Raw genomic sequence first — 72,089 nt, 5'->3', positions numbered from 1 at the left:
TCATACTCGTCTAACACACTGTGCTCCTTCAGGCCACCGGCAGATTTATTTCATCCTCTTTATCCTTCCTCCTCCACTCCTTCCTCTGCTCACCATCTACAGAAAGCTTCCAGATGCAAATCCCACTTCCATCTACTCTGACAAGTTTCCTCTGACCTCCCCAGGTGGGATTAGCTGCCCTTCTCTAGGTTTCCATGGCACTCAGTATATACCAGCCCTATACCATGTACTACACTGAACTGAGTTCCAGGCTGATGAATGATCTGGCTTGGTTTCCCTCAAACCTTAGACTCAGAATCATCAGAATCACCTGGAGAGCTTGTTAAAGGACAGATTCCTTAGCCCCATTCCTAGAGTTTCCAACTCAGTCCTTCCAGGAGTAGAGTCGGAAAATTTACATTGCTAACAAGTTTCAGGTGATGCCTGCATTTCCCTGATGGCTCCTGGCCTAGGAACCACACACTGAGATCCAGTGATCTGATTCACTCTTCAAATCAAGAGGTCTTAACTAGGGGTGATTTCTATCCCCAGAAGACATCAGTCAATGCCTTGGGGCATTTTTTGTTGCTGCAGCCAGAATGGGGGGTGCTACTGATGTTTAATGGGTAGAGACACTACCCCCCCACAAAAAAAACTGAATTATCCAGCCCCCAACATCAATAGTTTCACGGCTGAGAAAGCCCTACTGGAGATTGTAAGACACTTAAGGGCAGACATTACCGCTTCTTGAGCATTGTATTTACACACCTCACATGTCATAGCCTACAGTGTTTGCTCACGCGGTGGTCATTCAATTAAATCATCTGAATACACAGTGACTGTTCTTTTTTTAACCCAAAGTTGAAAACAAATCTGAGAAGTACAGGGGAATATGGGGGTGACTACATTAGATCAGAAGCGGGCATGAAAACACATGAAACCGAGCTAGTAGAAGTGAAGTCACAGGAGAATGATCACCCAGACTTCTCATCACCCCACGACCCAACACAAACACCCCTTTTCGGCATTCCCAAGGGAGCAACTTTTACTTTCCAACAGTTTCTACCCGACCTGCTCATCACGGCTCTTGGTCGTCCTCCAATAACCACTTCCGTTCTTTCTCACAGAAGCAGAACCCCGGCACACGGTCACATAAATAAAGAGGGTATTTTCCAACCTCCCTTGTAGTTAGGTATGCCCGTGTGAGAAGGGCCTGGCCAGTGGGACGTGAATGGGAGTCATGAGTGCAATTTTGAGTCATGTCTTTCAAGGGAGGCACGTGTCCCTTTTCCCTCCTCTTTCTTACTGGAGTTGTTTTTATTGTGAATGTAGTGGTGAGTGACCTAGATCAAGAAGAAATGGGGTATACCCTAGGGAGACAAGCAAAAAGTTAGCATGAGCTCTGGCCCCTGGAAAATCTGAAGGAGCAAAGCTGCCTGCCATATGAACACTAGGGCACCTTCTTCCAGATTCTTCCATGGGAAAGATGTGTACCCAGTTGAAGGCATTATCATTTTGAGTTTCTGTTACATGCAACCAAATTCCTACCCCAACAAATATTACTAATCCAACTTGAAATCCAGCCACTTTTCTCATCAGGAACATATATCTCTGGTCTCTGGAAAGCTAGGAAATTATCCAAGTGACGTGGGACATCAGCGGCTTCTAAGTAGACCTGTCTCCCCTACCTCGAACCTTTCTCCACCCACAGTCCTGGAGATTCCTGAATGCTTACTCTCAGAAAAAGCCAAGGTTTCAATCCCTGTTAAAATATAAATACCCCTAGAATGAAAATGTGGCTCTACTGGAAACCCACAGGCCAGAGGACAGATGCAGACCAAATACTGCCAAAAGCAACCCTAATCACGAATGCCTGTTAAATCTTAATACCCCGGTTACACTTGGGGCTGGCCTTGAGCCAGAACCCCTACCAGAACCCAGGCAGAGGCTCTGGGGAAGAATCACTTGCATCATCAGGTGAATTCCACAAAGTTCCCGTGTCCTCTCCATGGGAAAGTGGCAAGACAGGACGAGCTTCCTTTGGGAGAAGGAAAGCACTGTTCTTCCTCTGGTTGATAGACAGTAATGGCGCCCTCCCCCTTTGTCCTTGACTGAGTAGACACTAATTATCTAGCAGTCACTTTCCTTTTCATTTTGGGATCTGGTAAATTTTACCTACAGTCTGTAGTTGACTCAGCATGCCCTGAAGGGAAGGAAACTGTATTTTCTATCAATCTCCATAGCTGTGTTTTAAATGACATGTGGTGACTGAAAGCAGATCTAATTGCCCTGTCACAAAGAAGCCAATGATCGAGTCCCCTCTCGATCATTTCTACAGCACTGTTGAGTCACAACACTGTCCCTGTACTTTTTATTCATGCAAATGAAGTGTAAATCAAATAAAAAGCAAACCGTCTATCAACAGGTTGGTTTAAATACCAGATTTCTTTTTTCTTCCCTTTTAAATAAAGAGCAAACAAGGACAGAAAAGAAACAAGATGGTGCCTTTTGTGTTTGGTTGAATAGTTGGGTTTTTGTTTTGTTTTGTTTTGTTTTGTTTTTCCTGCCCTTCTCCTGCAATGGGGCCTGAAAGGTCACAAGATAAGTGTTTTTCATTCATATCCCTGAGCTGTAGGTATTTGGAGACGATAAAAAATGCACTTTTTTGTTCTCCCTTTTCTTCTGGAGGCCTCCTGTCACGATGCCCAGAGTAATGCTTCTGGAGCAGATGGAGAAGGCGCATGAAGCCACACTGGGAAACCACGGTTCCAGAAACGGTGTTTGTGTCAGCCCTGTTCTTCAACAACAAGACCTGCCCAAGGGAGCCTTCTACACCGTCCTCCGTACCCCACACATGAGTCCAATAGGACCTTGAACACTTGGCCATTCCTGGTATTTATTAATTTGGCACCTGCTTCTAGAGACCCCATATTTTTCACCCTGAGGCCAATGAGACTTTTTGAGAGGCTATGTCACCTCTGCAACTTGACTTTCACCTCATAAGGATTTGGCTTGACATTGGTGTTGGAAAGGACCTTGAGAGAGAAACCACATCTGCAGCTAAGACAGATGGGGTCACCCCGAGGAGCAAGACACTGTAGGCAGCCCCAGAAAGACAGCTGTTCAAGAAGAGCACTTGTCAGATGTCTGCAGGCACCTCAAAACAGGATGTAAGGATTTGGTGGGAAAGTGCCCAAGTCTCCATCGCTCCCCGTGCAGTGTCTTAGGATGGGTACTGTGACTGGTGTTATTCAGTATACCTCCAGACTAAAGGGATCTGGGGAAAACAGCCAAGATAGGAATAACCAACAGTGTCTCTCCACCCCAGCCTCTGCACGCCATACCACTGCTGTGCCATTATCTCCTTCAGACCTCACGCTCAATATGACACGGGTATGATTAAAAATTAACCAACCCTGGGACACCTGGGTGGCTCCGTTGGTTAAGCATCCAACTCTTGGCTTCAGCTCAGGTCATGATCTCAGGGTCGTGGGATTAAACCCTGTGTCGGGGTCCATGCTGAGCATAGAGCCTGCTTAAGCTTCTCTCTCCCTCTCTCTCTGCCCCTCCCCTGCTTGTTCTCTCTCTCACTCTTCATATATATATATTTTTTTAATTTTTAAAAACATACACATGTTAAAAAAATAAAATAAATTTATTTTTTATATTTTTATATATTTTTTATTTTTATATTTATATATTAACATGTACATGTTCAAGAAAATAAATCAGTCAACCATGCTGGGGTCTCTAGAGGGGCCCAGTAAATAGCACCCCTCTCTACCTGAGATCTGAACAAATTGATAACTAAAACAAGAGTGTCAGATGGAGGCCAAAATAAAATCTTCACCTCTAGTAAAGGCCGAGTGGAAGGACCCTGTTCAGCATGAGCACCGCAGAACTAGGTAGAATCGCCCTCCCAGGCCCAGGGCATGTTGATCTGGGCGAGATGGCCTTTGCGGTGTAGACAGGGAAGAAAACTCCTGTTTCTTACAGACAGGCAGGCAGAGAGCTCCCAAGAGGGAGAAGGGGAGAGGTGATCAAACATGTACGGTTTCTTTTTCTTAAATGTATCAATCAGGTAAGTGACAGCCTTGCAGGGAATGAAGTCAAGCAATGACAGGGTCCAGCGTGCCACGCCTCCTACATGGAAAGAAACATCAGGAGCAGGGAAACCCTCCCCTCCCCAGTATCATGCAGAGATGAGGAAACTGACCCCAAGAGAGGTTCAGAGATTTCACTATGTCACCCAACTAGTAAAAGGTGATGTCAAGCCTTCAGACTGCCAAGCCCCAAGATGCTATGTCACCTCTGCAACTTGACTTTCAGGTCTGGAAGGACTTCATCTTCACTGCGGTCGTCAGCCACTTCCTACCCAGCCCCACCTGGGCTGGCTTCCCCATTTTCACTAAAGTCTCCTAATACGCTTTCTCTGAGGCAGTTTAAAGCTGACTGATCACTGCCTGATCCCCTCACAGAAAACTCCAATTCTTTGCAGCTCGACTTAACTGGGAAGCATGTTGTCGTGGACTTGACAGATAGCTTGAAGCCCAGACCATCTGCATTGATCCTAGCCCTCCTCAGACATAGCATTACTTCCTCCAAGTTGGCATTTCAGAACAAAATTCTCTATTACACTTAATAAAGGGAGAGTGTTGAAAATATGGTCAATTTTGTTATTCAGTCTCCTGAAATCAACACCCCCCCCCCCACACACACACCTCTTTTTTAGCCCTAGTATTTGTGGCTTTTTTCCCAATTAAGACATTCTTTGGGGATGCCTCTGCCTTTGGCTCAGATGGTGATCCTGGGGTCCTGGGATCAAGTCCCACATCGGGCTCCCTGCTTGTGGAGAGCCTGCTTCTACCTCTTCCTCTGCCTCTCTCTCTATCTCTGTCTCTCATGAATAAATAAAATCTTTTGACAAAGAATAGTCTTTGCTCAAGGTCAATATAGTTAATATCAGTTGTGTTATACAGCACGTCACTAAGTGGTGTTTCCCTTTTTGACTTGGTCATCAGGAAACTCAAAACCAGATTTGTGGCTCCATGGCAGTTGGACAGTATAAGATGTGAAGGTCTATGCATCCACAAATTCTCCCTCTTTTGAAACTCTCCCTCTTACCACACCCTAACTCTGCATCCTATTTATATCCTCAAGACAATATTTGTTCTCCATTTTATAGTAGACTGGTTAGTCTTGCAAGAAATCATAAATCTCATGGGAAAACAGAGATAAGTAGAATGCATCCACTTCTTCATTAAATTTGCAATAAGTGAATTTTAAAATTTTACAAAAATATTCAATAAACATGTATCACCTGGGCTTTTAAATCTTAAAATCAGAATATAAAGTTTAATTTCATATAAAAATATCCAAATATTTAACAACCTTCCTTCTGTCATCTAAAATCAAACGTATACAATTAGAATAGATTTTCTTTCTAAGTTAAGGTATGCTAACTCATAAATTATCGATTACATTCTATTTTTCAACATAGTGATTTATTTAAACTTATTTTCTTTTATCACTAAGCTAATTCACAGCATTAAGAGACACATTCAAAGGATGAAGCATTTGACCCAGGTTAATTCTGTTTTATTTCTATAAATACATTCTAGATTTAAAATCATTAAGTGCTTTATTTGGCCACTTTATACGCCATGTAAAAAATATTGGCACTTGGTAAATTTTGATAAAAGATCCTCACTAAGCATATCTCTCAAAGGCTCTCTCGGTTGGCATCTGCAGGTCAATTCAACCTCCTCTATATCCCGTTGTCTCTTGAAATTGGGAGGGATTTTTTGTGATTCTTGTTTTGGTGATGTTTTCACTCAGACATATCAACTGTTGCTGTCATTCTTACCAAAGTAGGTTATCTCATTGCCATCATATAAGCCAAGCTTATTTCTTGCAAAATATTTTTTAATAATCCAAAGTCCAGCCACGAGACCAGTTGTCACCGGTTTGGCCTTTAGTACCCGGAGGGGACAGAAAATGAGACCATTTCATTTTCTGTATCTTCTTCATTAGTTCTACCTCAATTCACAGAGAGTAGAAAGAAACTGGTGAGAGTTTTGTTTTTGTTTTTGGTGTTGAATATGTGGTGACGTTTATTGTATTTCTTTTTCATTTATTTATCTTTTACAGAGTGTGTGTGTGTGTGTGTGTGTGTGTGCTCATGTGCAAGTGCTCACGTGAGCAGGGGTGAGGAGATGGAGAGTGAGAATCTTTTTTTTTTTTTCTTAAGACTTTATTTATTTGTCATAGAGAGAGAGAGAGCACAAGCAGGCAGAGTGGCAGGGAAAGACAGAGAGAGAAGCAGGCTCCCCACTGAGCAGAGAACCTGATGCGGAACTCGATTCCAGGACTCCGGGATCATGACTCAAGCCGAAGGCAGCAGCTTAACCCACTGAGCCACTCGGGCGCCCCTAGAGTGAGAATCTTAAGAAGACTCCCCACCGAGCTCAGAGCCCAACGCAGAGCTCGATTCCATGACCCCGAGATCATGACTTGAGGAGAAATCAAGAGTTGGACATTTAACCAACTGAACCACCCAGGCGCCCCTATAGTGACATTAACTTAAACAGAAATTAAACACTGACTTCTTACACGCCTAAAGATTATGACACACTTGGTATTCACCATTCATTTCTTCATCCATTCATTCCCAAAATATTTACTCAGCACCCACTCTGTGCAGACATCATTCTGTGAGCAATCAAGAAAAGAGCAAAAAGCCCTACCATGGAGGAAGCCAGGGAAATAGAAGCCAAAACACCTATCCTTTGGGCAGCCAACAGGTGACTCTAGGAAATACACTACAACCAGGGCCTGGCATTCATTAAGTAGCGCATAAATGCAGGCCGTACTGAACTTTACCCACAAAAACAATTTCACATCTCTAATTCAGCAGTGTGATATTCATCTAATATCAGTATATCCGCAGAAATACAGATCAACCTGAGAAACTGTGGGCTGAGACTATGTGCGTCATGACTCAGAAAGCAAAACGATTAGACCATGCTAATTTAAATTCACCCATTTCATTTCAATTAATTTCCCCCATGTAGTTTCTTCTTGTTCTCCCCCTAAAATTGGGAAGTACTTCTGGAATGCAGGCTCTGAAGCTAGACTTATCTGGATTTTTTTAAATGGAGGTATGAGTTATATGCAATAAAATGCAAGATCTTAAGATTTTGAACATGTGGGGGCACATGGGCAGCTCAGTCAGTTAACAGCCTGACTCTTGATTTTGGTTCAGGTTGTGATCTCAGGGTCATGAGATCGAGCCCCACATCCGGCTCTGTGCTCAGCATGGAGCCTCTTTGAGATTCTCTCCTTCTCTCTCTTCCTCTGCCCCTCCCCCCTCTCCCACTCATTCTCTCTTTCTCGCTCTCTCAAATAAATAAATAAGTGTTTTTAAAAATTTTGGGGGGCACCTGGGTGGCTCAGTGGGTTAAGCCTCTGCCTTCGGCTCAGGTCATGATCTCAGGGTCCTGGAATCGAGCCCCGCATCAGGCTCTCTGCTCAGCAGGGAGCCTGCTTCTCCCTCTCTCTCTCTGCCTGCTTCTCTGCCTGCTTGTGATCTCTCTCTGTCAAATAAATAAATAAAATCTTTAAAAAAAAATCTTTTTTGAACATTTGGTTCAATGAGTTTTGCAGTTGTATACACTCAAAACTACCACTTAAATTTTAAATTTTTAACTACCACTTAAATAAGATATAGACCATTTCCATCACTCCAGGACGTTTCCTTATGCCCCTTACCAGGCAATCACTTTCTGATTTCTGTGACTATTGATTAATTTTTTTCTGTTCTATAAAAATATAAATGGAATCCTAGACCATGTACTTTTTTTTAATATCTGGCTTCTTTCACCCAAACAGTGTTTTTGAGATGTTGCTTTAATCAGTGGTTTGTTCCTTTGTTTTGCTGAATAGTATTCCATTGTCTGGAAAAACTGCTATTTATTTATCCATTTTCTTGTCGATGGAAATTTGGGCTGTTTCCAGCTTTTGGCCATTATGACTAAGATTGCTACCATTTTTGTACAAGTCATTTTGTGCACACATGTTTTCACTTTTCTTGAGTAAATACTTAGAAAGTAGTATTTCTGAGTCCTACAGTAGATATATGTTCAATTTTTTAAGCAGCTACCAGATAATTCTCCAAAGTGGTTATGTCATTTTTCATTCCTACCAACAAATGTATCAAAGGAAGTTCTGATTCCTCCACATACACACATTTGGTATCGACAGTCTTTTTGGTTTTAGCCATTTTCATGTGTGTCAAATATTAGCTCACTATGGTTTTAATTTATATTTCCCTGATGATTAACAGCTTTTCATCTCCTTCCTGCTATTTGTACATGATTTTTGAAATGTCTATTCAAGATTTTTGCCCATTCTTTTTGTCTTCTTATTGTTGATTTTTAGAAGTTCTTTATATATTATGACTCTAAGATCCTTGTCACATTTATATTGCAATGTCTTTTCTCAGCCTATGGCTTTAATATTCATGTTCTTAATGAAAAAGCAGATCTCATCTGGTACCTTCTCCCAGTTAACTTCCCTGGAGAAGGATTTAGAAGTACAGTCCTTTTGATATCACTAATCATCAACCTTGTCTTTTCTTCATACAAAGAAAAGCATTTCTTTATTTTTTTTCTATCCGCTCTCTGTTCCTTTGCTATGGCCTTTGCAGAACTTGACATGTCCCTAACGACATCTATATATCCCTCATTGAATTAATTGCTTCATTCTCTAAATACATATAACACTTCAATTGTTTCTTTCTTTCTAATTAATAGTTTACATGTCGTCAACCCAAAGTCTTTCTTGAGCTCCAGACCAACATATCTATCCACACATACTTAGCATGTCTACTTGGACATTCTCTTCAAATTCTGTGGCCCCCAGATGGAATTCTTCATGCCACCTCTTGCAAATATATTCCCTCTTTGTGCTTCCTGTCATGGTGAGTAGCACCACCACATGCCAAATTCTTAAACCAGAAACCCATGCGGTTTTTTTGACTTCCGCATCCACTCCTTGTCTAGGCCATTAATCCTATCAGCTCCCACCCTTCACCCCAAAGATCTTGAATTTATCCATGTCCATCCTACTGTCACATCCCAGTCTGACCACTGTCACTTCCCATCTAGATTCCCATTTTAGTTTTGTCATCTTTCTCCCCACTACATAGTCTTTTGGGTAGTTTCTAGAATGTGCCAAAATGTCTCTTCTCATGTCTTCACAGTTGAAATTACTTTGCCTATAATGCTCTTCTCTAGAGCTTCCTTAATCTGAAACAGCACCATGTTCCCTACCTTTATACCCTCCATCACCGTACCATCCTATTCCCTTCTAAAGACTCATGACAAACCATGGTCACAGTTTTCCCGTTGCTTTCTCCTGCTAAGATGTAGTAAGTTCCAAGAGATAGGCTCCTTGTCTTTCTTGTTCACTAGTCATCTCCAGGATCCAGCAAAGTGCCTGGCATGTGCTAAGGATTGCTGAATGAAGAAATGCTTCCCTCACCAATTCAAATCAAGGGAAATTTTCATTTCCTATTCACCCCAAAATATTTTGTTTCACCAATATTAGGTCTTATAAATACCTTCTTGGGTAGATTCCGTTGACTTCCTTCCATAGCTTTTGCAAACTGCATCAACTTTCCCAGATCAGCTTTGCTCACCTCGCTTCATATGTCCTCCAGTCTTTTTCTCGCCTAGCCCATCCATGTCGACAGCCTGGCCCCAAATTTGTTATTTCTCTTAACATCCATGCACGGCCTAGACAGAGCTGCATCTATGAGACACTAAAGAATAAGCAAAAGGAATTTTAGGCGGATTCGGTCAATTTGGTGAAGAGAAACCAGCTGCAGAACAGCTGACGAATCAGCTCCTTCAGACAACATACCAGGTAGAAATCGTGTTCAGACACAAAACCTCGCTGTTTCCTATACCCTTCTCTGCTGGTATCACTCTCCCCTCTCATGAGGGTGTTTGAGTCTGATCCTCTCAGCCAAGTGGCAGATGGAGAAATTGTTTGCGATTGAGATGAGAATATTTTATCAGACTTCCTACAAATGGGGTCCACTGAATTTTAATCCGCTAGCAAAGCACTGACAAAAAAAAAAAGGAGGAACAGTCTCCACAGGACATCCTGTAAGGTCTCCTCAGGAATTAGTGTGTTTTTGGTCAACATTCAGTTGAGAGATGATAAACTTCCAAGGGCAACCGAGAGATCCCTGAAACAGATACTTCCCTGGTCCCTCCAGCCTGGGAGGGACCCCTCTGCATGGCAGAAGGGAACCTGGGTCAGGAGCCAGGAAGTCTGTATTCCAGACCTGGTTCTGGCCCTGACTCCTTAGGTCACCGCCTGTTGGTGATGTCACTTTTCAATCTCTCGGTTACTCCATCTGTACAATGGAAAGAACATATCCGATTCCTCCCAAATGGGTGGCAAGGACGCTTGGGAGATTTGTATGCCGTCCAGATAGAAGAACCAAAAGTTGCTTGTGAAATTCTATTTTGTTCTCTCCCCTCTTCTACAACTCCACGGTAGGCAACAGCAACAGCCTGGATGTTTACTGAGCAGTTATTATGTGTCAGATATGTGCAAAGCAAATATCTATGCACACAAAAGCTACTTCGTTGTGTATTGCCTGAATATTCTCCTTGAACTCTTACTAAATCCTGGGAGAGAATGTTAGAAAGGACACATAAAATATGAGAAACAGTGTATCCCGTTAACAGATAGATTTCATCATTGCTTAGAGCGCAAACAGTAAATGGTTTTGGAAACCAAGGGTTATGGCAATATGCCATGCCTCAGAAAATACCTTCACAGCCACCCTGAAACAGATCCAGGCAGCCATCCCCCAAACTGCATTTGCTTCCACCTCTGAGGGCCTCCTCTGCCACTCCCTTCATGCACAGATGCGCACAAACATGTGTGCAAATAATAATGAGTCTGAGTTTATTGTGCACCAACTATGTACCAGACTGTGCCAAGCATTTTCAGTACATTTTTTTAAAGATCTATCTATCTATTTATTTATTTATTTGACACAAAGAGAGAGAGAGAGAGAGAGAGAGCACATGAGCAGAGGGAGCAGCAGGCAGAGGGAGAAGCGGACTTCCTGCTGAGCAAGGAGCTTGACACGGGATTTGATTCCAGGATCCTGGGATCATGACCTGAGCTAAAAGCAGACGCTTAACCGACTGGGGCCCCCAGGCACCAAGCATTTTATGTATATTATCTCAACTACACATCACACCAACCATTGGAAGTAGGTACTATTTTTAGCCCCAAGATGATAAAACTGAGATGGGGAGATTAACCAGCCCGAGATCAGAGGTAAGTGACCGAGCTAGAACGAGAGGCTAGTATGTCTGAAATCCAGAACTCACTGTTCTATTTACCACTCCATACTACCTCTTGATGTGTTTTTCATTTTAATATTTCTTTTATTAGTATTATTATTATGTTCCATTAGCCAACATAGAGTACATCATTAGTTTTTGATGCAGTGTTCAATATTTCTAAATTAAGCTTTACAACTGGTGCATACATTTAATGGGGTAGCCGAGGGTTTTGTTGTTGTTTTTTTAATCCTCAAAAAAGAAGCAGTTGTTATTTAAACAGTGGTACCTGAGAACAGAGGACATGGTGTGGGGATGCGGGCATGATGGAGGGGAAGGGGCACATGACCAAGAGGCAGGAAACCTGCTCTCGTCTCAGCTCTGCCAGTACTGGCCATATGACCGAAGACAAGCTGCTTGGCCTTCCTGAGCCTTCATCTCCTGGCTTTGGAAACAGAGAACGAGCTAAATGCTGCTGAAATGTCCCATGCATTCTCCATCTCTATGTGGAATCTGCTCCAAGTGAATGTACACGGGACCATTCTCCAATAGCCTGGCTTGAAAGCCCCACAAGCTCCGCGAGACGAAAGGAGACACACGCAGGACCTCAGCCCCAAGCACGCCGCACCTCCCTCTCCATCCCAGACCCTCTCTGCGGCTCTCCAACAACACAGGCTGGATCCAAGGCGACTGTTCCAACATCACTTCTGTTTACTCCACCATCAGGATGGTGTCGTTTAGCCAGAGCCATCATTCACAGTCACACCAAATGGCCCACGGAAGAAAAGTTGGTTACACTCGAAGAACAGATGACAAGTGACAGGCTCCGCTCCTGATTTTCCATAATAACAGAAGAGACCAGCAACTGCCATGGTGGTCCAACACCCGAACCGACCCCTCCCTTCCAAGCAGAGGCGATCTGCCGATCTCTCCTCCTCTCTGGGATTAAAGAGTCTCCCTTGTCCCTTGTCCCTGGTGAAGCCGGGCATCCTGCCTCTCCAGGGACAGTATCAGCAAAGCCACGCACACAAGCAGCCCCGCTCATCTGAGCTCTGCTGCTGGATAAGAGGGAGAAGGAGCTGAAGACAAAAAATATGAGTGAGAAGAAAGGACTATAGATGTTCTCGATCAAAAGCAGCCATGGGGGAGAACTGAACTAATTTTGCCCAGGTCCCAGCAGATCCACTTTCAGACCCCTTTATTTTGGCCGAGGAAAGGCAAAATGAGACTTCCCTGGTAAATGACTAGACAGTTGACTGTTGCCTATGGGATAATCAGAAGTTTCAGTCACTGAAACTGGGCATTAGGGGAATTCTCGCAGCCTGTTCTGAAGAGGCCATTCGTTCTGATGAAAAGTTCTCCTAGGAAGGCTAGGTCCGGTGTGAGGATTTTTATTTTACTTTTTTAGGATTTTGTTTATTTATTTAGAGAAAAAGAGAGAGTAGGAGCTAGAGGGAGCAGGGGAAAGCGCAGGGAGGGAGGGAGAGGGACAAGCAGACTCCACTCTGAGCATAGAGCCTGACGCGAGCCTCAATCTCACAACCCTGAGACCATGACCTGAGGCAAAACCAAAAGTCGGACACGCCTAACCGACCGAGCCACCCAGGTGCCCCCAGGTTGAGGAATTTTAACATCAAGACATGTCAAATTGTCATTTGCCCATTTTTGACCCACACAAGTAGAAATAGTGTAAGGTTCAGCTTAATAGTTTATGGAAGCCACTGCTCTAGGTGGTGTTGAAAATGTGTAAGGAGAGGAGACACAGTCTATCTCCAAGGGGCTGCTGGGAGAGAATCCCATAGAGAATGTGGATCGGGTATGTTGGTGTCATGTGAGGGAAATACAGAGGAAAGGGGACTGAGGGCTAGAAATGCAGTGTCCTGAAGTAGGAATTAGCTCCTTTCATCAGTAGGAGTCCAGATCCAATGGAATAAGCACTAAGTCCCCTTTCTTGCCATCTCAGCATCTGAGGATCAGGCAGTAAACCCAGAGTCTCCAAGCAAGTCTGAGAACAGGGTGAGCTCTGAACCCGCCAACCTTGACTGAGTCTCTTTAGCATTTGTTATTTTTATGGGTCCCTGAATGCTTCCCTTGAATATTAATTTTCTTCAATTCTTTAAGTATATATTAGTTATTACATATTTTTGATTAATATTTGATGGCCGCTTAGGCTGCCAAGAGCTCCCATAAATTTCCCCAGTGGATATCTGGCACTAGGTAAGTGTGGGAGACCCCTTGTGTGGAGCAAAGACATCAATCATTTTAAGTCTCTGACTCCACACCTTAATACCCAAAGATATATTGCTAAGAAGCCCATAACAAGTCATTAAAAATGAATGTCTTGAGGCAGTTTTCATGCCTGCAGAATTCAGCTGGGGGGGGGGTGGAGCTGGGATGGGGCAAAGCCCAGACAGCTCACTAACACCTCGTTGGGCATTATTAAAAATTTCCTATCCCTTACTCCAGAACCAGCTACATGATTGGCAAGGTCCAGTGCAAAACGAAAATGCAGGGCCCCTTCTTCAAAATTATTAAGCGTTTTGAGACAGCAATGACGGCGCATTAAACCAACCGTGTGTATGACGACGCAGGTCATGGAGCTGTGAAGCCCTGCCTCTCTCCGCCTTCCCACGCACCCGCACCACTGTCTCTCTGGAACTTAGTCTCCATCTGTAAGGGCTTCCCATAACAATGACATTAACAATAGCACTTACTGAAATACTGTAAAGGCATTCACTAACTTTTATTTTTATGAACTCATAAGATCAAGAGAAGGTTCTCATTAACCCCGTGAATGCTATTATTACCCCCGTTCTACAAAGGAGGAAGGAGATAGACGCTTATGATGGTTAATCTTACGCGTCCACTTGACTGGACCACAGGGTCCCCAGATACTTGGTTAAACGTTATGTCTGTGAGGGTGTTTCTGGAGGAGATTAATGTTTGATTGGTAGACTGAACGGATGCCCCTCAATAATGGGGTGGGTCTCATCAAATCAGTTGAAGTGCTTATAGAACAAAAATGCCGACTCTCCCTCGAGGAAGGTGGAATTCCTCTAGCCTCACTGCCTTCGAGCTGGAATATCAGGTTTTTTCCTGCCTTCAGACGCAAATGAAAACATCAGTTCTTCCTGCAGATTTTGGGACTTGTGAGCCAATTCCTATGTGTATGTACACATATGTATGTATTTCACAGAGAGCTAGACGAATAGATGGTAGATGGTTGGGTAGACCGTTTCCTATTGGTCTGTTTCCCTGGACAACCTTGACTAAGGCAAAGCTCATATAGTTAAGGAACTTGCCCAGTGCCTCAGACCTGGTGAGAGGTAAGGTTGTGACGTGAACACAGTAAGTGTACGCCTGCAAATGACTGCAGTGGTGTTGAAAAAAATGTGTGAACCTGGCCTGGTTAGGAAGAAAGGAATAAATCCATAAAGCAGGGCCCATTAACAACTGTCATTTGGTCCAGGGCGGAAGCAGCCAAGCAGGTCAATGCAGAGAGGCTGGTACTGGGAGACTCGGGCTGAGCACTCAGATCCAAAGAGACCCTGGCTCTGGTCCCAAGACTTTCTAATAAGACAGTCATGCTAGTCAGGTGAACCCCCATGCCCCAGGCTCTAGGGAACCCATCTGGGAAGAGAATGAGGTAGACTTCATGTCCTCCGTGAAGTCTCTTCCCGTCTAAATACTGAGGTTTTCACAGTTCAATCCAATGAGCTTCTGGGAAGAAACTGAGATGATAGATACTCTCTTTGGGTTCCTTGAGATGACTTTTGTTTTTTATTCACTATGAAGAAACTTACCAGACTAGAGAAACGGTCCCACATCATGCCTGCCCACAGCATAGACACATGAAAGGGATGACGAAGGATGCTCCCAGGTACGAGGGATGCCCAGGGGACGAACTAGACAGGTTTATACTCACTCACTCACTCAAACCTTCAGTCCGACCTGAGGCTTGTGCTTGTTTTCTTAGCTGTCAGTGTCCTAGAAGTGGATGGAATGGGATCCAAGGGAGCTTCAAGGAAACCTTTATCAGAAACCAGAAGTCCTTGTCCTTTCCCACTATCTTAACTTAGGAGAAGAATGACAAGACTCAGAGGGAGAAGGGCAAGACAGAAGGCAACTAGGGATGCCTGGACAGCTCAGGAGGCTAAGTGTCTGCCTTCAGCTCAGGTTATGGTCCCAGGGTCCTGGGATCGAGCCCCGAATCAGGCTCCTTGCTCAGTGGGGAGCCTGCTTCTCCCTCTGTCTCCTGCCCCCCGCTTGTGCTCTCTCTGTCAAATAAATAAAATATATTTTTAATTTTTTTAAAAAAGAAAAAAAGAAGGAAGGTGACTAATGCCTTTTCTTTAACCCCCTGATCTGTGCCAATTCCTGAGACAGCCTCTGATTGATATCCTCTCATGACAACCTTGCTAGGCAGGAAATACTATCCCCATTTTACAGACACCAAGGGTCTCAAGTTTGTCTCAAGCTTCTGAGCAATGAGCAGAGCTCAAAGTCAAACCCAGACCTTCCACAGCACCAAGATGAGCCATGTTGAAATATTTCAGTGTCATAAACTGAAACAGGGTACAGAATTAAGCTGGGCACTTTGAGTGTATCCTGAAGCCATCAGTTTACTTTATCCAATACATTAGCACTTGTTCAGTCTTTACCAATGCTCAGATCAATTCAGGACATGTAAGATGAATTAACCCCCTGTAAAGGAGATATATAATGGCTATGATCCCAGTGGCCCTCATCTCCTAGGGTCCCAGGTCCCGTTACTCAACAGGGATTCTCATGGCCGCACAGGGAACGTCCTGTCCCCCCATATGTGAGCCAGTCCACCTTCTAGTGAGCTCTAAGGAGCATCACCATCTTCATTTATTAAAATCTTCAGCACAGAACATTCTGCCTGTAGCAATGATGGGATCCAAAGGTCCACCCCCCTTAGGCTTGATAAACTACGGTAGACTTCAGTCCTTCCTGCTGGGATCTCAGGCTCTATCCTGCAGGGTCCTGGTCCAGTCGTGCACAGGACCCTGGAACTATGGAAATACAGCAGACAACACACAGCCTAGCAGACAACAGGGGCGACCAAGACGTTCTTCTCTGCCATCACACACTTGCCACGTTTCCCACACGACCTCAACTCCTCCCCAGAGCTCTGCATCCTTCCAGCCCCTTTAACTTTCTCATTTGCTTCCCTGTATTTAGTCTGGTGGTAATTAGTTAGACCCATGGTTTTAAAACAGGGGCAATTTTACCCCCTGGGGAACACTTGGCAATATCTCGAGACAGTTTCAGTTGTCACAACTGTGAGTGTGCTACTGGCATCTGGTTCATAGAAGACAGGGATGTTGCTCAGCTTCCCACAGCTCCCGGGATGGCCCCCACAACAAAGAATTATCTAGTCCAAATGTCAGTAGTGCCGCAATTGATGAACCCTGATGTAGACTCAAGATGGCAAGCTTCTGCCACGAGTGTTCCTCTTTCCACTCCCTTTATGTCCTTTGCTGTCACATCTCGTTGATCAGGACAATCATTTCCTCTGAGCCCAGTTCTGATCTCAGAATCCTCTCGGCACACGGCCCCAGGGAGCTGCTAATAAGTGATAGGTGCCAAAATGCCAAATGAGCTCGACTGGCCATCCTTACGCGAGATACTTTCTGTGCTGACCCACGTTCACCAACTTTGACGGTCACCCTTTCTGAGCAAGGATCATGTTTCTAAACTCTATCATCCCCAATAGCTCCAAGATGAAGAAAGGAGAAGACAGAGAGACGAAGAGGAAGAAAGGGTAGGCCGAGAAAGGAAGGAGGGAGGGAGAAAAGGAGGGAGGGCAGGAAGCAAAGAAAATCAAAGAGATAAGAAAGGAAGAAAAACAATGGTGTAAAACAAACAGGAAGGGCAAGTAGAAGAAATGAAGTTCCAAACAAGGCTTCACTGAGATAGACCCTTCGAATAACTAAAGCGGGCCCTCTGCATTTTGTGTATTTGTTAAGGTGTCAAGGTCAAAACCAAAGGAGCCAACCTTCGGACCTTCCCTATCATCAAGAGGTCGGCTCCCTGGCAGGAGAACATCATTGCTGTCTTCTTTTGGTTACTGCGGTTGGCCAGGCTTACTGTAGGAACTCCCACTTCCCCCAGTCCCTCCATCAACCCCAAGGACAGACTTATCTTGCCAAGGGGTGAGGCAGAACTATCCTTTGGTGTCCTCTTTCCCACAGGCCATACAGAGGGCCCCCAAAGAACAAGGATTCAAGTTCTTCCCCAAAGTCAGTCTGCCCTCATCTTGGTGCAGATCACAGATGAAGGCAAGGATGCCCAACCTAGGCAACGCCATCGTCTGTGGTCAACAGTGGTGGTAGTGAGCAAAACCAAAATCCTAAATAGTGCTTGACCGTTGGCGGAGTTTTTGATGGATTCACTTGGAGTATTTTTAATAGCATAGATCTTCAGGAGAGATTTGGCGAGCCCTTACCATTTCAGCCTTTTGCCATTAGGATAGCCCAACCGCATGTCCATTTTGAACTTTTCCCTGATAAATGTGGAATGGAGGCAAAATTCTCAGGTCTACAAAGGGCATCCCTTAGAAAATACCACACTTTCCTATTGAGTAAACAAGTGATCAATTTGTTGGAAAAAATTACACTTTGAAGGCACGTATAATTTTTGGCACCATGCATCTTGGGATGTTTTTTCCCCCACAGCATTGCCAACTAGAAGCCCAGCACAGGCTGTGTTTCAGATGCTTCCATGCATCTCTACCAGCAGCACTTGCCCTGTCTAAGGTACAAATCAGCGCGACTTCCCGTGCTCAGCTCCCACAGTGGCCAGACTCACAACCCCCTTACACTGATTTTAAAAAAAAAAAAAAAAAATTTTTTTTTTTTTTTTCTTGAACGTATTCCTATTCTCAGAGTCCATCTGTTAAGTCTTTTTATCAGTGGCATATTTGGGACCCCATGCCATGCAAAATTCCACAAAGGAACCTTCTTTGTCCATTGTAAAATGAAGTGATCTTCCCTCCTCCCTGCAAAAGAGAGCCATTTGGACGAGATCCCAGTCCCTGGAGAGAGAAGATGGAGGCAGCAGGAGTGACCGCCTCCCACCACCGCCCCCCCCACCCCCGGCCCCGCCCCACCCCCATCCTAGCTTAGCTCCTCCTGCCCTTTGGACAAGGTAGACCAGAAGAACACAAATCGTTTAGCCTCTATGAGCAACTGAGCAACGGTGTGCAGATACCTCAGGCAAGTTGCAAAGGGTTTAGCTGAAGTGGGAACTGGACGCAAATTTGGCATTTGGAGAACCCTTGCATTTGCTGAGAGAATTCCAGGGAAGAAGTCGCTGGCCCCCTGCACTCTTTACCCCTTTCTGAGTGACTTCTGAGCCGCTCGCTTCACACTCCTTTAATTTTTAGGCAACCAGGCCCAGGAGGACCCGTGCAGGCCCCAGCTCCGCTTTCGCTACTACTGCGAAAGCAAAGGCATCCTTCGTCACCTTTGCCTCCTGTACAGAAGGGACTGGTTCTCATGTTTTCCCCAGCTCGATAGCTCGGGGCTTTGCTAATCTTGCTGAACACTTCAGTTTTTAGATGGTATATCAATGAGGCATTCAAACAGAGCAGTTTATACACAAAAATTCTGTCTGCTTTGTAAAAGATTATCCTTTTATAAACACTCGGCAGAAAACATAAAAGCAAATAGGAACAGCGCATAGAACAGGAAAGATGTGAGCAGGGAGATTAATACTGAAAGGGTCGAAATGAATGGCGCTCGCTAAAACGAGCTCCAGATACTTTGGCTGCAGTGAAACATAAATAATGGGAATGACACATCGTTTATTCGGGATAATGAGTTGATCCAAAGTAGAGGCCTAGGACAAGAGATTAAAGATTAAATATCCATCTCCTGATGAATATCAGTAGCCAACTTTAACCTTTTCCTTCCAAAAGTACAATTTTACTTGAACAGTTGTGCGTGTTTGTGCTCCAGTACAGGAACTGGATTCTTCAAAAGCAGCCAATACCCCGTGCCTCTTTTTCTTAACCTAGTGGAAAACACGGTTGCACATTTCAAGACAGGAAGTGTCTTGAACTTGATTTCTAGGCTCTGAGCCTCTGGACACCGATATAAAGATTCCCTGCCTCCAGCATTCTGCAGTGGAAACATCAAGCTTAGGGACTCTGCTCACATCTCTTCATTCACTCATTTAACAATAAAGTTTTTCAAAAGAAAAAGGGAAGTGAGATTGGCACAACCCCATATGGGTTTCACATCGACCGTGAGCCCCCCAGAATGATGGGACGGGACGAGTCTCAGAAATCTGTGTGTCCAAACGGCTCACCCCGACTCGGGAAAGGACACTGAGGCTGGCGGCCAGTGTGTGTCCCGGCCGGGGTCCCACAGCCTATTAGAAGTGGAGCTGGGACTAGTACCGAGCCTTCTGGCCTCCAGCCCCCACTCTCCCCAGTGCACCCTGCTGCCTCTTTATTCCCTCAAGTTGGAAATAATGACCAAAGCAGCTTGCTGGAAGAGCCAGCACCCCACATGCTAAATTAAAGCCCTGAATTCATGAAAAACTTAGAATATTGGAAGCTCTGAATAAATAAGGGTTGGAAACAAAAAAAGGGGATGGGAAGAGTTGGAGCAGTGGGAGAAAATGCAGAGGAGGAGGAGGCAAAAGGAGCAGACAGCGATCACAGACACCCGCGACGCCCTGCCACCCAGGCACGATTCTGGAACAGTCTATGAGTGGCCCTTCTCTCTCAAAGGGCAAGAAGACACCAGGCAAGGAGAAATCGTGTGGTTTGCCCATTTCTTGGAGCCAAGAAGCAGCCCACTGTTCACAAGCCAAGACCAGGAAAGCGGTTTTGTGGCTGGTAGATACCAGGGAGTGAGAAGAGCAGTTAAGATTCAAATGTTGCCATTGAAAAAAACAAAACAAAACAAAAAAAAAAAACCCAAAACCAAAAACCCAGGACACCAACCAGGCGGGAGCAGGAGACCATCACAGGTTAATTCCGCAGCCGCTCACCTACAGAGAGCAAGGTCAGGATTTGGCTGGGGTCCCATGTGATATCAGTTTGGTGGTTTCAGTCTATGCTCCAGGGAACATTTGTCTCAGTGCCAAACCAACATGCATGCACGGTTGGCAAGCTGTCCTCGGGAGGCCAGGGATGAGGAGCTGTGGAAGTGTATCCATTTTCACTTTGCAAGTGTTTGCATGCCAATGCCTCGGACACGGCTACTCTTCTACTCTTCGGAGAAAGAGGGGAATTCATGCCTGAGAGCAAGGCTGTTTCCAGCCTCCTTACCCCACAAAGGGGGGTGGGGGGAGAGGTGGGAGCTAGCAATTCCAATCCCTCTGTCCTCTCTTCCTGAGTTCAGCGTTTTGTCATAGGTGAAAATAATTGAACTACTTCCTAGATAAGAAAGGTATTACTGGGACCACCTGCCAGATCTTAGCAGGCAAGAATTTTTTGTGATGACCACATGATGACTCATAGGTTTCCACCTAGATGAGATCATCAAGGCAAAAGGTGAGATAGTCACGAGACATGCAACTGCCATTTTGGAAAATGGAGGACGTATGAAATAGAAAGGTTTTTAAAAGAGCTCTGAAAGGGAGTCCAACATAAATTCAGATTTTTTTTTTTTTTTTTAAGCACTGAGCATGCTTAGCACCAAGGACCCAGGAAAAACGATAGCACTGCTCAGCTTCCCTCGATTGAGAGAGTACCCCTAGGTGAGCCCACTAGGAAACAGACACATGTTAATGTCTTCACCAAGGGTTGAGAAATAATCTGGTCCACATAGTTACGGAAACAAGGAGAGGGTAGTTAGGAGGGGGAAGATGGTAGAAGAACTTTCCAAAAGAAGCACCATGTTTTCACTGAATCTCTCCATGATATCCAGCCCTGGGTAAGGTTATGTCAGCAACGAGTAGTAGCAAACTGAATGCGACACTATGCTAGAGATAGCGTGACACCATGGGTCAGGACAGGAGGAGGATGGACATGGACTATGGACCCATCCACAAAAAATTTCCAGGTAAACATTCCCGGTAATTAAAAATGCAACTCATGCAAGCAACATTGCCTTGCAGTTGAAGCCTATCAGCAGATCTGACCATGAAAAGACTGCAGCCTCCAAAGTGAGATCACTGCTTCTTCACCTTCTGGGAGACAATTTAGTGGTTGTTGAAGCAAAGATGGCTGCCCTCAGATTAATCCCCAGTGGGCCAGTAATGAGCTGGGCTTGGGAATTTCTCTCAAACTGCCATTTAAAAATGTTGATCTACCAGCAAAGAGCTAGGGAGGCTTTATAGGAACTCCCTAAATGGGATCTTTTTCTCAGATGATCAGACTCTCAGCAGATGACGTGGTCTTTCTCAGAGCTCCCAAGTGACAGGCCTACATGCTTGTGAGACTACGTTTGTCCTTAGGGCCAAGGCTCCAGATAGCAATGGGGAGGTGGGTAGGAGAGTCTTCATAGGCCAAATTCTGATTTCCCCCCAAATATATTCACTGAAAAAGAATCAATATTTTTTTATAGGTAAGTGGGTACAGTGAGAAAGAAAAAAAGTTATCTTTCATGCCTAAAACAAGTAGTGATTTCTGGAGGGCTCAGGCTCCCAGCATGTTCCCCAGTTCTGGCGCTGCCTCTAACATTGGTTTGTAGTGCAGACTGACGTTCGTTGTTTTTACAAATTTACGCATGTACGTCCATACGCGCTTTCCAGACTTGGGCTTCCAACTCCAAGGAGCTCAACTCTACATTTGTGTGACGACAGCTAGGTTTCCTCTCCGTCGGTTTGTTAGCTCTGTATCTTCTTCACAATTTGGACTGACTCGGGGGTCACACACTCTAGAAACTCGGTGTCAGCTTGATGGAAAGAAGTAGTAAGGATTGAAGGAGGTAGGACCAAGAACCCCAGGGAAGTAAATCACAATCCCTTTCAAAAAGGCCCATGAAGTGAGGGCCTCATTCAGACAGGGTCGTTAGCTAAGCGGGCTTACCAAGTTCAGAGGGCAGCAGAGGTCCATAAACGGTGATGACTTCCTGCCTGCCCCTGCAAGCACTCTTCCCTTGCTCTGCACTCATCAGTAGCTCTCAGCCCTAGTGACACAGTAGAGTCACCTGGGGAGCATTTCAAAAATACCCATGCCCAAGCCTCACCCAGAGATTCTGACCTAATTATCTGAAGTGGAGCCCAAGCAATTGCATAGTTAGGAGTTCCCAAAGAGATCCAAGTGACTGACTGTCAGCCCCCAAAGATATCAGGTCCTAATCCCTGGAACCCATAGATGGTATCTAGATGGCAGAAGAGGATTTGCAGATGTGATTAAGGATCTTGAGCTGAAGAGACGATGCTATGTTATTCAGGTGGGCTCTGCATGCGCTCGCGAGTGTCCCTATAAAACGGAGGCCGAGGGAACTGGACACACACAAGAATAGGTTAATGTAAAGAGGGACAGAGAGAGAGGGCTGAAGATCCAGAGTCTTGCAGTGTTGAGGACTGGAGTGATGTGGTCACAAGCCCGAGAACGCTGGCTGCCACCAGAAACTGACAAGGGCAGTTTGCAGTTCTTGCAGCACCTAGAAGGAGTATTGCCCAGGTGACACCCAGATTTCAGTGCTGTGTTGCTGATTTTGGACTTCTGGCCTCCAGATCTATGAGAAAATAGGTCCTATTGTTTGAAACCACTAACTTTGTGGGGATTAGTTACAGCAGCCACAGGAAACTCATAGAGCCGGGCTTGGCAACCACGGCTCTGATGTCACTGACCACAAGGAAAGCCATCAGAAAAGCCAAGCTCAGCGTCACCTCTGAGCACTTTCTCCCATAATCTTCACTTGCCTGACTCCAAAAGCTTTTCCCTGGTCCCTGACCCAATCTGCATTAGATCTGCTTGGTATTTCCATTTAGAATTTTGTTCTCATCCTTCATGGTGCTTATCCCAGTTTATCATCAGATATTTATTTCTCTGGTTATTTTAGTGTCTTTCTTCCCCAGTAGAATATGAACTCCCCGAGAAAAAGGTTTAGACCATTTTGTTCACCACCGTGTTTTCAGCACCTGGTGTGGCAGCAGACACACACTGAGTGATCAATAAAAACATTAAAGGAAATAATGAACTTGAATATAGACATAGTAGGTGGGAATGAACCCCAGGTAACAGCCAGGAGCATTGGATCAGGATCTATCTCTTGGGAGAGAGAATGGCAAGAGCTAGGTGGGAATCTTGGGGTCCCACATAAGAGGACCACAGTGCTGACAGTCCCCCAGAATCTGTGGGAGAACAGGGCTAACAAGGGAGGTTATGTACAAGGACTACATACACGCACACTTGACTCTTGCCCTGAGCAGCCGATCACAATTCTAGATTGCACTCGCTATGTCATGAGGATCTCGATCCAGTACCAGGTCTGCCTACTACTGGCTCAGGAACCAACCGGACAGGGAAAAGAAAGCAGGTAAACCACCTTAAGACCTACAGCAAGGCATAACTGGGAAAGTGCAGGCACTGACAAATGTTCAAGTGAGATAAGACACATCTATTCCGTCATCTGCATGAAAAGATAGGACACTGGTTGACATCCATCCCTCTCCAGGTGTTTTAAGTACATTCCAACTATCCACCTGTTAGGGACTACCTGTTTTGTTGTATTTGTGTAGTCTCTGCTTAAAACAAAATCACTTGAGCAAACCCAGAATAGTAAATACAATCCATTGCACTATTCCTTCCTGATCATCTGCTCCAACCATAGGAAACAGACCCCAACGGCAAAAGCAATTGACTACCAGACACCGTTTTTCAGGGACCAAGAGGGTTCTCCCACCAGAACACTCCAGGCCGTGCACTCACCTGGTGAAACAGTAACGGCCAGAGCAATGCCACTTTGAAAATCTAGAAATTCCAAGATTCAGGAGAGCAATTAAGCAAAAAAGCAGAACTAAAAGCCCTACGTTCAGCCCCAAAGCTAAAATGATCAGGTAAGGGAACAAGAGGGTTGGTAAAGGAGAAATCCTCAGGAGGATCCCAGGTAGGTTCTGTGATGACAAGGAACAAACTCACCCACACATACCAGGAAAAAGATGATGCTCGAACCCTGCCTTTTTTTTTCCTTTGGTTTTCCTCCTGTAATTTGGACCTCAGGAACACACTGCTTTTATATCTGTAAATGTAGACATTTTAATCAGAGGAATACCAACACCAGTGAATTTTCATAAAGAAGCTACTTCCTAGAGCAGACCTCCTTGGTTCTATGTATCTCTGGTTTTACCAGCTTCACCCTGGTGTCTCCAAAGGCACGGGGTTTTTGTGTTTATCCTGCTTGGAGTTTGCCACGCCTCTTGAATCTAGAGGTTTATGTGTTTCATCAATTTTTGGAAAATACTTGACAATTATCTCTTCAAATATTTCTCCTTCCTCATTGCCACTCTCTTATCCTCCTGGGACTCAAATTTATAAATGTGCTAAAACATTTCACTATGTCCCATTTATCTCTTCTGCTCAGTATTTTTTTTTTCTCCCCCTGTGATTCAGTTTGGCTATTTTCTTTGGGTCCGACTCTGAGTCCACTAATTCTGTCTTCTGCTGCACCTGGTGAGCTGCTAGACTTAGCCAGGGAAGTCTTTAATATCAGACATAATATTTTTAGGTTTCAGAACATCTGATTGATACCTTTATATAGACTCAAACTCTCAGTTGGTTCTCTCCCATCTTTTCTCCTCTTTTGTACATCTTTTCTTCCATTTTCTTTAGCATATTTATACTAGCTCTTTTAAAGCCTTCGAATGAATTCCAATATCTGGACCATCTATGGGTTTACTTCTATTCCTTGCTTTTCTCTTAATTGTTAGTCTTGTTTTTCTGCTTCATCACCTGCCTTGTAATATTTTACTGTATAGGTAACATCATGTGTAAGGAGTCTGAGAGACGGGTCTTTGTTATTTCCCCCAGAGGGTCTGTACATTCCTCTGGAAGGCAGATGGGGAAAGGAATTGATCACCTCAGTCCAGTATGGAACTGGGCTGACTTGGAGCCAGATTGAAACATCCATTAGAAAAAGTCCGCTCCTGTTTTCAAATATCTCAAGGACAGCTGTGTGTTCGCTGTAGGTCCTTCCATCATTGGGATGGTTGTCCGAGCACTTGACAGCAGAAAGACACTGTCCTCTGTTTTCCCAGCCCAGCCTCCTAGACTCTTGGGCCACCCCAGTACTCGGTATATGTCCCCTAAGAAAATTAGACATCTAGAGTCCTTCTAGATCCTAGCTTGCCAGCTTCCTCAGTAAGTTTGTCTTTCTTCTGCAGAGTCCCTCTGTCTAGGCCATGCCTGAGCAACCCTCAGCCTGTGACCATACGTATAGTTGTCCCCAGGAAACAAAACAGCCAGTCACCTCAGCTAACCCAGGAAGCAAACATCCCTCTGGAATTTTAATGTATCTAATACTTTTTGTTTCTTAGTTCTCGAATGTCTTTAAAAATACAGTTTTTCAATATATTCCATTCTTTTTTTTAGTTGTTAGAGCCAGAGCCAAGAGCCTGCCATGACATACTATTGAAGAAGTTCCCATTAGCCCAAATTAATTCCACAAATAATTCCTATATAGAATAAGCAAGATTTACCAGTATTTTCTACTTCATTCTTATTTACTGACATGTCTAGCTCAATTTTTTTTCTACATAAATTTACAGCCGAGATTTGATTTATTCATCGGTATTTTTTACCATATAAAATGACATCACTCATAGCTTCGGTTGAGTTTCCACTGCAAACATAGCTTCTACTGTGTAATTTTACTGATTTAAGGTTTGGAGACCTAAACATAGTCAAGAACATTCCATTTTTTTTCAGGCGAGCTATAGACTCTAACATATTTTACCAAGTACAGGTATAGATACTATAATTTTCACTCTGCATTGATTGTTTTTACCAGGAATATCCATCAAAAACTCAATAAAAAACCAATGATCTGACTTAAGTCCTATTTAATCTCTGAGAAAACCCCTGTGCAGTTCTCCTTAGATAGTCCAGAATTTTTTTAGCATCCTGAATTGTTTATGGCATTCCTAACAAATGTCCCCTCCAAGTCTCTAATCTATATAGTCCTAGTGCCCCGTGTTGGCAGCTCAAAGAGCAAAATGATGAAACTGAAGTGGTAGGCTTGCCATGGCGAGATCAACATGCCTTGCATCATGATGGGAACACGAAGACCCTGGGAACTGAAACAGCCCCAAAGGCTGGGAGTCAACTCTGTCTCAACTTTTGTCCTTACTTGTCTCTCTGCCTTTGCTCTTACCTCCTCTCTACAGAAAGCTCCCTGTGGGGGTGCTGTGCTGACTCCATCTGCAAAGGGTATGACTTTTGATCTCGTGGTCATGAGTTCAAGCCCCATGATGGACATGGAGTTTTGAATAACAGTTGGTTAAGCATCTGCCTTTGACTCAAGTCATGATCTCAGGGTCTTGGGATTGAGCCCCATGGTGGGTGCCCAGCTCAGCAGGGAGACTGCTTCTCCCTCTGCCCCTCCCTCCTCATTCTCTCTCTAATAAATTAAAAAAAAAATCTAAAAACAACAACAACTTCCTGTGGATTCATCATGATTTTCCACTCCCTCAACCTCGGATCTCCCAGAATCCCTCCCTTACAGCCATCCTGGCCTCTCTCCCTATATCATCCCCTTTCATCTTTAATCCCTTCACTTTTTCCAATGTGACGTCTGGGTTCAATATCTTGAGGAAAGGAAGGTGACTAGCCCAACATAGTCATGAGGACTCCTGTTCATAGAATCTTTCTCAGGAATAGCTCTAACTCGTACTTTTCAGTGTGATCTGTAGATCACCTTCAGGTCCAAAAATCACCCTCTCACATTCCATGGCCCTATGTCTTTCCCCTGAGTTACAGTTCCCTCGGCCATAAGGGAACCCAGGCAAGAGGCTGCAGCTAATTAAGCATCCTGGTAGCGAAAAACTGCACGTCAGATTAGTCTGGGTTCAAATCCCAATTTCATTGCCTATAAACTGATCCCTAGTGAGTTCTCCAATTCTGAGTTGTACTTTTCTTATCGGTAAAAGGACAGAGTTATATCGGCTTTACAGAAGGAAATGAAAGGATACATCTAAAGAGCCATAGAAAAAGTACTCACAAATATTAGTTCCTTTCCTTCTGAGGACAGGTAATATGGGGCCACCTTCATCCCAGAGAGGATAGCATCATCATAGTGTCTGGCCAGAACCAAGCAAAACACAAGAGACGAACCCAAGAAATAAATGAATGGATTTCCCAGCAAGAGACAATGTTATTTTTTTCCCTTTGCCAAGCCTGAATTTCCCAGAGATACTGCATTTCTTTGGAAAACTCAGCAAGCACGCAGTCCAGATATAGTCTCTCAGGCAGGCAACATGTTTACAGTAAAAAAGCTCACTTCCACTTCAAGTTTCCAATCCCCTGCTGCTACTTTCTGCAAACTTAATTAATTAGTTGCTGCTAACATTTGTTCAACCTCATGCAGCAATGGGAGACTGAAGGAAACGGGCTCTCGTAAATTAAAAACATTTCAAAATATTGTCTTCTCCCAAGAAAACAGCTTTTTTAAAATTAACACTCCATTTGGATAACTTTAAGGTTTCAAAAGAAAACAAACAAGGGCATTCCAATTCATATCGATTGCCTTTAACTATTTCCCTACCATCAATTTCCACTCCTATTCTCACTATCCTAAGCATCATCGTCTCTGTAACAGATATGCGAAGGCTCTTATACCTATCTCCTTTGTAATGCTCAGGTAATTATATCACATATGGTCCTGGTGTGAAAATGCCTGCCACACACTCCATCAGTCAGCAGATTAAGAGATGCCTAAACCCTAAGTGATAATGTTGTCTTAGAAAATTAAAATCTCAAGTGCCATATTGAAGGCAGTGATGTGGAACAAGAAGGTACAGTAAATTTTTATTTTTATTATTGATTTGGTTGTTTCACCACCAAGAAATAATTACACTGGATAAGACTAAATAATAGGGAAAGTGGCTAACAAATATCAACTTAGCCCAACCTGTGAATCCAAGGGATTCAGAGTGGGGCATTCCTATCTGTTAACCTGGTTAACAGTTATCAGTTGAGTATTTGTAATCAGGGAGGGAAAGCTCCTCCAATGGCCAATGAGTCTGAGATAGCATCCCAATTACTGGTCACCTACTACCTGTCGTGATTTTCGTACAGTGCATCATTACATAAAAAAGATCAATGATATTCATTCTGTCTACCACGCATGATCGGTGAGACACTCTACAGTTCCACAAAAACGTCAGTTGTTGTTGTCTTACTGCTGTTATGAATAATGTAGTAGAAAGAGCTTTGAGCCTGGAATTATGACCTGAGTCTTAATCAGAGCTCTGCTCATAAAATGACCAAGTCACCGTCAGTGTGGTGAACAGTGACATGGGCTGAGCAGTGACAACTGGTAGACACACTATTTGGGGATGCTTCCATAGTTTCTGTGACATGGTCAGAATGCCCACAATTGTGTGAAATTATCACCCATGCCTTCCTGGTTCATTTCGGTGTAATCTTCATTCTTTTCCTATGTGCTGACGATACTTATAATGCTGATGATACTTATAAAACTCAAAAATATGTCACACAGTTTGAAAATTACTGGTTCAACCATAGAAGTGGACAAGAACAAAAGGGGAAAATTAAGAATGCAGAAACTAAAGCCTGGATCACTAAATCAGTACATTTATCTTCAAAGAAATGGGAGGCTGTAATTGTTGAGACATTCCCATCAACAGTGATGTTAACTCCAGGCACCAGAAAACAAATCAAAGCTGCCACACAATAGAAAAAAAAAATTTTGACTTAATTCTGGACAAATAACACCAGTAGTTATGTAGGTAAAAATACCTCCACTTGAATGTAACTACAACAGGCATGGTAATTAGCATCATATTTAACATATCAGATTATTTTTATTGTTACTTTTATTCGATTTTGCTCAGTTTTAACAATGTGTATGTATGAGTGCTCAAATAGAGATAGAAATAGCAAATCTCTCTCTCTATCTATCTATCTCTGTAACAGATATACCTTAGAGATATTGCAGATCTGGCTCCAGACCACTGCAATAAGGCAAATATCACAATGAAGCAAGTCAAATTTATTTTTTTGTTGCCCCAGTGCATATAAGTTAGGTTTGCACTACATTCTAGTCTATTCAGTGTGTAATAGTGTTATGTGTAAAAAAAAAAAAACCCACAATGTACATACCTTTAAAAATACTTTATTGCTAAACAATATGAACTGTTATCTGAGCTTCGGCAGCTGTAAACTTGCTGCTGGTGGATGGTGGTGCCTCAGTGTGGATGGCTGCTGACTGACTGATGGCTGCTGTAGGTCGGGCTGGCTGTGGCAATTTCTTCAAACAAGACAACAGCGGAACAAGACAACTTGCTGCACTGATGGCCCTTCCCTTCATGAATGATCTCTCTGGCGCATGTGATGCAGCTTGAGAGCGTTTTGAGGAGAACGTCTTTCAAAACAGGAGTCAGTCTTCTCCAACCCTGCTGCTTTATCACCTCAGTTGATGTACTCTTCTAAATCCTTGGTCGTCATTTCAACAGTCTTCACAGCATCTTCCCCAGGAGGAGATTCCATCAAGAAACCATTTTGTTTGCTCCCCTTGAAAAACAACTCCTCACCCACTAAAGGTTGATCACGAGAGAGTAGCAATTCAGTCCTGTCTTCAGGCTCCATTTCTGATTCTAGTTCTCTGGCGATTTCCACCACATCTGCAGTTACTTCCTCCACTGAAGTCTTGAACCCCTCAACATCAACCATGAGGGGTGGAATCAACTTCTTCCAAACTCCTATTCATGTTGATATGTTTCCCTCTTCCTCTGAATCACAAATGCCCTTAATAGCATCTAGAATGGGGAACCGTTCCAGAACATTTTCATCATATATATATTTTTTCTGATATTTAATATTTTTTAAATTTTTTATCTGAGTGTAGTTGACATACAGTGTTATATTGGTTTCAGATATACGACATAGTAATTCAACCTCTCTAGATGTTATGCTGTGCTCCCCACAAGTGTAGCTGCACTATTACAGTATCATTGACTATATTCCCTATACTATGGTTTTGTTCCCATGACAACTGGAGGCCCATTTCTCCTACTTCCCTTCAACCCTTACCTCCACCTGTTAGAATGGCTAAAATCGAAAAGACAAAAAGTAACAATTGTTGGCAAGGATGTGGGGAAAAAAGGACCCTCATGCAGTATTGGTGGGAATGTAAATTGGTGCAGCCACTGACTGTGGAAAACAGTATGGAAGATTCCTCTAAAACTCAAAAATAGAAATACCATATGGTCCAATAATTACAGAAAGTTTCCAATTTATTTTGCCCAGATCTATCAGAGGAATCAATATTTATGGAAACTCAAACCTTATAAAATATTTTTCTTTAGTAATAAAACCTGAAAGTCCAAATAGTTCCTTGACCCATGGGCTGCAGCAAGGATGTTGTGTGAGCAGGCAGGAAAACAACCTTGATCTCATTGTCCATCTCCATCAGAGCTCTTGGGTGAGGAAGTACATTGCCAGTAGGCAGTAACATTTTAAAAGGAATCTTTTTTTTCCTGAGCCATGGGTCTCAACAGTGAGCTTAAATATTCAGCAGAACATGTTGTAAACAGATACGCTGTGGTCCAGAAGTTGTTGTTTTGTTTTATTTCCAGAGTATGGACAGAGTTGATTTAGCATCATTCTGTAAGGGCCCCAGGATTTTTTAAATGGTAAATAAGCATTGGCTTTAAGAGAAAGCACCAGCTGCTTTAGCTCCTAATAAGAGGGTCAGCCTGTCCTTTGAAGCTTTGAAGCCTGGCACTGACTTTTCCTCTTTAGCTATGAAAGCCCTAGATGGCATCTTCTTCCAAGAGAAGGCTGTTCTCTCTCCCTTGGAAAACTGTTGTTTAGCGTAGCCCCCATCAGGAATCCTCTTAGCTAGAGGCCTTCTGGATGACTTGCTGCATCTTCTCCCTCAGCACCTGCTGCCTCACCTGGCACTTGTATGCTCTGGAGATGCCTTCTCGCCTTAAACCTCATGAACCAACCTCTGCTAGCTTCAGACTTTTCTCCTGAAGCTTCCTCACCTCCCTCAGCCTGCATAGAACTGAAGAGAGCTGAGGCCTGGATGGGGCTTTGGCTTAAGGGAATGTTGCGGCTGGTCTGATCTTTATTTCAGACCACTAGAATTTTCTCCATATCAGCAATAAGAGTATTCCCCTTTCTTCTCATTCAGATGTTCACTGGTGCAGCACTTTTCATTTCCTTCAAGAACTTCTCCTTCACATTCACAACTGAGCTAACTGGCACAAGAGGCCTAGCTTTCAGTCTGTCTTATCTTTGGACATGTCTGCCTCTGAGCTTAAGCATTTCTAGCTTTTAATTTAAGGTGAGAGACATGGAAATCTTCCTTTCACTTAAACACTTAGAGGCCATTGTAGGGTTATTAGTTGGCCTAATTTCAACACTGTTATTTCCCAGGGGATAGGAAGGCCTGAGGGGAGACAGAGATGAGGAACAGCCAATTGTTGGAGCAGTCAGAAGACACACACATTAATCAATGAAGTTCACTATCTTACATAGACGTGTTTCCAGGTGTCCCAAAACACAACAGTAACATCAAATATCATTGATCACAAATCAGCATATCAAATATAATAATGATGAACAATTTTGAAATACTGCAGGAATTGCCTAAATGTGACACAGAGACAGGAAGTGAACAAGTGTTGTTGGAAAAATGAGGCTGATAGACCTGCTTGGCACAGGATCACTACAAACCTTCAATTGGTAAAAAATGCAGTATTTGGGCAGCAAAATGAAAAACAAAATGAAATATGCCTCTGTGTGTGTATACACATATACATATGTCCATATGTAATATATATGGACATATTTATTTGTATTATTCAAATACAGAGAAAGATAGAGACATACAGCATAAGCTCTCTGTCTCTCTCCATTTATGTGTGTGTATGTGTGCATCCAAACAAGAATTTATACAAAGGGATAGAGACAGAATGAAAGAGTCAGACAAAGACAGAGCACAGAATATTAGTTGCCTGCAAGTTGTCAATAGCCCTTCTGTCCATTAAAATAACCCAGATTTTGTTGGAGAAAGCAGTATGTCCAGCTAAAAAACAACAACAACACGATATTTGCAGCATTCCTTGCAAACCGAATGGCTACATATCTAACTGCTGACCAGCAAAAGGTAGGTAGTACTGTGGCATGGAGCCTCCAGGGAAGCCCATTAAAATAGGGTTGATCAGGTTGGAAAGCCCATTTGCTCCTTGCCTTTCCCCTTCTGCTTGTCTGCAGCACTGATGCTTTACTTGAAAAGGATCAGCCGGCTTGCGATTCTGAAGAGACAGATCCATGCTAAGGATGGCTAAGTGGGAAGGTAAGAGGAGGCTGGGTCTCTGCTCTCATCAAGATTTGCCAAATCAGCTTAGGATTACCTGCCTTCATACTTCTCATCTAGGAGCAAAATCAAACACCTAATTTTTTTTAAAAGCCACTGCTTGGGAGCTTCTGTTCTCAGCAGTACAATAAAATTCCTAACTGATGCAAGAGGAACATCGATCCTTACCCTCAAGGCATTTATAGCTTTACTGACAAAACAAGATAGGTACTCGTGTTTGACCCGATTAAACAAGGACACAGACATGTGTATGATCACGTGCTTTACAAAGAGTACGTGCTGTAAATGCTACAGGGGGTTGACAAAGAGAAAGAAGGGTGTGCGTTGGAGTTCTTGAAAAACATCTTCACGTGGAAAGGACCTGAGCCAGCCCTGACTCACACAGAGATGTTGACAATTAGACATTTGGGAAGTGAGGCCCAGGCACAAAGAATAGCAAGAACTGAAAGGCAAAGGCCGAAAAGCAAGTGTAGTTTGCTAACTAACTGGACCAGGTGGGGAGCTGCAGACTGTGGGGTAGTTGAAGATGAATTTGAGTAAGTGGGATGGAGCTAGATGACAGTAGCCTTGAAAATCAGGCTGTGGAATTGGGGTTCATGGGCAACAGGTAGCTCTTCATCATTAATTTTTCATGTCTTCTCCTGGGCCCTTGGCTACTTACGACTCCCATGTTTTTGATGGCCTATAAGATGGTCCCACTGGACATCCCAATCGATCCCAGAGATAACCTGACTAAAAATAGAAGTCACCATTTTCCTGCATCAAAAGATCAGTGGTGTTATCAATTATCCAGCCTCCTAAGGGTAGAAAATGTGGGGTTATCTTTAATTATACAGATAGTCAATATCCAGTGCCTCCTTGTCCCATCCTTCCCTCCTTCAAAATGCCTCTTGAGTTGATTTCTCTCTATCCATTTCCACCATCACCATCTGGAGTTGCCTTGTAACCCTCTCTTGCAAGAGTCCCCTAACAAATGTCCCTCCTGACAGCCTGTCCCCTGCTATAGTGATCCTATAAATAACTACCAGAAAAATCTTCCCAAGTTACTATTCAAATCACATTACCCCACCCCCATCTCATACTTCCAAACCTAAATTCCTCTGCTGAGCTTCCAAAAACTCTCATTTTATTGCTACCGAACCGATCTACCTCATTTCTCACCACACAGGAACCAAGATGCAGTGCTAGAGTCTTCTGTACCTGCTCAGAGGACCCACTCATTCATTCCTGGCTCCCACTCACTCAAAATGTCCAGTTTTCCTATTTGGTTATCTAAACACTATCCATCCTTAAGATTCAGCAAACTAACCTCCTCCTCAAAGGTTATTCAACCAACATGGATCTCTTTTCTGGATTCCCACCCGCTTTACGTTTTATGTCACAAAACATATTATTTCTAATTGTTCATGTATTTCAGGTTTGCCAGCCAGGTAGATTGTAAAGAGGGTAAGATCTGTGGAAAGTTGACGTCAACTCTTAGGGTTGAGGGACCTCCGTAATGTATCCTTAGTGTTCCCCCTGTAGAAGTCTTCAATCTCTGCCAGAGCAAATTCAATTCTACGCTCTTCAAAAGAACAGACCTTCAATAAATATCTATTCAATTAATGATTTATAAAACTTTTTTTGATACTGTGTTAGGCCAATAAACACTTGTTAATCATTTGATGACAATTACTGACCAAGGTTTGCAATGATAACACCATGAACATATGCTTTACAGAGATTAATCATTCTTGTTGTCCATATCTATGAGTGTTGACTCTGCCCGGAGAGTTTTAGATCTACTAAGCCAATATAGTTTACATTAATCAAAAAAAAAAAAAAAAACCCTAAAGTAAGTTCCATTGTTATGTAGAATTTATTCTGGTTTAATGACCACTGATTATAGTTTGGTTAATCCCCATTCATAGACAAATTTACCTTGAATTGCTGGACAATTAAATATACCATTGTTCAAAAGGCAGTAATTATTTCTAGCTGAAAACTGAAAGGTATGGAACTGAACCAGCTGTACCCATCCAAAATTCCTGATGAATTCTGAAAACCCATATCATCCTTTTTCATTTACTAGATCCCCTTGATAGTATTAGAGCTTTCCCTTTTGATTCAAAGGAAACAATTCCACCAGTAGACACAAAGAGAGTACCTATTTCGAGATGATTTTCAGCAAAGAGAATTATACCCTTAAAGAAGCAATTCATTATCTTCTTATAAATAATGGACACGTTTGCTAATTTCTCAAAAACAGGAAAACTGAACACTCAATCAATAAATATATATCCTTAAAAATGTTACTAAATCAACTCCATTACTTTGTTTTAACAGGTCATATGATACATCAGAAAAAAATTCTAGATAATGTGTTTTTAAAATTTTCCTTTTATCTTGACATCACTAAATGGGAGTATTCACCATTAAGTTCTTTAATGACAATATCCTTTCCCTTACAAATGGCTTTGAAGTCTTCTACCGCCTATTGCAAGTATGTGGATACTTCCCCAGCAAGGGTGGGCAGGAAGCCAATACAAGCCACCAGGTGCCAATATTACACCTGACAAATTAAGCCACACGACTGGAAAAGGGTGGGCCCATCCTCCTGTTGGAGGTTCATTTCCTCTCATTTTCCCATGAACAGGAAGTCATTGGAATGGGGAAAAAAGCTTTCCTTAAAGACCCAGATGGTCAAAGGTCTGAGCTTGTTAACTCCTTGCTAACAAACAACTTGGAAGCAAGTTCAAACTGATCATAAGACTTTATTTACATTGACTTGTTCAGCGCTGCCAAGGGCCTGGGTGCCAGGGTGCTGTGATTTAGTTAACCCTCTGGGTGGTTCCTGGGGCAGATGGGGAGTGTCCTTGGACGTCATATAGAAAAATCACAGCTGGCGGAGGAAGCTGTTCTACCTCAGCCTTTGCACAAAACCCAAGGACCTAAAGATTGAAGGGGTCCTGACAAGATCCTTAGTGCAGCCAGGGTTAGGGCCAGAGCCCTCTCTCCATGACCCAATTCAACAGGACTGATTTGAAGAGCCTAATCAGAGCTGACTGAAATTCCATAAAATACCGCACTATATTAATATAATACTCAATCCAATTACACCCCTGAACTAATGACTTGTAACTGTCTCCTAAAGATCACTTATTCAGCTTGATGAGTGTTAAATAAAGCATAATAAAAGGGAAGTTTTCCAGCCGAAAAGTAACCCAAAGGCTACAGATGTATATTTAGACTCATTCTAATGCTGTTCCAAGAGATAGCTACTATACAAGATAATGTGTATTTATAATGCGTAAACAATTAATTATTAACACAAATTCTACTTACACGTGTTTTTTAAAAAGTAATATGAAAGTGAGATGATATAATGTACAGTGTTCTACAACTTGCTTCTTTCGCCTAGCAACGTAATCTTGACATCTGTCCTTGACAGTCTATATGGTATATTCATTCTTTTTTTTTAAAGATTTTTTATTTATTTATTTGACAGACAGAGATCACAAAGAGGCAGAGAAGCAGGCACAGAGAGAGAGGAGGAAGCAGGCTCCCCGCCAAACAGAGAGCCCGATGTGGGGCTTGATCCCAGGACCTTGGGATCATGACCTGAGCCGAAGGCAGAGGCTTTAACCCACTGAGCCACCCAGGCACCCTTATTCATTCATTTTAACTGATGTATCAAATCAGTTCCCTTAGTTTTTTGGCCGATCCGTTAGGTTAAAAAAAAAAAAATGGCAGCTCATGTCCTTTTATTGTACATTCGTTTTTACAACTAATGAGGTTGAACGTATTTTTCAGCCATTTGCAGTTTCTCCTGAGAATTGCTTATTTTATTTCTTTCACCATTTTCAAGTACGTTATTTATTTTTCTCATTAACTTGGGAGCGCTCTTTAGATAATGGACAGTAACACCCTTTATTCTGTAATGTACGATTCAACTATTTTGTCCCAATCTGTCATTTCTCTTTTAACTTTGTTTATGATTTTTTTTAATAAAGTCAACTCTCTCAGGTCTTCCTTAATGGCCTCTGGATTTCCCATCTTGTTTACAAAGAATTTCTAACCCAAGATGACTGAAAAAAAAAAAAGGTTCATTCATATTTTCTTCCAATACTTGTATAGATTTGATTTTTATGTTCAGAGCTTTATTCCATCTGGAATTTATTTTTGTGTATGGTAGGAGTCCAGATGGACCGCCAGTTGTCCCAACACCATTTCCTGAGCAGTCTGCCTTCAGCCACTATTCAAAATGCCTCCATATTATCTGCTAAATTCTCCTATATTCTTAGGTCTGTTTCTGGACTGTGATCTTACTGATCACAGTATTTGATTATTTGATTATTATTTGATTTCTTGATCACCACACTTGTGCACTCACTGTGTCACAATTGCATATTGCTTATGATGAATAGTTCCTTTTGACCTCCATGAGGGCAAGTCCTCACTCATCTTAAGTTTTTGTTTGTTTTTTGTGGCCGTTGTCATGTGCTGCTCTTCCAGATGAACTTTAGAGTAGACTGCTCAAGTTCCATTCCTGGGGTCGCAGTGCAATTTACATTTTTTAAAAACTGAATGAAATTTTACATCTTAAATGCATCTGATTTAAAGCACAAAGTTTGGGGGTGCCTGGGTGGTCCAGTGGGTTAAGCCTCTTGCCTTCAGCTTGGGTCATGATCTCAGGGTCCTGGGATAGAGCCCCAAATTAGGGAGCTCAGTGGGGAGCCTGCTTCCCCCTCTCTCTCTGCCTGCTGCTCTGCCTACTTAAGATCTCTCTCTCTCTGTCAAATAAATAAATAAAATCTTTTAAAAAAATAAAGCACAAAGTTTCATAAGATAAATTACTTTACAATACTTTTAAAAGTTAAACTAGCGTAACGAGTAGGATATTTTGTTATTATTCTTGTTATATTAAGACTTTCAGGGGATAAATGGAAATAAATCCTTTTGACTGGCTGCTTGGGTAACCAAATGGTAGCAATTCTGTGCTAGGCTATGACAGTACAGGTTATGAGCACATAGGAATAATATGTGGCATAATCCCTTTCCTTGGAAATGTACAACCTAGTTAACCAGGCAGGACATTTATCCATATACATATAAGGCATACGGATTGACACAACATACATATTGATATAAGTTAGCAGATATTAAGAATCAAATGAATTACTATAGAAAATAAACAGTTCAAAGGGAGGAGAGTTACAGTAGGGAAAGCCCAGAGGCTCACCCTCTCTCTTTCTCATCTTATGGGAGGGAACATTAAGGCCCACTCAGGTTAAGTCATTGAGCTAAGTAGCAACAGAAAACACCAGGTCGGCTGATTCCCCTTCCAGTGACCTTCCCACTGCATCAGGCTTTTACACCCTTCTTTTGTTGACCATTTTGGAATGATCTAGAAATCTGTATCAGCAAAGCAGCAGAGTCTTTTTAGAAAACTCACATTGATAACTGTGTCAATACCCACAAACCAGTTTCCCCAAATCAGTTAAAAAGGAAAAGGTTGCATTCATACAACTCTATTACAGGGATGCCTTTTGATACATGTGACATCAAATAACAGATATTAATGATGTTTCACTTTTCAACCACTGGTTTTGACATTAGAACACACAGACTGTGACTAAGTAATAAAATGCAAGGATTTTTTTTTTTTGGCCCCTTTAGGCACAATTCATCCCCCTGTCATATTTTAAAGCCTCAGGTAACAAACCCTAAGACCCACAGGAATCTTTATACCTGTGGAGAAGAGATTTCTAAAACTCAACATCAAATCCACTTTTGATTTTCCCTTGAGTTTGTTTCTGTCAATGTTAGGCAGGTAACACATTTCAGCTTTTAAGCCATGAAGTGATCTTTTTTTTAGAAAAAAAATTGCATTCACAGCTTTAATCTTATATTTCCATGCGTATTGAGTTAAATGTTGTAAAACTATCAATTCTGTCAAAACCTAGCAAAGAGAAAACAGGACACCATGCAATCTTAATGTCCAAACTGAGTAGTGATTATCAGAAATTAAATGCGCAGGAATTCCAAATCTTTTTTGATCTGAGATGTCTAGATAACTTTTGTTTTTCCATAATTGTATGAGGTTTCTACATAGTATTTAAGAATCAATTATATTGCAATTGATGTAATTAACTCTAATAATCCATTAAAAGTCAGTAGGAGGGCTATTCAAGTCAATAGAAAAGAAGGAGTATATTATGAAGGTGTTATTAACCTATACAGAATTTTACTAGACATTTTCTTTTCTTACATAATAAATACACAGTGGTTAGGAAGGCTGTCATTATAATTTAATGTGAACAATAGCCCATCACTTCTTTTCCAATGCAACCCTTAACTAATTCCATGTACCACGCACAAGTAAAATGAAACCTTTTCTAATCAGGGTACAGTCATATCAATCATCTATTACTCCACGATTAAAGAAGAGGTCCTTACCCAGCTAAGTGGGAGAGAATTGAGTGCTTAGCAGAAGTTTCAGGCCCACCTTTTCTTTTAGTTGACAAGTCTCCATTTCTGAAGGCTGTCTGCACAGTGTAACTAATCAAAGAGTAAACAGCCATCCAGAAAGTTCTGTATTCTGAACAAGTATTCAGAATGCTCCAGCAACCATCCAATCATCATTGAAGCAAGGCTACACACCATCTAGAACTTTGGAGCGTTCGGCAACTTTTTTGAATTAAGTGAGATGAGACCTACTCACCCTCATGGCATTCTACATACCCACACCACTTCCTCATCGTCTTGCTTGGCCATGGCTGTGACCCTCACAGGTATTTAAAACAGCCAACCTCAGTAGAGCTGGCTTATCATCCCTGGGACTCCAGGTCACAGAGCAAGGCCTAGGGGTTCAGCCTGCTTCCCACCCCTTCTCCATCCCTGGCTAAATGAAGTCAGGAGAATATAATTTCATCACTGATCAACAACCAGACTGTCCTCTGGAAGGACCTTCATCTCTCACTAGGTCCCAGTTCTGCTTTTCCAATGTGATACCGACCAAAAATAGCATCTACATGGGAGGACACTTCCTTATCATTCTTAGCCACTGACCCTACTATAGACTTCATTCGGAATATACAGTGTCAGCTTCACATATGCATCACAGTAGCTGTCCCCAGCTGTGTGGACAGCAAGCATTACCAGGACAAACACCTTTGACACCAAGAACAGCAATGCTCACAAAGGAGCCCCCGGGGTTGTGCGTGAAAGAGCATGGTGCTTAGAATCACAAGATTTGGGATGAACACGGGCTTTGCCAAGAGCTAGAGATGTGATCCAGAGACTATATCACTCCTGTCTTCTCATCTGTAAAGTGACTGGAAAGGGGATCCCTATCCTGGGGCTGTTATTACATGAGCCCCATTGCATGAGTATTGTGTGAGACCAGCATGGGAGAAACAGGCTTGTGAATCAGAAAACATCATACAAATCTGAAACTGTGCTCACAGCATGGTTCGGTCACCAAGAACTCTCGAAGCCAAGGAGAAAAGGGATAAAACAATCACCCTCAAACTTCGGTGCACATGAGCTTCATCTCGAGACATATTTCAAAGCTCACATGCCTGTTTTCCTGGTGAATCCGATTTGAGCCATAAGCTGAGAGGCCCCAGAATAGGCAGCTGGCTGAAAATGGCTTCCCATTCATTCATCAGGTATTTCAAGCACTAGGAAGTCTTAGAGGATACAAATAATGACAAGATAGAGCTTATTGTGGAGCGACTACAGATCTACATGCAGAAAGAAGACAACCATCCAGAAATAGATAAAACAGAAGGCTCTGTGTGGCACAGTAGAAAAGACAGCAAGTAGGTGAGACCTCTTGGAGCTTGTCCCTAGAGCCCTGACATACATAAATCTGTATTCCCTGGAAGGAAATTCTGGTTCGCTCTGGCTCCTCAAGTAAGCACGGCGGGTGCCCTGTGTCCCCTCCCCCACGAACCTTACCTCCAGGCCCCAGAGTCACCGTGAGTCATTGAGTCTTCAGCCAGGAATCAAGGAGAGAGTGTGGGTCCGAACCCCTCTCCTGGAAAAGCCAGGCCTCACAGTGAAGGGGCATCTCTGACTCAAAGGGTTCATCTCAGAGATGGAACAAAGAACCCTTTTCGCTCTGGAGAGCTCCTGATTTATGTGGTCCAGGCAAAGATGGAAGAAATCCACCAGAGGCATGGGCAGCCACAGTGACTAGAATGAGACTTCCCCTCTGAAGGTTTCACTTTGAATCTCCTCCCTAAGGCCAGTCCCGGAGAGAGAATCTGGACACAGCAAAGCAGTGGCTTCAAAGTCACAGCAACTTTCCACATGCCTGGGAGGGGATGGAGAATGTCACCTTCCTTTTTTCTGAAACTCCCATCGTCACTTTGTATAGGTCGCAAGAACACAAAGAGGCTTGGTCCCAGAGTCAGGAGACCTGGGTTGTCGTCCTGCCCCTGTCAGTGACGAGCTAGGCAACAACCTCCCTTTTCTTTGGCCACATCGCTTTCCAAAGAGAAAAAAAAAAAAAAATCAGGATCCTGACGTCTACGTGAGCTACTTCACAGGGTGAACGTGGGGGCTAGATGAAAACCTTCTTTGAAAAGTAGAAAGTGCCACTGAACGGTAAAACATTAATATTAAAGGCCCCAAGGGAAATGGGCGACCTCTGAATTACCCAATTTGGTTATGAATATTGTCCCCCCCATTTGCTCAAGTTCTCACAGTTATGAATATTGTTCCCCCCAAATTTGTTCAAGTTCTCGCTGCTGCTCTGCTTTGAACGTGGAGGTGGGCCCTCTGATAAGTCACCACCAGAGCTTGCTTTGCACAAACAGACCCGCAAGACTCGCCCGCAGGTGCTCCTGAATGCCCTCCGGCTCTCTCCAGGCCTCCAGAAGCTTAAAATGCTCCCATCCGGCCCACCCCGCTACACAGACCCGGAGGTACCCAAGAACGTCTGACCCCTGTCGCATTCATGTGACACCTTTGTTCAGTGCTGCATTCACTTGAGAGGGGAAAAAAATACCTCAACCAGGAAATACATCTTTTACTGCTATTTCATCCTCCCCTCACGTGGCGCTGGAATATCGCTTTAAAGAACATTCTTGTGGCCTTTCCAGTTCTTTTCCTTTAGGTCTGCAAACAGGAGTAACCCGTCCAAGGGGAAACTACTCCCCAGCAGAGCCGTTCTTCAAAGGGGACTTCTTCGGGCAGGAAAAGGGAATGTCTGATACCAGAGCTGAATAAACACAGTCATCAAGCCCAGTGCCAGACTGGAAAACCAGGTCCTCTGAGCAAGCAGCCGGCCAGCCGCGCACCTCAGACACACTCGGGCTCGGGCCCTGCCGTCCCTGTCCTTCTCGGTCCTTCTGGCTCTCCCTCTCTCTTTTTTCCCCTCTTCCATTCTGTCATCTTCTTCACCAAATGCCTTAATGCTCTTGGGTCTCTCAGTATTGTTTGTATTATTATTCATTGACTGAGCTAATGGGCTCTGCAGGTTTCAAAGCCCATTTTTGAACCACAAACCATTCCAGCATCTCTACTCCTGCAACTTACCTTACCTCGGTGTACCTCTAGTACCCTCATCACCAATGCGCCTCAGAAAGTGGGTCCCCCTCAAGGCAGAACAGAAAATTCACACACAGTGTTGTAAGCCCTGGATGGATGGCTGACAAAATCCTAGAGCTTGATGGACCCTCCAAAGGTCATTATTTTCAGGGGGGAAAAAAATGACAAATTCACAGACTCAGAAAGAGAATTGTCTACTTTGGGTTTTGAAAGAGTCCAGGAACTATAAACCCATTTACAACTCAGCTTAGTGTCTCGGTCTACAGAAGTACTTTTAAATGTCTAAGCTAAATTTATACCATAATTAGTTTTTCCATGTGAATAGCTGGTCATGAGTGAAATTCCAAACCATAGGTCATAGCAGGGCTCAGGTTTAGAAATTGGAATTTTGTCTTTTCCATACTGGAAAATTATGGGTTTTTTCTTCTTAAACAATTATAGCCATAAACTTATGGTTATTCAGATAATCTGGACACTAACTAGTTTTAACTACCTGTATATCCATACATACTCACATGGACAGAGACAATCTTGTGTGGATTTCATTAAACACATTATCAAATCAATTAGGTCTTCAGCCACCCAAAAAGTTGTCAGAGTATCTCACACCGATTGGTTTCTTCTTCGTGCTTAAACTCTTCCTTAAACGTCTCTTTGAAAAAGTAGTTCTTTGATGATAAATATACTTGGAAAAGGTTTATAAAAGTCTCCAGTCCCTAATTTTAAAATTAGAAGTCAATTCTTTAATTTACTTAGCTTCTATCCGTAACTGGCTTCTGGCTCACTCCTTATCGTAATTCGTGACCATCCCATATAAAATGCCTCTCTAATTGGCTTTACAAACTTCAGATTTCCACAAAAGCAACAACAAAAAAGAGTCAAAATATAGAAATGGTCAGTCAATACCTGGTTAGTAAGGGACTTCTGGGACCCAAAGCATTATTCCTTTTTTCCCTAATAGTAAGCTCTTAACCTCAACTGCTCAGTTATTTCCCACTGCCCTATCAACATTTATGCATTGGAAATTATCTTCTAAAAGACTAGTTGAGCCCTACACTATATGTTTGACCAGTCTGAATGCCTTTGATTACTGTGGGGTAATCATAAGAACAATCCAATGGTCCTTGATGTCATTAATCACCACCAACAGAAAAGTCCGGAGTAGCCCTGAATTGGTAAACTTATTTTCCTATTTGCCAAGAGCTGTGCAGTGTCTACTTTAGGAGAAGTAGAAAAATCTTCTAATTCAGCTGCTCTGATGCCATATGACAAGGAACACCTGGATATTTAGAACTAATCTCAACAACAAATAGATTTTTTTATACGCTTTTTGTATAGACACCACATCCAACGGCTTGTCAAACAAAGAGCAATAAAAGTTCAGTGACTATTTTTAACCAGTAGGAGTCTAAAATACGCGTAGATTAGGTTCTGGGTTACACAATCCTTGGCGCAAACATCCCCTTAGATGGGCTGAGGGGACAAGGTGGGAGACATTTGTTTCACTTACCTTTGCCCGGGTTTTATTTGTTCTGCAGATAATAAACTTTGGACTTCTTTACCCAACCAGTCATCTTGCACAAACAGTAAACTCTCTCAAACTTTTTGTTCCCATGAGACCCTTGAGAAAACAAAATAGGAGGAAAAAAAAAGGCATGATTAAAATCTACTTTCTTTGGTCAACATCCTAGAATTGAGCAATTTCTTGATATCTTAAAAGGGACAGTCTGGCGTCAGGTTGAGAGTTAGTAAACTCCCTATTGATCAAATGACTAAAATCAGTAATAACGGCAGTCAGGATTCTGAAGTGGCAAACTCATTCTGTAACTATTTCCTGATCTTCCACGCAGAATCATGAAAACCTTAGCCGCATTTATCCTGCGTAAGCAGTAGTTGCTAAACTTCTAGATCACACAGTTCTATCAGCAAAAAGATTTGAGATATATACAATTTGTGCGTTTTCCCTTATAAATTCCATGTGTATTACAGTACTCAGCGTATCAAAAATAAACACACTCTTGGGCACCTGGCTGGCTCCATTGGTAGAACACGCAATTCTCCATCTCAGGGTCATTAGTTCAAGCCCCACATTGGGCCTTGAGCTTACTTAAAGGTAGATATATATATCTCTCCAAAAACAAAACAAACAAACAAACAAACAACAAAAAAAAAACCTTTACTTAAGATGAAATTTTAAAATAAAATAAACAGAAGATTTACTATCTTCCTTCTGGACCTCAAGGGATCGTTTGAGATTCTCCGTGGAGTACCAATATTCTACTTCTGAACACAGTGTTTTAAGAACACAGTGACCTGGAGCACCATGGGGGGGCTCCATGGGTTAAGCGTCTGCCTTTGGCTCAGGTCATGGTCTCAGGGTCCCAGGATCAAGCCCCGAATCAGGCTCACTGCTCAGCGGGGAGCCTGCTTCCCTTCCTCTCTCTCTCTGCCTACCTCTCTGCCTACTTGTGATCTCTGTCTGTCAAATAAGTAAATAAAAATCTTTAAAAAAAAACCACAGACACATTTAAGAACACAGTGACCTACCACTATCCCAAACTCAATCACCACCTTGCTCTTATCAAAACCTGTTCTCAAAAAAAGATCTGCCGTCAGTCATTAGCACCTTATGGGAATGAGGGCCCATCATTATATTAATGCTTCCAGCAGGATTTGCATTTTAAGCATATGCCTAACTAGGAGAAGAAAGCTTTATTTCATGTTAATGTAATATCAGGAATGTCAAAATAACATATGATAGTTGAAGGATAGAAAACATTTCCTGGCGGCCCCCCAGTCAAACAAGTTGGGATGTCCCTTACCTAGCAGAAAGGCCGTGGCAGCACCAGACTTTACATAAAAAGGGTTTAGGGACTGCAAATTGTTTAGAAAAGGGAAGAGTGGGGATGACACAAGTTAGGAGATTTTTCCTAAGGCCAAGCCCAAGTTTCTACTTAAATCGTATGTCATTTAGGGAGTCAGAGCTGGGAGTTAGCTAGACCTTATAGAGGAAGAGCTTAAGTCCTCCAAGTCATGCCCGTGGTCCCCTCAGGACCAAGTTGGAAAAACCTTGATAAACTCCCACAAGGCTGACATGGAATGTCAAAGGCTTTGTAGCCTCACTTTGAAGCAGAAAACTTCCATAATCCAAGAAAAAAACTCACTTTTGCCACAAACAATCAATCCCAGGTACTGACGTAGCTGAAGTACTTAGGTTTACATGAATTCACAAAAAGAGTTTTCCCAGAGAAAAGATAATCAATCAGTCATCGAGGTTATTTTCATCTTCATGAATATGTAGTGAAATGCTTTAAAAATCAGAATAATCCGGGCACCTGGGTGGCTCAGTGGGTTAAAGCCTCTGCCTTCTGCTCAGGTCATGATCTCAGGGTCCTGGAATGGAACCCCACATCGGGCTCTCTGTTCCATGGGGAGCCTGCTTCCTCCTCTCTCTCTGACTGCCTCTCTGTCTCCTTGTTGTATCTCTGTCAAATAAATAAAATCTTTTTAAAAAAATCGGAATAATCCACTAGACATATATATTGATCCAATTCATCAGGTAATTACAAAATAGGCTGCTTGATGTTAGCAAAAGAGAGTGGAGCATGGGGGTATGGGGATAAGCATGTCAGGAGATGTGTCCCATGTGCTTATGAATACACATACAACACGTGTGTGTGCATATATGTGTGTGTATGTATGTGTGTATTTGTGTGTATAAAGAAGCTCCTGCCATTCAGTTTAACATCTGATAAAAAGGTGGGCAGGGGCGCCTGGGTGGCTCAGTGGGTTAAAGCCTCTGCCTTCAACTTGGGTCATGATCCCAGAGTCCTGGGATCGAGCCCCGCATCGGGCTCTCTGCTTGGCAGGGAGCCTGCTTCCTCCTCTCTCTCTCTCTGCCTGCCTCTCTGCCTACTTGTGATCTCTATCTGTCAAATAAATAAATAAAATCTTAAAAAAAAAAAAGGTGGGCAGATCAGGTGCCCATGAAAAGATATAAAATGGCGTATCTAGCATCAGGCACAAAACAACATGACCCCAAACACTTCAAGTAAGTATGCCCTCCCCAAATGAAGAGGAGGGTATAATTAAAATTCATGAATTTCCAGAGAAGTAGGCACAGGCATTTCAGACAGATAAATAAATTGGTGTGAGACATGGGAAGAAGTTTAAATAATACCCAGGGGACACAAGATGCACTAGGATGAGAAAAGCATGCATACCGGGGCAAGTATGAGTTACAATGTTAAAGTTAATGGAGGAGTCTTGTTATATATGACAATTAAGCCAAAATTCAGTTTTGCTCGAAACATCTATGTAAATAAGGCAAAATATGTATTATGATTGTTGGGGTTTTTTTACTTAAAATACCCCTATCATGTCCTTTCACGTTAGGTGAGATAACATAAATGAACAGACCTAAGAAAGCACAATACAATACCAGCTTCATGGCAGGGAACTTGACGAGCGTGTGCAGGAATTCTGCCTGTTCTGGGACCTTTCCGGGCTTTGACCTTTGTTTCTGAAATGTCAAGGGATCTCTTGTGTCATCATGAGCCCCCTCCCCCAGCCCCTCAGAGCTGTTACCGTGAAATGGACATGAACTATGCCAAAAACGATAAGACCTGAGGATTGCTGAACACCACCAATTCTTCTGTCAACATTCCTGTCCTGAAATCTCCTTTTACTGAACAAACCTAGATCACCTTCCATTAATGACATGGGAGAGAAGAAAACTGAGGCAAATAGTCCATTATCTCTCTCCAAAAGGTAATTTTCAAGAGGGAAATGGAGAGATACCACCTGTCTAGTTTCTCCCGTGTTTTCTGGGTTCCACGTTTTGCTCTGTAATTGTCACAAGTCGCTCCACCTGTTCATGATCAAACTGCCAAAAGGAATGGAAGCTCACCAGGAGCAAAATCTGGCTTTTCTGTGTCTTGTATATTCCCCAACACAAATTTAAAAAGTTAGTGTCAGCCTCCACGCAGAGCAGGAACTCAACGTTAGGCAACAGAGGACAGCCTAGTTTTGCTCAGATGTTTTAAAGAATGCATGGGTCAATCAGATCATCAAATGGACCACCAAGCTATGGATTCGATAATCACAAATTTCAATCACTTCGACTGTTGAGGAAGTCAAAATGACTAAACCACAATTATCATATTAGCGCTTACCAGTTTAATGGCCACATACATGGAGTATTGAGATCTACCGCTCAGCAGCAGATTGGGGAACCTGTCCAGTCAAACTGGATTGGAGATGGATTTTAATCTCCACAAGGGTGGAGACTGTTCCTCTGTAGTCCACATGATTCCCCAGTACCTATCACAGCACCTGGAACCTGGTAGGTACGTTCCGTAGCTTGTCATTAAGATGATCGCCACCATTTCTTTCCTTCCTGGAATGCACAAACCATTCCCCTCCTGTGGGATGGACCCTATTTCTCCAACTCCTGGAATCTGGGATGGCTGGTGACTACTTTGATAAACAAAACACAGAAGTGACCTGCATGACTTCTAAGGCTAGGTCTTTTTTTTTTCTTTTAAAGATTTTTATTTATTTATTTGAGAGAGAGCATGAGTGCATAAGCAGGGGGAGCAGCAGAGGGAGAGGGAGAAGCAGGTTCCCTGCTGAGCAGCGAGCCCAATGTGGGACTCGATCCCAAGACCCCGAGATCATGACCTGAGCCAAAGGCAGAGGCTTAACCAACTGAGCCATTCAGGCGCCCCTAAGGTTAGGTCTTAAGAGGCTTTGGCACTCGCAGGTGGACTGTAGAGCACTTGTGCTGGAGGAAGCTGATTACCAAGAGGCCAACAGGCTCTGAGGAAGCCCAAGGTAACTGTGTGAAGAGGAAGAGATTCCTGACCAGCCCCATGCCAGACATATGACTCGGGAACCCTTTAGCTGGCTCCAGCTACCATCTGGAGCCTTTTAGCTAGCCTCCGCTACCATTGGACCGCAACCATATGAGGGACTCCAAGTAAGAACCGTGCAGCAGAATCCATCAACCTCAAGAACCAAGAGTGAGGATAATAAATTGTTGCATTAAGTCACTAGGTTTTGGAGTAGTTTATTACACAGCAACAGATAACTGGAATAGTGTTCAATGCTTATTGAATAATTTATAAAAGCAACCACTTAGAATAAAGGGTTCCCAAATGAACCCAATGAAATCCATTAAATAAATTATTAAGGTGATGTCAACAATGGTAAAGACTATCAGAAAATTGGACAACTCTGTGGATAATTAAGGCCAAGAGGAAATCTGTTACTGGGTAGAGAAAGTAATTTTTTTTGAGAGTGGAATTTTCCAGATTCACTAACCATCTTGACTACATTCATTAGATGATTGCTCAATGCTCTACTTCCCTTTACACAAAATAAACTCATGATTGTGTTCCATCCATGATTCTAGGTGCAAAGTAAGAGAAAATATATTTACCAAGAAGGAACATGGGTAACGAAGGGAAATAGATTTTGCGGAGCCTGGATTTTCTATGAAGACTCTAACTCTTCTCTCTATTCTTTTAATTTTATAAAATAGACTTCGGTCCAGGTACACTGTGTAAAACAACTAAATATAGCCAGAGATCAGGGTGGGTGGGAATGGAAAAGAGACGCTAAATACTGGGCACTAGCAGATCTTACATCATCACATCCCCCATAATTGTGCTATTATGCACACAACACTTCAGCTAGATACGGTCACCACTTTATAATGATAAAAAGATTAATTAGTGACATGATCCATATCTTTCACTTCTTTGATGGTTGTAAATAAGTCTGAGTCATTCTACTATTATTTTTACCATAGGCACAATAGTCTTACCCCTTTTTGATGAGGAAAATAAATACCAAGAGGATGTCTTTAATCTTCCACAGGGTTTTAACTTTGTGCCTTTCTAGATGACACCACACCAGGGTTTGGCCCTCCCTTTCCTGAGTATACTTTTCTTACGGCTGAACAGGTCCTTTCTAATACCCAAGTCTACCCCACCCCCACCTCACTTACACAATCCTCCCCACTTTGCCCCAACATGAACTCACAAACCCCACATTCCCAAAGAGATCCCAGCTCTGCCAAAGCACAAAAGTCATGTTTAGAGCCAAATGAATAAAATATAGAAATACTTCGACCAACTCTACACAACCAACTTGATAATGTGCGTGTATATGTGTGGGTGTGTGTATGTATATACATATATACGTTTGTTTTAAACCACATTGAGAAATGTGTTATTGGCCCTCTCTACAGATCCAATAAACCAGATCGTTATCAAATTCTCCGCTTTTTGGCTGTGTGGACAGGACACAGAGCTCAAGCTGAAGGTCACCTGTGGAGCTAACAGCTCTTCACAGTCACTCTGGGCAGACTGGAAAGGAAGACTGCTTAGCTGGAGAAGAAGCTAGAGCAGCCGTTAGAGAGAATCATCAGATTCCGCAAACAGGACCCTTGAAATCTAACTTAAATACATGGGACTTTCTTATCTGCTAGTGATTCTGTTGTCATGCCATCCAAATCAATTCACAACAGTTTTCTGTCTGGTATTATCTAGCATTGGGGGATAGAGAATTGATTAAGATCTGCCCTCAAGAATCTAGAGAAAATGGGTTATGGAGGGATGACCACTTGGATTTCCTCTAGCAAGGACAAGGAGCATTTGTGCCTGACATTTTTTTGTTGAAACTCAACAAGTACCATCTATGTCCTTCTAAGCTCCCCTCTGTCCCATAAGGGCTGAAAGCCTGACAACTACATTCCCAGACTCCTAGGGCAGTAGTGTTTTTGGTCCTATCTATCACTGAGAGATGCTCTTGCAATCCCTGGAAGATGGAGGGAAAAGCCATTTTTCCCTATCAGGAGCTACAAGCAGGTGTGTGGGCACTAGCAGAAAGCAGACACAGGGCTCTGTGTCATTCTCCTAGGCTTCACCCCCATCGGTGCTGCAGGCAGCGGAGATCATCCACGGCGATCTGACACCCTGCTGATGCCTTCACTTCAGATCTCCTGAAAGTCAGCAACAACATCCTTGACCTTTGTTCCCTCACTCTCACGGTGATTCTGGTTTTCTAATCCTCTACCCTCTTACAGTGAATTCTTCCCTGATGAAATACTTTGAGTACTGACCGAATGTGATAGGTATGTTTCAGTAATAAACACCACTCCGCCCCAAACCCTGAATAATACAACAAAATACAGGTCATTTCTTGTTCAGGTTATAAGCTGAGTGGTTTCTATCTTGTAGCTATATCATCTGAAACACACCTCCTTCAAGATCCCAGTGGAAGAGAAGAAAGAAACAGGAAACATACACACACTCTTAACTCCCTGGACCAAAGGTGGCACCGTACTTATGTTTACACTCCGTTACCAAGAATTGGTCCTCTGGCCTCAATTACATTGCAAGAGTGAGGACATTATGATCTTCCCAAGGCCCCAGGAAGAGAGATCATTTGGTGAAGACATTACATTGCATCTGCCACAACAGGCTTCTATTTTTCTGACTAAACTCGCCTATAATAGTTCGTACAAGATATGGTGTCCTGTAACAAAACACTAAAATGTGTGGCATTGACTCTGTGGTCAGGTTGCCAGAAGCAGATATGTTGGTCTGCATGGCTAGAGAGCCATTACATGCAGTGGAAAAATACTTGGCAAAACTGCTGCTTTTAGTAACTTGGAAGTCAGACCACATGACTCTTAAGCTTGTAGGTGAAAAATAGCGTGTGTTGGTTGTTATTGGCTGCTTTGGTTACCATAATAGAAGAAGAAGAAGATATCAGGAAATAATGAACTCGGGGGGTGGGGGTTGTGTTTTGTTGTTTTTTTTTTTTCTTTAGCAAAGGTGAGAAGAAAAAGTAACTACTAGAGCTCCCTTCTGGTATCGATTTCTAGATTCCTCAAGGTAAATAACACTTGCTGGGAAAACAAACAATCCCCAACAGCTCAGGGACTAAACAAATGAATATGTATCTGTCACTCACAAAAAATCTCATGAGCATGTTCCTGGTTGGGCAGCTTCTTCTGGGCTGCCCTTCTCCAAGCAGTGATTTGGGAATCCACATTCCTTGCATGCTCTACATCTTCTATGCATGGATGACATCAAGGCATTATCTAGCCAGAAGATGGACAGAGAGAGAACAGAGAAGCTACCTGTGTCTTAACTGATCCCCAAAGGGACACATCTCTCTTCATTACAGTTCATATTCCGCTGATAGGAACCAGTCCCCTGGTCCCATATCACCGCAAGGGAGGCCGGGAAATGTAGTCTTCTCCGAGAATTTGCATCCCAGGAGCACCACAGCTGGGCAGAAAGGGAGGACGTATCTTCATTGGCCAGCTAGGCATCTCTGTTGGGGAACTGTGATGTCCCTTTCTTTCTTTGCTGCTGTATCCTTTCTTTCCCCCACATTCATAATATAGCTTTGTGCTCCTTCTAACTCCTCTTCCTTGTCCCTTTTGACAAGTACTTTCTCTCTTGTGTCTTTTGTTTGCTTTTCCTTTCCCCTCTTATTTTACTGTTAAAGATAATGAATCTGCAGCATTCTACTCTCTGAGAAATTTCTAAGCATGAGGTCAGGAGAAAAAGATGGAGCTGTCATCTTGTCCGAATTGAGAAAGGAAGTCATCCCTGTACCGTTTCTCCTGACTCAAGTCCCATCTTATTCTCACTGTGGGAAGTGACAGGCCTGCAGATAGGGTCAGTCAGAAAGATCTAACAGAGCAAACAAAATTATCTGAGAGGTTGGTGATGCTTTTCCTACTTCCTTGTTCCACGTTCTTTGGTGGTATTTTTTTTTTTCAGGGTCCGTGCTAGCTTTGGGATGAAATTTTCAAGTGTTCATTTTTTTCTCTTTATTCAGTTATTAATAGAGACTACCCTTCATTGCTGGATGAAAATGACAAACGTGATCCAGACGGTTTCAACTATTTGATAACACGATGAGAGAGGAGTTTCCTTCACTCATGGATGCAACTTTTATCCATTTTCAGTTTGAAGGCAAAAAATAAGCATTTTTTGAAAATGTGAAATTTAAATATTTATGACGTGCTAATGCCAGATTCCTCCATGAAAGGTGACCAGCCTAGGTCACTAGGGCTCCCTCACAGCCTACCTGACTCTACACTTTATTTGGTGGGGGTGGGAGGTCGGGGGGGTTGTGCTTAGGACAGAAAACTAAGGCCAAAGTTCCTATTCCAATAGTTCCCGTGCTTTGGAATCATCCCCAGTGTAGTGAGGATTGGCCTGCTCAGAAATTCGAGTTTTCTAACTTTAACTGGAATCCATGTCCAGCAAGAACCGATTCTCTCAATTCTGTGTCATTATGCAGCAAAGAGTCCCAGGAAAGTCACGGCCTCTCAGCATCTTTCTATTTCTGTGTGTGCTCTCTTCTCTGGTGAGGTAGCTGACATGAAGCGAGAGCCCTGGAGCCCTGACAAGTTCCTCGAGGCCCTTTTGAGTATAAGAGCGCTATATTTGGGGCAGCAAAAATAATAACAATACCAACATGCTTTACATCCTTGCCAGATATTGTGCAAGCCCTGTGATATTTAATCCTCTCACAAATGTTACAGAAACAGGTATGAAGATTATCGTCCCTATTTTACAGATGGAGAAACTGAGGCTTGAAGAAATGAAGTCACTCTTGAGGAGCTATTGTTATTGATTTTTTCCTTCAGGAACTTCAGCTTGATTCTGTTTGACTGCTGATCCACTCGACTACTAGTCTAATTCCATAAAAGGAACCCAAAGAGTTGGAATAAGGACAATGGGAGGAGGGCAGGTCAAGCCTCAGAAAATAAGGGGTAAAAATGCAAATTTCCACAGAAATTAATCATAACAATAATAACTACCAACATTTCTTGAACACTTGCTACATGCCAAGCACTGCTCTAAATCTTTTATATGGGTTGGGGCGCCTGGGTGGCTCAGTGGGTTAAGCCTCTGCCTTCAGCTCAGGTCATGATTTCAGGGTCCTGGGATCGAGCCCCACATCGGGCTCTCTGCTCAGCGGGGAGCCTGCCTCCCCCTCTCTCTCTGCCTACCTCTCTGCCCACTTGTGATCTCTCTCTCTCTTTGTCTCAAATAAGTAAAATCTTAAAAAAAAAATATTTTACATGGGTTAACTAATCCACGGAATCTTCACAACAACACTTAGAGATGAATTTTATTTATTCCCATCATCCTAATTCTTTTTTTTTTCTCCAAAACTGAAGTGCAGGGGAATTAAGTTTCAGGATCACACAACCAGCAATTAGCAAGATGTAGAGGACTTGAAATAAGAACATCAAGAACCTATTTGTCCTCCATGGAGATAAGAATGGGCAGACTGGAAAGATAGCTCTGGAAAGTTCTTCAGCATAGCTCACCTTCTGTGACTCACTCACGCAGTCCGAACCATCCCTCAGGCAAAGCAGATCCAAGGCTCTGGTGCAACCTCTTTCCTCCATCTGAACGGAGGAAGTTTTGGATGATGGCTGTGTGTCCTCAGAACATCCCTCATCCCTCCCTCACCAGACCACGAGGGTTCCAGTGCCAAGGAGCTCTTCTGTCCTATTGAAAGCAAAGAATGGTTGCCTGTGAAATAAGTACAAAGAGCAAGCAAATTTAGTCAGTTTATGCAAAACACAAAATGGCATCTGCCATCTGGAAAAATACACCAAAGCCGTAAGCCGTCAAGCCCCTTTCAAGACTTTGGCATATAAAATCAACATTTTTTTTTTTTTAACGTCTGAAAGGTCCATGTGAACTCCCAGTTTCATTAAATATAATTCCCTCTTCCCCACTCCTACCACTGGCTGGCCGCTCCCCCAGCCCACACTCCCCCCAGTTGAAATATACGCACATACGTACATATTCACCCCTTCTCAGAGGCACAAAGATCACTGGGAGGGATGCCTTGACAACAGAGAGCTTTCAAAGAGAATATTTTTTTTTAAAAATCACTCATAATTACCTTCTTCTTTTACATTTAAAGTGATTTAAACAAATACACTTGCTTTGGTATTGCGTAAATCTATGTACCTGGAAGCTAGTTTTTCACTGACATTCTGATGGCCCCAGAATTGTGGGTTGATGCTGCTGCTGTCTTCACAACCACAAACTCCTGCTCTTGCCTCCACCTGCGCTCATTTCAAGGCCTTCCAGCCGGCTGAGATCAAGGAGGGCGGTGCTCAGGCTTCGCCTGGGTTTCAGGCAGGGTGAGCGGGGCATCCAGGCAGAAATGCGTCCATCACACAGGCATGGAAAGAAGATGCTGTCCGCGCTTACTTAAGAGTTATGGTTACCGGGGCAGGAGCTGAGACCTGGAAAATCACCAGTGAGGTGTAGGGGGGAAGCAGATTACAGCACATGGACTGAGAAGGGACGGAATCATGGCTGAGGATGAAGTTAAATATAGGTTTGGATTTAAGGAGCCTGGAGCATGGTCAGAAAGAGCCAGTTAAGGGCGCCTGGGTGGCTCAGTGGGTTGAGCCTCTGCGTTGGGCTCAGGTCATAATCTCAGGGTCCTGGGATCGAGCCCCGCATCGGGGGGGTCTCTGCTCAGCAGGGAGCCTGCTTTCCCCCACCCCCGCCTGCCTCTCTACCTACTTGTGATCTCTGTCAAATAAATAAATAAATAAAATCTTTTTAAAAAGAAAAGAAAAGAAAAGAAAAGAAAAGAAAGAGCGGGCGGGCAGGTAAGACAAGATCACTGACCAGCGCTTATGAGACGGTAACTAGAGGCAGGACGTGATTCCCATGGGGCAGCCGCTTCTCGCCCGTGAGATCACTGGCACAGCAGCTCTCTGAGGCGGGTCCTTTACGTCTGAGAAGACTGGGATCCAGGGAAGTAAGGTCACACCGCTGGTGGCAGGCTCTACATTTAAAGATGGGTGGTCTGATTTCAGAGTCCATCCTATCCCCACCCCGTTTGGGGGCCTAGCCTGTACGTATAGCCCAAACAGGAAAGATACATATCCCAGACTATGAATTTTCTCCTGGTTGTCAAATGACAGGCAATGTTTACTTCACATCCTGCTCTGTATTTCTCTATTCTCTACGATAAGAATATTTCAAAGATTACTGGGACAAGAAGCTAAAGCGTGCCTCATGTGAGGGAAAGAAGCTAAAATTTCGTTAATGAAGAAAACTTGTGTTCTCAGGGACAGAGGAGCCGATGAGGCCGGAAGCTGGAGCGAGGGTCTGAGTGGCAGCCAGGACCGGTCCCCGGCTGTTGGGATCAGATTTCATCACTGTCTGTGACCGGGATACACCTTTTATCGGCAACAGTTCAGCTCTTCTAGGCCGATGCCCTTCCAAGGCCAAGGGTGATTCCCAAGATTGGACCTTTGAGGGGAGGAGAGGGGTACTGGGGTGCGGGGGGTGGGGTGGGGTGGGCAGGGGTGATGAGCTGGGGGCAGTTTGCATCTCCCGGGCTAACCTGATCAGATTCTGCCCCTCTTTCCTTAGTACCATTCGATCACGTGTGTTTGGTCCCCCCCCACTGAGTCAGGGTCATCCCCGACCCTGACTCAGAAGGGCCCAGTGACAGGTTACTTTTTAGTTGCAACAAAATTAAGGAGACACAGTGAAGTCTCCTAAAAGCTGGTGTGTTACGCATAACCTGCTTTAACAGAAAGAGGCATGGTGGGGAGTCTGCCAGAACTCACTTAAAACCCTAGCTCTGCTACTTATCAGCTGTGTGACCATGGACAATTTATTTAACCACTTTGGTCCTCAGTTTCCTCATCTGTAAAATGCAAGATGCTAGTTAGAAGGACTGGATTGGCTCAATATATTACAAAAATAATAATTATTATTATTTATTCTCATACCACACTATTAATAATATTAATAATATTCAATTATTATTAATAATTAAATTACTATATTATTCCAGCATATTATTATTTTCATCAGCGACGGTGATAACATCAGATTCCCTCACGGTAGAAGACCCGCTCCTGCCACTTCTGGGACGTTGCCAAGTTGCTACAGAAATGATGTGACAATGGACTCCAATATATTATTGAAATGACATTCTCCAACTCCAGGGGCTGAGGAGCTGGTTGCCACCACAGAACCCCCTTTAGGCCAGTCTTTTGAGTGTCACTTACACCAGTTTGGAAGTAATCTGCTTGCTCGCCCTTCCAGCAAAGGATGTCATGATCAGCTAATGGAAAGTGACAAGAAGGGATATAATGAATGAGAGGGAGTTAAAGTTTGGGATAAAAAAAAAAAAGAGCCTTGTTCTTTTGGGGAATGCACAATGCTAAGCATACCATGTTAAATCGTGCGTGTCAAATAATGGACTAATTAAGAATCTTCATCCAGTTTTTTTTTTCACATCTCATTTTTGTTGTCCTTTCGTAGATGTATTTTCAAATTAGCTCTTAGCTCTTTAAATAAGTACAAAGGGGAAAGCAAAAAAAAAAAAAAAAAAAAAAAAAAAAACTTGTCCATCAGAGAAGCCAAAGATAAATGTAAAAGGAAATGCACCAGGAATGGAGATGAGGGCTTTGCAGGATATGTTGGGAAGTTTTATAATCATAGCAGCAACTTCTTAAATAATGGAATTTAATAACATATAATAAACTATGATCTAGTAGAACTCTGATTCAATCCCACTAATTGTTTGAGCCAGCGAAATGAAGGCAAAGTTTATCGTGCCAACACACTGCTAATGCCACTGAACACCGCGGGGGACGGACTATTGTTCCCAGCTGCCTACCTCCTCTCACCCAGAGGGCACATGGTCGCTGCCCTCCGAACACCAGGCTGAATCCCCAACTTTCAATGGCAATCCTAGTTCTAGGACTTTAAAGTCACAGAATGTAATTTTTGCAATCAACAAACTATTGTATTAAGCTGAGAACGGAGGGATAACTGGATACAAAGCCTCCAATTAGGTTATAAAAAATAATAACCAATATGCTTTCACGCTAATGCCAAAAAGTACAAAAACCTATAATAAATCTAATTGAGCACATGATCATAAGCACTGTTTTTCTACCTACATAGTTCTGCTATATTAAGGTATACTCCAAATAGAGAAACACTTTTTTTTCATTGTTATTGAAAAGGGTGCGCTTTTTTTCTTTTTAATTCAGATCATTTTACCAATATCAAATAATGGGAAGGTGTAATGAAGGAAAATGATTTTTTTCTGTCAGTACTCATTGATTATGTTTAAGCATAAAAATGAAGAAAGGAATTGCAGCAATTATCTGGATAATTCAGATCTCCCCCAAAAGATTAGAGGTCTCTAATAAAAACATATTGGTTTTGCCTGAATTACTCAGATAATAGCCTTAGTTTTCACTTCATAAGTGTGGACCAGGCTATTGACGAAAAATCTTCTGTAATCATTTAAAAGGTTTTTTTTTTTCAGGTTTTTCTGACAATTCAGAGTATGATTTCTTTGTACCTAAATGTACAAAGTACCTCAAAAATACAGTCTAAAATTCTACAGAATATTTTTGCAAAGCAGCTATTTAAATTACTAAAAAAAAAAAAAAAAAAGACAACAAATGTGCAAAATAGGTATTCCCTTCCCTTTCCCAAAGAGGTCCATGAAATCTTGGTGACTTTTGGGGGCAAAAAGGGGAGTGAAATACCTCTGTAAACTGAGAGTCTAAAAACAGGAAAATTAGTCTTGGGCCACGGCTGTGAGCAGCTAATAAAGAAAACATCGTTAGAAGAGATTAAGGTTCAAATCAAGGTCAGAAAAGAGACTGGTTGAGGGAAAATGCCATGTCCCAGTGCGTAGCCGTTTAAGTGAGACAGTTTCCCCCTGAATCAGTCTTAGGTTGAAAAATTACACTGTTGGGGTTAATAAAGAGGCTGGGCATTTGTTTGGACTGAAACTTCAATTAAAATGTTATTTGGGGCAGCCAGAGCTAATGTCTTGCTTAGAGGTAAACTGAACCGCCTTTTAAGAGGTTGGAGGAAAAAAAAAAAAAAAAAAAAAAAGAAGCAGCAGCAGAAGAAAAAAGACCACCTAATCTGTCAAAGACCCTGAATAACTGGCAGGAAGAATTGTGTTTGCTGGACCTGTGCCCAACTCAGCAGTGAGCATTCTTAAGGGTTTTGTGACATCATCTGGGGCAGCTGAGGTTTTCGGAGTTTGTGATTGTTGCGCTAGGTCAGGAATCTGCCGTTCAGCTGAGCCTTCTTTGAGACAAAGAAAAAAATCTGGGTGGTGTAATATGCCAAGGTTTGGGCTTGGTGTTTTTGTTTTTGGTTTTGGTTTTTAATGCCCCAAAAGAGGTGGGACCAAGAATTCCGGGTCTTAGTCTCATGATTCTAGCCCAGGAACAAAAATTGTTGAATACAGTTCGTTGAATTTCTCCGTCCATACCAATTTGCCCACAGTTCAACAAAACCACCAAAGTTTGCTTTCATTTCACTTCTTTAGGGTAAGTGAAAATCCGCCCTGAATAAGCTCCTCTCCCCTATATTCACTCCTGGCCTCCACAGAGATTCATTACACATGTTTGCTCTGGCCAGCATCAGGCATATCTTGGTCAACAAAGCAGACACGTTTTCTAGCCTTTAGCGCTTGAGGGAAGGGAGCGCAGTCAATACGTAGAAAGATAAGTAAATATATAATTACAAACTGGTAAGCTTAAAGGAAACAGTGCGAAGCTGGAAATAGAGTCTTTTCTTTCCAGTCTTTCTCCCCGCTCAAAGCCCTGACCAGTAACTACCGGAAGACCTCTGGTTAGAGCACGGGGTGGTTGGGGAGCTAGTTAATGGTAGATACAAACTATGTGATTCTCTGTTGGGGAGTCTGGGATCTGGTTGTGGAGATAAACAATGTGATACACAGAGAGAAAGGGGTGGGACCAATGAAAACAGTGGGGACTGGACCCAAAATGAACTTAGAGAATGGACTTTGGGTTTTTTTCTGCCAAAAGAGTGATACAAACAAAGCAATGGGCTCCTATATATAAAGGTGCAGAACCAAAAAGGGCCCCGGGGCAGGGAAAGACACTGCTTTATGGGAGAAGTGGAGCCAGGTGACCGCACCATAGCAAAGGTGTGCTAGGGTCCACAGAAGAGAACGGGAACCATCCCGATCATGCACTTCCTTTCTGCTGTGCTATCTTTTTTTTTTTAAACCAAGACAAGAGAATGGGCCCAATTAGTCTGACTCTCAAGTCACACTGGGCCCCAAGGTCCAGTTCTTTCCAAAGTAGAGAAAAAAAACTGTGAGAGCATGAATTCCCCACCTCCCCCATTCCACCCAAATTAAAACAAAATAAAGCTAAGGGAATAGGTTTGGTCTTCAGAATAGTCTTTAAGACAGGGTTGGTTGAAAGAAAAGAGGCAGACCGTGCCTTAAGCCTGAGCCCCACGGCAGCATCGTGCAAAATGGGAAGATAACGCTGTGAAAGGAAAATGCCAAAAATGAGATCATTGCAATGGGAACAAGGGAACCAGCAAGCTGAGAAGTAACACACCATCATGAGTGCCACGTCTGTCCAAGTTGTGGCAAAATCTGCCAAGCCCAGATTGACTTCATTAGTCACTTAGACGCACAGAGATCACAGAAAAAAAATCACCCTCCTCCTCACTGAGAAATAGTTGATCATTGGCATAAATAGAAACCGATTAGAACATCAATTCTTCAAAGCATAAACATTTCATTCACCAACCAGTTGCTATTTTGCCCGTGGCAATTAAGAAAGAACATGTGCAATGTTACCACCCCAAAGGTGTGATTATAGTCCACTTCCACAGGGAGTTAGGTTTGACGTGGATTCCTAACAAAAGCAGGGTGAACACGTAAGAAGACATCGTCCCAGACACAGTCAGGGAACTTGGAGAGAAGCAAGCATGGCTCTATTAGCCTTCTTCAGCCCTTCACTCCTTCCGGTCTACTGGAACCAACCTGATTTTCATTCAGCAATTCTTTGTCAGGTACTTTCTAGATGCCGGGCATTGTGTTGGGCATTGGGAATTCTGCACCGAACAGGACAGCCAGAAGCTTGCCCTCTTATCCTTCCCAACTTACCTTCAGCTTAACTATTTTCCAGAGTTTTCATCACAGCCTGACACCATACCCCGTCTGTAGGCACCTCTCACTCACTGCCTCGCTCACGAGCTCCACGGACAGAGACTCTGTCTTTCTGTGTGGCATTCCCGACATCGAGGCCCCATCAAGGGCTCAAAGAATATTTGTTGCATGAATTAAGCTTACATTGTAATAACTTATTGCAATTATGGTGAGTAGAATAAAAGAAAACTCTAGCTGATATGAGCCTGTATCATTCAAGTGTCTAACCTAGGAAATGAGGGAGGCCCTTCCTGAGCAAATACTTTGAAGTGGGCCCCTAAGGTGGGGAGTCCGTCCAGAGGAAGGGTTGGGGAGACCTTGTGCGCACGCGCATGGGCAGCCGCCTGTACAAGGGCGCGGGCCGGCAGGGAAGTAGCAGGAGTAAGGCCAGGGACGCGGAGACGCGAAGAGGACGGGCAGTTCCAGGAGTTGAGGCGGGAGCCCAGGACAGGAGCCAGATTATGCAAAGTCTTGTCAGGCACATTCAGGATTTTGGACTTTATCCTAAGAGCAGTGCGAAGAGTTTTAGGCAGTGACATGATCACAATTCCCAATTCATGAATCTCTTTAATAAGCACAAAAGCAAGCATTTAAATCTGAGCCCTCTGAAACTGACTGGGCATAAGAAACAACTGGAATTTTCAGCATGCTTAGAAGAGGGAAGTATGAAGACCTAGTCATGTCTACTGGGCGTATACCAGAGGTGCCACATTATAACAGGCCACAGCTAACAGATGGGGGTCTTGATTTGGTTTGTTTTGGCTTTTAAGGGACTGTAATATAGCTACAGAAAGCCAGTGAGCACCCAAGAAAACTAAAGGAAACTAAGGAATCACACAAGAGCAAGTCTGCCTGTCCTTTGCCTGTGTTGAGGCCACCACAGCCACATCTGGCCCTTCCTAGTCTGGCAGGACAAAGGCTGGCTCCTCTTCCTCCTCCAGGCCTCCCCTGGGGCCTCTGAACCCCGCAGCAAGAGCCCACGTCCAGGTCGCAAAGTACAGAAGCAGTGTGTCTCCTCAGTGACACGCACGCGCTGCCTGCCATCCCATCCCTCCCTCCACCATCATGGTGTCTCACCTGGGACCCAGCGCCAGGACGTGACACACCCAATTGGTGCCCAATAAATATTTGTTGGATTAATATTAGAGTGCGTTGTGACATCATTTCCTTATAGCTCTGCCGCAAACGTTTATGGAGTGCCTACTTTGTGCACAGTGTTGAAGCTTTTCACGCATTCTCATTTAATCTCCACAACAATCTCATAAGGCAAGTATTATTACGCCCAGTTGGCAGACAATGAAACTAAGGCTGAGAGAGGTATGGCGACTTGCTTAAGATTTCTCTCACGGTGCATGCAACAGGGAACGCACTTCTGTTCCTCTCCTCAGCCCGTGGTCTGATTAATTAACTGGGCTTATGCTCACCTTCTCCCTGAAGGCTTCCTTGATACTCCCAGCTTCCCTGAAGCTAAGCCTCGGGGCTCCTAAAGTGTTTCGTGTCAACGTGTATTCATAACTCTCTGACCTAATGTCTTCCCAGCCACCCTGTGACTGCCTCAGATGGGTCTGACGTATCATTATCATCAATGCTGAGCACGGTGTTTGGCACAGGATGTGGCGGTAAATTAATATTTGTTCAAGAATAAATGGATGAATGAATAAACCCAAAGGCGATCTCATATAAATTCTAAGTTCGCCCTTTAAGAAGCTCATTAAGAAAATACATTATACACACATCCTAACAGATAAATTGAAGAATGAGCATTCATGTTGACAAAAATTCAACACCACCTATCCTTTCCTCTGCTTCCACCCACCACAGTGGTCCTTTATATACTGGTTTCTCTGGTAAATTGAAAATCTGATTTATTTTCAAAATTAGAGATGCCAATATTGTGCCATGACATAAAGAGAGAAAAGGGAATCATGAAGACATGTGTATGACTACGCATGAGTCATGGGTCCACGCGCAAGCTGAGAGGACGCGTGGTGGAGGAGCAAATGGCAAAGGGAATTATTCACTGCCCCCTGATTTTTCCCTCAGAAGTATAGAAAGAGCTGTATTTCATTTAAAAAGGAAGAGGAGAGATATTGCTTTTTAAACTTGGAATATACACTGTAGAAATACTTCACATACAAAAGCTGAACTATTCCCAACCAATCACAACTCAGAAGTTGGAATCTCTGCGACGAGATTGCTACACTAGAAACAACATGTTTATTAGCTCATAAAAGACATGTCACCGAACAATTCATAATAGGGGGTCTGAGGGAAATAACTCACCCATTGTGAAGTCAATGTTCAAATCAATATCCCTTGGGGAGAAAAATATTGCTCATTGATGGAGATTGATTTTTCTTTTTCTTAAGAAATTCTCGAGGGGTAAACAACATTTTTTTTTCACAGTGAATGTAACTCAACATGCCGATGTCAAGGTCTATGTCTCCCTATCTTCATTAATATGATACTCAAAAATTATTAGTGTAATTATAAATGCCTTTCCACCTGTTGAAAAATAGACTCCAGTTTCATTCTTTAAAATCTCATTTTAATATCCAAGCAACATGACCACACAGCAACTTGATTTATGTTCCCTGCTTCACTTAACAGCATTCTTACAGGCAAGATAATACTTTACCATATTATAAAACAATCAAAAGTTAACAGAAACCCCAAGAAAACTGGGTCCTAGATTTGTTTACCTACAAATTTAGTGACTAGTTTTGAAAAAAAAAAATCTGTTTTTCTTCTTACCTTTCCCATTCCCACTTGTACCCCCAAATGATCACAGCAACATTGAATCTAGCCATTTACTAACTGCCTTCATGGGAGCAAGAAATTTTAATAGGCAAACAGAAAAGAAGGCTGAGTCTAACTGGTTTTATATTTAACATGTTGCTTCAAGATGATGAATCTTGGGGGTGCCTGGGTGGCTCAGGGGGTTAAGCTTCTGTCTTCAGCTCAGGTCATGATCTCAGGGTCCTGGGATCAAGCCCCACATTGGGCTCTCTGCTCAACGGGAAGCCTGCTTCCCTTTCTCTCTCTGCCTGTCTCTCTGCCTACTTGTGATCTCTGTCTGTCAAATAAATAAATAAAATCTTAAAAAAAAAAAAAGATGAATCTCATAAACTTATTTATAAGGCTGTAGTTTGCTTACATTTTTTTAAATTCATAGATTGCCCTCTTGGGCCAAATGTGTGACCAAAAGAAAGCTTGCCTTCTACCCTTTTGAAACTCAGAAGTTGCATAAGAAAGGACAGATGGATGGTTTGGGGAAAAAAGAAATGTCATTCAATTAATGTTTGTTGAAAAGGGTGTCACAGATCATTGGCAGAATTTCCACTCATTGGCAACTCCCCCAAGCAGCCAACGATTAATTGAGCACCCAGACTACTGAGTTCTATTAGGAGAGGAGAATGATGTGTTGGTGATGACAGAGGCTAAGCCGGGGAACCAAAAGAAGTGTAAATGGATGAACCATCTTTGACAATGTAGGAATAACATCACTGATACCTTAGTAGCCAAACATTCAGTTTTTGTTATTTTTGGGATGGAGATGGATTCATTATCAAGCCACATTCTTATACCCCATTCCCCCCCGCCCCCACCGTGTTTAAAAGAACAGATTTCTTAAATAGCTTGAATAGACAAAATTAGGAGAAAACTTCAAGGACTGGCACCCAGTCATGACATACAGTTTAACTTAAGGAAAAATTCAAACCACACTTAATACACTGATTTTTTCTCATCTAATAGTGTAACTAAAAGTGTATCATAACACACTAGATGTTGTATAGAACAAAGCAAAGCAAAAACAAAAAAATGAAACTAAAAACCATTTACGGGGGTGCCTGGGTGGTTCAGTGGGTTAAGGCCTCTGCTTTCAGCTCAGGTCATGATCAGGCTTTCTGCTCAGCAGGGACCCTGCGTCCACCCGCACCCCCCCCCCCCCCCCCCCCCCCCCTTTCCTCCCTTTCTTTTCTTTTTTTTTAAGAGTAAAAAAAAAAATAAAAAATAAAAAAAAAAAAAAAAAACATTTACGACTTAAGCCTCTCCTAAAATCTGTGTCTGTCGGAAGTGAAAAGAACATGATCTACCAGAAAGACAAAAATCGATATTTATTAGTCTTTTCATCGTCTACTTATTTAAAACTCAAAAATTATTTTCATGCTTTGGTAGGGCTATCTGGTTGCTGATCACTTCAGAAGCATTTCTGCTTTTATCACAAATTGAAGAGATGTGGACATTGAGAAACTAAGAATAGAAATACCTACAGACACTGGGAATAAACTACAAAAATGAGCAAATTACTATGATGAGCAAAGCAGGGAAGAAAAGATATGGTCCTCTAGGAAAACTGGGGTAGCCACGAGCAGATCACATCTGGGATTTGCTTCAAATTGACCTGGAACCAGAATGGATCTCCAGACTGTTTTATGCACAACACAGAAGGAGCACTGTGGCCTGTGCTTGAGATCCTGGTGGAGAGATGGGGGGAGTGAAAAGTGAAATCTTCAGAAATTAACCAAAAGATTTCTCCGGCAGGTCCAGGCATAACTTTACCCCTCTTGGTGTGATCCATGAGCAGGGTCTGTCAAAAGCTTCCACCTAACCCTCCCACTGAAACAGGGTTCTGAAGGTGTCAGCAGGATTTGGTTGACTGGACCATTAATGGAGCTTCGGTTAATTATTGACTGATTAAGGATTGCCCTTATCTTTCCATCGGGACCTGGCTCAAGACTTAACGGTAAGCAATTTAGAGCCAGTGCGCCCTTACCCACTTACCCACGTGTTTTTGTATGTTTGTTGTTGTTTCTTTCTTAATTCTCCTTTGGGTCACTTTAGCTTGTTTTTCCCCATAAATCACATTCAGATCAGAATGGCCAGTCCTTACAGTGCTTGGGAGTCTTGGAAAGGACTGGAAACGAGAGGGCCTGGGTCTAAGTCCAGGGACCAAAACCCCGAGAACTGCTGCCTTTTATTTTATTATTATTATTATTTTTTGCAAGACTTTGCTTATTGGGGCAGGTTTCCCCATGAAGCCTCTGGGAGAAAAGCAAGGCCTTTTTGTCTCTAAAATGCTGGGATGCTCGGGTCCTGGATGAGGATCAGCCCCCCAGCCTGCAAGGCGGCCTGTCCTCTCTGCTGAAGGCCTCTTGGCAAAGCCCAGGGATCAGCCCAGGCAGCTCAGGCCCAGCTGCCCCAGATAAGAGGTGGCCCGTGTTAATGCACAGACTTCCTCTGCACCTCAGCAGGGCCTTCCTTTTCCAAACAGTCTCCCTTTAATGTTGGCGAATGTTGTTTTTCCATTGACTCAACATCTCGCCTCTGGTGGTAAGCCAGTGGGGAAAGTTGGAGCGGGGGAGGGAGGAGGAAGGTGGGAAAGAGCCATGCCAAAGCAAGAGAGAGAGGGCGGGTCAGCCGCATTTCCAAACATGCTAAACACCTGCTTTGGAAAGGCAGTGACCGAGCCTAAAATTCTTGCTTCCTTTCGATTGAGATCAGCCTTTTGTTCCCCATCTGGGATGGGCCCTGGATACCCTCATCCCCAGGACACTGCCCCCTCGAGCAGCAGTTACTTCGATGTGGAAACCACGGTGAAGGATTCACAACTTTCCTCTATGAACCCTACAGTCTTATCTGTTTGATTCGATCTCTCGAATAAGAGAGTTATTGGGGTGTGTTGAAAAGGGAAAAGAAATCCTAAGAAAGGGATAAAAGAGCAGATGGAGAAAGCAAGCAGGTGAGGGAAGAAAGTTAGCAAAGAGCAGAGAAAAGGAAAGAAAAAGAAAGAAAAAATCAGAAGCCTGGAAATGAAAGGCAAACGAGAGAGGATAAAAGGTTAAAACAAGAACTAAAGGAGAAAGTGGAGAGGGGGAGGACGGTTGAAAAATAAAATCTTCGAAATGAGAGTGTTGCCCCGGAAGCCTGCATTTTCCACCCACAAGACTGACCTACCCTGGGCTGGGGATGGAGGGCAGTCCCCTCAGGGGCTTCTCTGGGCCCCTGGAGGTCAAAGGGCATCTTCAAAACCAAATCTTGATTAGAGCAAGCTAAATGTTTTGACTTGAAGGAGACACGAAGGATTAAAAAGCAAAATAGAGCAGCGTGGGTAAGAAAGAAACAGGAAAAGAAAGAAAATTAAAAAAAAAAAAAAAACCTCACGGGAGACACAAAGGGAATGATAGAAAACACTTCTGAATCAGCTAGTCATCTACTAACAAGCTGCAAAGATTTCCAATGACAAGTTGTCACATTAGTTTAGTGAAACTGAAGCAGTACTTATCCCCTTTCCTGTGCTTAATCTCTCCCTGCGTGCCACAAAAACATGCTACCACGTTTAATAGGATTAGTTTCGTTCACTTTCTCCCCCCACCCCTTTTATTTTTTACAATTCTATTTTCAGCAATACAGGGATCCTTGAATTCATCGACTTCCTGCAGTGCAAGGCAAAACCTGGCATGCATGGTTTTTACCCTTTTAAAGACTCTATTTGAATCTGAAGAATGTCATTTGACTATTTTGTACCTTTTCTCCCCAATGAATTACTTGCTCCTCATGGAAATCTCCATAGCTTAGAGGGTGGGGGAGGGGGCGTTGATGGTAAAAGGGTTGAGATGTGGAACTGGGGCTAGAAAAAGCTGACAAAGCCCAGTCTTGCCGAGGTTATGTGCCCTGGGAGAAACTGTTCCAGCTCTGACCGCAGGCAAACCTGGGTGCTACTTCTGACTGCAAATTGCCGACTTTGTGGCCTTGAGCAAGTGGTGAAAACTTCCCCAGCCTCAGTCTATTCATCCGTACAGTGGGGATAATTCTTAGCAGGGCCCTTGAGAGAACTACACTTAATATACTTTGTTTCTTCCCTTCTAAGTTTCACTTTTTCTTACTGTATTATGTTCCTGAAATCAGTGTGTCTTACAATCCCTGGTACATTTCAGGTCATCGTGTTTTATTTTTTCTCTCAAAGGCCATCTTTAAATTGAGAGTGTGTCTCACCACCGACGGGATTTTAGAATTTAAAAATGGCAGTATGGTGTAGAGACTCTGGCCCAGTTATAACACTGGAAGTGCTCTAGAAATGCTGAATTATCCATCATTGATTATTACTACGTCTATTTGCCTCTTTCTGAATTCTCACTCAAACACCATGGGATACAGAGAGGAGGAGGTGTGGACACTTTTGCCCCTCATCCAGAATCTTCTGGAGTCGTGCTCCTAAATTTCAGAAACCGAACTAATTCAAACATAGAACTATCCACCCATGTTGATTAACACCCCAAACCCCAAACTCTGCTCCCTCAACGGACGGGGTCACCAACTGCCGTCCTTAGCACGGCGTTGTGAACATCAGCTGTCTGTTGAATTGTGCTATTCCATTTTCTCGGAGTCCACTTTGGGTTATGCACCCCCTCCTGCCCTCTGTGCGCTCCCCCAGGCACCACCACCAGATTAGCACGGAGGAGGAGATGCAGAGATGAGAGTGCTTTATCTGGGGCGGGGGAGGAGAAGGCCCAGGGGAACCTGGGGTGGGGGAGCAATACTAGGCCTATAGTAGGAATGGAGGCCCAGGAAGGGAGGCCCTGCTGGGGGCAAAGGGCTGTACCTACAGAGGGAAAAGGGAGCAGGGTGCCCCCCACTGTGCACCTGCCAGCTGCCACACCCCCAGAGGGAGGCCCCAGGGTGCAGTACCCGGCCTGAGTCAGCCTTGAAGTGGGTCCCAGGGCTTCCCTGGCAAGCCAGCCAGGGGGTTCTTAAGTCTCAGTGGACTAGTGAGGACCTGAGGAAGCCTAGTCGCTGTACCTTTCATCCTCCCTTGAGCAAAGGTCACACTTGGCCTCCAGACCTCTTCTGCTGCCTCCCTTCAGCCCTCCAGACACACTTCCATGCACCATTCAGGCCTCAGTGAGCTGCCTTGCAGGGGAACTGGTGCTCCTTACCTCTTTCCAGTCTCAGGCACCCCCCTCCACGGGCTGCTCTCTCCCCTTAACTCCACTCTCTTGAACCCCAGGACCTCTCCAACTTGGGCTCTGCAGTGCATACACCTACCTTCTCTCCTCACCCCCGACCACCCCCCTCCCACCCTCACTTTCTCCCACCCACCCTTCCAAACTCTGACCATCACCCCACATATACCCCCTCAGCCTCTGCCCCTTGCCCCCTCCTCCCCCCACCTCTCCACCAGAATCTCAAGTGCAGGCCAAAGGACTCCTTCTACCCAGGGAGTAAGAAGTCAGTGTCACCTGCCTCCCTGCAGCTTGGCCCCAGATGTGTTTCTCTGTGTTTGTCTTGAGGTTCTTTGTTCTGTCCCCTAGAGTCACAGCCATTTCCCTGAGGTCTAGAGAGCACGAATCTTCCACATTTGCCCAGAGATATCCACAAACCTTAGGAAGACAGGCATCTAGGGGTGATGCTTGAACTCCCTGTCTTTTAGAGAGTGCATCCTCCCAACCCCTGGGGTCATTCACTAGGGACTGGGCCCACAGATGCCCCAAGCTGGCCATCTGTCCCTTATCCCGGCCCAGGAAACACCCTGATTACTTATCTCAAGCTTTTGGAGGAGGGTACCAGCAAATACCTTTTTGGGGATGTATAATTAGCTACTCACAGCCTTCTCCAGTTCTAAAACTGTCACCCTTCTTGATGTTTCTCTGCTCATTCACCTCATTCCCCTTCTCTGGCTTTCTTCCTCTCACACGACTGCAGAAACACAGCCTGGGCTGACATCTTCCTGCCTATCTTTCTTTGCCTTATTGCAGCAATCTTTGGCTGGGCCCCCTCGTAAGGATGTTGGGGTGTGCTTGTGTTCATTGGTTTGAAAATAATTTCAGGAAGGGTTGTAGTTTACCTTACACAGATTTGGGGGAATTGTTCATCAGACATGTAAAAACACACCATAGATGATACACATTTGTCTTTTTTTTTTTTTACCTAGGATTGTTGACCTTTTTTTCCTTCTTGTTGTTCCCTTCTTGAAGAGAACTTTTTGTCTTGTGGTTTCATTGGTCTGATGGGCAGCTTCCGTAGGAAACATCTGCTATCTATAAAGCAGGGAAGGTGAGAGGAGCAGACTTCAGATCACTGAATGATTCCCGTCTGCCAGGATGGACAGGTCTAAGTCCAAGAGCAGAGAGCCTAGCTTCCAAACATGCACTAATTCTACTGTTTATGCCCTAAAAGGTGAGAGGTGTGCACAGAAATGGCTCAAAGTTGCAGCTAAGCATATGCTAAAATGTGCCTATGTGTACCTATCAAATGACCCTCCAGTTAGCTTCATCAAAATATTGGGGGGGGGGGGGAGTCCTGTATAAAAGGAGAATAGATCAGTGAGATCAGTGCGCGTGTGCAGAGCACACACTTGTAGAGAAAATAGGTTCCCTTAGCACCAGTCATATGCTGAACAATTTTACTCTCTATAACTCTGTAAGCTGGATATTATCCCCACTTAACAGATGAAAAGAACTGAGGCTCAGATAGATTAAGTAACACACCTAAGGTTGCAGAATCAGTAACTGAGCAGTAATTGGAAACACAGCATGACCCCCCAGATGCCCAGGTCCTCCCACTGATTGCCTAGCCCGGATGGGCCCAGAAATCTTTGTTTTTTGAAAAGCTCCCTTGGTGATACTTGATTACTTTCCACTCTTGGGAACCGCTGCTCCACATCAAACCAACCCGCTATCCCTGTCACCGGTCTTGCCTCTGAGCAGCCATCTCTACGTTGGATAAAACATTTAAAACATATTTAAATAGCAATTTTGAAAAACTCTGCAGCATATGGATTTTCCTTTTGATCTTAAAATGATGACAAACAGACACTTAGATACTTCATAAAAGAAATATCACCAGAAAAATTAGAGAAATCTGGCTTTCAACTTTGTCTTGCTCTAATTTAAACAAAATGCAACTTTCCAGAGTTTCTCTCTCTTCCCTCAAATAAATCCAAACTGGGAGCTTCCTTCTCTGTGCCTGGCCTACACCTATCTATCTCTACCCGCTCCTGCCTAGAGGCCCAGTAAGATGGACAGGAAGGATAACTTAAATCTTATCACCCCAAATCCCCCAAACCCACCAAAAATCAAGCACCTCCTGGGAATTCACACCCTGGAGTCGAAAGACCAAAGAAAAAAGCTGGAGTAACGGCCAGATATCCTTAGATGAATTGACAAAAGAAAGGGAGTGGACAGGAGGGGAGGTTTCCATCCCTTCAAAAGCCCCCACCCCTCCTTGGGTCCCCGGAGACACCCCCCCCCAGACCCAGGTGGAGCGCGTCCCCGGGTGCGGGCGCGCCGCCGCCGGAACGGCCCCCGCAGCAACAGGCGGGCGGCGGGAGGGGCGGGGGTTGGGCCGCGGGGCAGCTCCGGCCCGGCTGCGTCCGACGGTTCCTGCCCCGCGCGGCGCGGGGAGCAGGTGGCTGCCCTCTGCGCCCGGCGTGCGCCCAGCGCGGGCCCGCCGAGCAGGGCTCCGGCCCCGCGGCGGCCCCGGAGGAGGCGAGGGCCGCGGGGCCCCGGCGGGGCGAGCGGGACCCCCGAGGGCCCGAGCCGGCCGGAGGGGCGTGCCCTCTGCTCGGAGCGGCCGGCCGCCGCCGCAGCATCTCGCGCTCGCGGACTCCGGGCCGAGAGGCCGCGACACCTCGCGCGGGGCCGCGGCGAGGAAGGAAGGGCCGGGAGGGAGGAGGAGACCGGGAGGAAGCCGCCGGCCGGGCAGCCCCGCTCCCGCCGGGGCCCAGGAGAGGCGACTCCCAGGCTTCCCTCCCAACCCGAAACTTTTCCAACCCACGCAGGCGTGTTCCTCACGGGTTTCGGCGGCCGGAGGCGCCGTCAGGGAGAGGCTCGGCACACACACGCGTCCCCCGACACGCGGGCGGAGGTACACAAGGCACACCGGGAGGGACCGGGCCGCGGGGGCGGCGGCGGGGGCCGCGAAGGCAGCGGGCGGCCGCACAGCCTGAAGGGACTCCCCGCGCGCGACCGGCGGCGCCTGAAACCCTGCAGACGCTCGGGAGCGTCGCGGTGCCCGGCGGCTCCGCGTAACTTTGCCCACTGCGCCCCCGCGTGCAGAGGCGTCCCCTCGCACTCACACCCTCACCCCACCCCGCTCCCCCTCGGTTGCGGCCCCGAGCCTGCCTTTGTATTTCAGGGACTGGGAAAGACCTGCTAATCTGAGCCAAAGAAGGAGGGATGTAAATTGCGAACATTCCACTCCCTGGGCCCCCCAGATCCCGAGGGAGAGCGTCCGAGTCTCCCCGAAAGCGTCCCCTCCGCTTCCCTCTGCCCTTGGGTCTCCAGCTTCGTTACTGCTGTGGACTGAAGCAGGTAAAGCGCAACCCGATCGATGCGAATAGTTTTTCTGAAAGCACGACCTCCCCAAACCCTGGCCCCCAAAGATCTGGGCGGGGTTGGAGAAAGGCACGTTATTTCGGGGGAGGGGGGCAACAGCACCCCTCGGGAGGCGCGCACGCGGCCTGGAGGACGCCTTGCCGGGCTCCGCGCGGCCGGGCGGAGTGGCTGGATTATGTAAGTAACAGCCCTCCATGTGCTCACCACCATCTGTTAATATCTTGATATTGGAAAGTTCGGTGCCTGAGGCAAAGCCAGGGTTGGCGGCGCAGAGCTCCAAGCCTACTCTTTTCTACTCCAGGGCAGGGAATGTACCTCCC

At 43.8% G+C, this 72,089-nt stretch overlaps 1 long non-coding RNA gene across 1 annotated transcript; it reads right to left on the bottom strand.

Moving 5' to 3' along the window:
* Positions 1 to 24,480: 24,480 nt before the first annotated feature.
* Positions 24,481 to 69,461, bottom strand: LOC116870738. The gene is made up of 4 exons (XR_004383282.1): positions 69,362 to 69,461; positions 53,760 to 53,967; positions 43,899 to 44,009; positions 24,481 to 24,523 (listed from the first exon to the last, which is right to left on the bottom strand). It is a non-coding gene; the product is annotated as an uncharacterized LOC116870738 (long non-coding RNA).
* Between the last annotated feature and the right edge of the window lie 2,628 nt (positions 69,462 to 72,089).

This window comes from Lontra canadensis, unplaced genomic scaffold (assembly GCF_010015895.1).
Source record: "Lontra canadensis isolate GAN:19392208 unplaced genomic scaffold, GSC_riverotter_1.0 scaffold24, whole genome shotgun sequence".
Classification (NCBI taxonomy): domain Eukaryota; kingdom Metazoa; phylum Chordata; class Mammalia; order Carnivora; family Mustelidae; genus Lontra; species Lontra canadensis.
Note: the sequence above shows the minus strand (reverse complement) of the source record. Positions and strands in the feature narration are given on the sequence as shown.